General features: G+C 44.1%; 2 protein-coding genes and 1 non-coding gene across 19 annotated transcripts; 2 read left to right on the forward strand and 1 right to left on the reverse strand.

Annotated features, from left to right (window-relative positions):
* Nucleotides 1-9,733: 9,733 nt before the first annotated feature.
* MGME1 (mitochondrial genome maintenance exonuclease 1) lies at nt 9,734-33,297 on the reverse strand. 4 transcript variants are annotated; one of them, XM_015149521.3, is made up of 6 exons: nt 32,643-33,297; nt 31,079-31,656; nt 28,067-28,111; nt 24,632-24,851; nt 12,533-12,665; nt 9,734-10,906 (listed from the first exon to the last, which is right to left on the reverse strand). In XM_015149521.3, the coding sequence occupies exons 2-6, from the start codon at nt 31,590-31,592 to the stop codon at nt 10,745-10,747; spliced, it is 1,074 nt and encodes a 357-aa protein (XP_015005007.1). In that variant the 5' UTR covers nt 31,593-31,656; nt 32,643-33,297; the 3' UTR covers nt 9,734-10,744.
* SNX5 (sorting nexin 5) lies at nt 32,930-59,688 on the forward strand. 14 transcript variants are annotated; one of them, XM_077948214.1, is made up of 15 exons: nt 32,995-33,089; nt 33,313-33,395; nt 33,604-33,728; nt 44,661-44,765; nt 46,249-46,359; nt 47,611-47,732; nt 49,239-49,362; nt 50,054-50,149; nt 51,271-51,376; nt 51,464-51,539; nt 52,566-52,605; nt 52,693-52,779; nt 54,004-54,163; nt 58,101-58,186; nt 58,883-59,688. In XM_077948214.1, the coding sequence occupies exons 6-15, from the start codon at nt 47,659-47,661 to the stop codon at nt 58,931-58,933; spliced, it is 900 nt and encodes a 299-aa protein (XP_077804340.1). In that variant the 5' UTR covers nt 32,995-33,089; nt 33,313-33,395; nt 33,604-33,728; nt 44,661-44,765; nt 46,249-46,359; nt 47,611-47,658; the 3' UTR covers nt 58,934-59,688.
* LOC114670680 (small nucleolar RNA SNORD17) lies at nt 38,878-39,114 on the forward strand. Its single transcript, XR_003720375.1, has one exon. It is a non-coding gene; the product is annotated as a small nucleolar RNA SNORD17 (small nucleolar RNA).
* Nucleotides 59,689-70,849: the final 11,161 nt, after the last annotated feature.

Here is a 70,849-nt window from a genome sequence, read left to right on the forward strand (position 1 = left end):
GCCCAGGCTGGGTGATTTATTGCACAGCAAAGCTAGCTGACAGTGTTAGTGAGGAGAAGAGCTGGGGTTGGATCTGGATTGTTCTCCCTCCAGCCTTTCCCATGTCAGCAAATAACATGCATGCCCCAATCTACAACTTACCTTCCATTTATGCGTCTTCCTCACTCTTCTCATCCAAACCCTCAGGCAAGGCTCCCAAAATACATCTCGAATCTTCCTTCCGAGCACCTCCTCTGCCATTTCTCTAGACCAGCCTACCTCTTCTCTCATCTAGACTGAGAGTCAGCAGACTTACTCTATAGAAGTGCAGATGGTAAATACTTGAGGCTTTGAAGGCCATACAGCTTCTGTTACCTACTTAACCCTGCCGCTACAGAAGGAAAGCAGCCAGAGACAAAAGCAAATGGGTGATGCTGTGTTCCAGGAAACCTTGACTTACAGACACTGGAATTCGAATCTTTATAATTTTATAAAAATTATATATGCCATAAAAGATTCTACTCTTAATTTTTTTCAACCATTTAAAAATGTAAAAACAACTCTTTGCTAACAGACTGTATAAAGACTGTATCAAGCAGCAGGCCGGATTTGGTGGATGAGCCAGTGTGCTGACTCCTATTATAATAGCTCTGTCTATAATAGTCCAGCCAGGCTCTGCTTCAGCGCTTGCCTCCTGCATTCTGCTCTCCAAACAATGCTGATCTCCTTCTCCTCCTTAAACTTCTCCTCCTCCTCTTCTTCCTCCTCCTCCTCCTTCTTCCTTCTTTCTAATAATTTTAATTAAATTAGGCCAGGTACAGTGGCTCCTGCCTGTAATCCCAGCACTTTGAGAGGCCGAGGCAGGTGGATTATCTGAGGTTAGGAATTCAAGACCAGCCTGGTAAAACCCCATCTCTACTAAAAATACAAAAATTAGCCAGGCATGGTGGCGTTGGCGTGCACCTGTAATCCCAGCTACTCGGGAGGCTGAGGCAGGAGAATCACTTGAATCTGGGAGGCAGATGTTGCAGTGAGCCGAGGTGGCGCCATTGGATTCCAGCCTGGGAGACAAGAGCAAAACTCCATCTCAAAATAAATAAAATGAAATAGATAAGATAAAATAAAAATAGAGGTGGAGGTCTCACTATGTTGCCCAGGCTGGCCTCAAACTCCTGGGCTCAAGTGATCGCCTGCCTTGGCCTCCCAAAGTGCTGGGATTACCGGTGAGAGCCACTGCACTCAGCCCTGATCTTCTTGAAAGGCAATGGAATGGCTTTATTCCCCTGCTTATCCCTGCCTTTCCATCTTAGGGTAAAAGCTAAACTCCTTACCGTGGCATATTGAGTTTGACATCACCTGGCTCCCCCGCCCACTTCTGCAGCCTGCAATTCCTTTCCTTTCCCCCACTGCCTTCTGGCCACCCCTGCGTTCTTATAGCTCCTGTAACATGCTGTTCTTTCCTACCTTGGGGACTTCGAACATGCTGATCCTTCTGCTGGAATATTCTTCCTGTGGCTCTCTGCAGTGCTGGCCACGTTTCCTTTCCTCCTTCAAGTATCATGTTATGTGTCGTCCCTCAGAAGAGCCCTGTCTGACCACACAATCCAAAGTTGCAATTTCCCTCCTGGCTCAGCGATCCTCTGTTTCTTCATGGCACCTGTCAATCTGTAATTTTCATACTGACTTTCTCACTTATTGTTTGCCCCTTCTCTAGACTGTCAACTCTATGTGTTTTGCAAAAGACTAGCACAAGACAGACATGAATATTCAATAATAGACATTTGTCGGGTAAAGGAATGAATTACCACCTATAATGGTCAATCTTACGTGTCAGTGTAACTGGGTTAATGATACCCAGAAAGCTGGTGAAGCATTATTTTGAGGTGTCTGTGAGGTGTTTAAGGAAGAAACTGGCATTTGAATCAGTGGACTGAGTAAGGAAGATCCACCCTCACTCAATGTCAGGGGGCACCATTCATCGGCTGAGGGCCAGGATAACAAAAAGGCGGAGGAAAGGAGTATATGCTCTGTTTTCTGGAGCTGGAACAACCTTCTTCTGCTGCCCTTGGACATCAGAACTCCAGCTTCTCCAGCCTTTGGACTCTGGGACACCAGTGGCCTCCTGGATTCTCAGGCTTTCAGCCCGAGACTGAGTGCTATCAGTTTCTCTGGTTCTGAGGCTTTTGAACTTGGACTGAGCCATGCTACCAGCTTCCCTGGTTCTCCAGCCTGCAGACAGCAGACCGTAGGACTTCTCAGCCTCCATAATTGTGGGAGCCCATTTCCCTAATAAATCCCCTGTCCATACCTATAGCTACAAGCCCTGTTGGTTTTGGCTCTCTGACTTATGCACCATCTAACTACAATCCCATGACTTTCTTCAGCATCACATCCTTATCTGTACTGCCTCATTAATCTTATTTTGCAAGTCTTGTTTCACTACATGACTCCGCTAGTTCTAAACAAAGCTTTCATTTCTTTTTTTTTTTTCCTTTATACACTCAAAACTTTCAAATCACTGAGCTCACAAGTGAACCCATAGCCTCTTATCAAAGGGGTGACCAGCGCTAACCACATTTCTCTGGTGAGCCATTCTGATACCCAGCTTTTTCTGCTGCTCTAGGAAATGGCAGTTTCCTCTGTTGTTTGTCTCTTTACTCATCTCTTAAAACACTATTACGGGCCAGGCATGGTGGCTGATGCCTGTAATCCCAGCACTTTGGGAGGCCGAGGTGGATGGATCACCTGAGGTCAGGAGTTCGAGACCAGCCAGCCAACATGATGAAACCCTGTCTCTACTAAAAATACAAAAAATTAGCTGGGTGCAGTGGTGATGGCCTGTAATACCAGCTACTTGGGAGGCTGAGGCAAGAGAATTGCTTGAACCCAGGAAGCAGGGGTTGTAGTGAGCCAAGATTGTGCCACTGCACTCCAGCCTCAGCGACAGAATGAGACTCTGTCTCAAAATAAATAAATAAATAAAAAGATGTTTTGGGTTCAGATTTGAGAGGTTTTGTTTTTCATTTTACTTAAGAAATAGATACAAAATAAGTAGTTTGTTTTTTTTTTTTTTTTTTTTTTTTTTTTTTTTTTTTTAAGATGGACTCTGGCTCTGCCATCCAGGCTGGAGTGCAGTGGCGCAATCTGCTCCCTGCAACCTCCACCCCCTGCGACCTCCGCCTCCCGGGTTCCAGTGATTCTCCTGCCTCAGCCTTCCGAGTAGCTGCGACTACAGGTGTGTGCCACCACTCCTGGCTAGTTTTTTGTATTTTTAGTAGAGATGGGGTTTCACCATGTTTGTTACATATACATTGGAAATGGTGAAGTAACAGAAAAAGGTAGAATATGAACAAGAATCAAAGTGGGTGGTAAAAACAAAGGCGTCCCAAGAGTTCAGTGAAGGGTAGAGTCGGTTCCAAGGAGGAAGGAGCTGATCTTTGCCCAGTGCCTATTCCACGTTCAGCATTTGTCACACATTTCCTATGTTAATCTTTCCAGCAACAGTGAGGTTAGTACTCTTCCCCAAATTACTAGTGAGGAAAAAGGCATGGAGGGCTGAAGTGACTGTTAGCATTGCACAGCAGGATTTGAACCCACACCTGCCCAATTCTGAGGCTCCTGCTTCCTGTCCTATACCATTTTGTTTCCTGTGGCGCAGGTAAGACTTGAGCAGATCATCAGTGGGATTGCGGTTCAGGTCCAAGCTCTTAGGCAAGATAGGGCTGAACAAAGGGAGGAAGGGAAGTTATTTTATGCAGAGGTATCAGCACAAACAACAGCTTAGTAATGGGTGAGACTGGTGCTGTGGGACAGTCTAGACTTGCCTGAATGAATGCTTCTAATCACAGTTGACCTTAGCTTGCTATTGTTTAGGATTTGTTTTCTTTTCTTAACTTTTTTTTTTTTTTTCTTTTTTTGAGACAGGTTCTCACTCTGTCCTCCAGGCTGGAGTGAAGTGGTGTGATCTTCGCTCACTGTAGCTTCCACCTCCCGGGCACAAGTGACCCTCCCACCTCAGTCTCCTGAGTAGCTGGGCCTGACTACAGATGTGCACCACCATTCCTGGCTAATTTTTGTATTTTTTGTAGAGACAGGATTTTGCCATGTTGCCCAGGCTGGTCTTGAACTCCTGGGCTCAAGCAATCTGCCGGCCTCAGCCTCCCAAAATGTTGGGATTACAGGCACAAGCCACCGCACATGACTTCTTTTTTTCAACTTTTAATATACCATTAATTTAGTGACACTATTACTTAAAGACACATTAGGTTACATTTCAGCAACATCGCTTTTTTACACTGTTACCTTTAATGGACATTTTTGTTCATTACAAAATTGTAACATGTTACCTAACCTGTTAGATAACATCTGTTATCTAACAGATCTTTAAAACCATATCTATGTCTCTGATGATTAATATCTAACATTTTCATACACTTTTCAATCCTTTTAGAAGTCCTCACAGCAGAATGGCTGAGGCTGATTGGGACGCGTTAAGTGAGGCTCTGGTGAGTTCACTGAACAGAGTTCCCTGCAGCACCTGTGTGACCTGCACCAACGTGCGCATTGCCATCTCTCCTGCTGGAGAGTCAGTGCTGCCTGTGGGAAGCCCGCCCTGGTTAGAGCTGCAGTTTCCTGCCAGTTTGGTAAATAGCCTCATTTCTAATTTATCTCACTCCACTTTTCTGAACCAGTGACCCAGATGCATTTGGTAGCAAGGGGCCTCGCTGGGCTGCGTAGCCAGGCTTCCATATTATTGTAGTAGAAAAAGTGAGAGGTACAAGCTGCCTGAAAATAGAGATATAATGGAAGAACGCTCATGTAGTTGATTTTATTCAAAACAGACCTGTGCTGGTGACTAAAATGCCCAAATTACCCTGAGATAGATGTTGGTCCGCCCATTTTTGGCTTCTGCCCCATAATTGCAGTGTACTCCTCTCACCGCTAGATGGCAGTCGCATCTTAAAGCAGATTTTATTCACGCATTAATGCGGTTCCAAAAAAAAAAAAAAAAAAAAAAAAAGGTTTTCATCCCATCAGATCGGGGGCTGACAACTCTTGTGTTAGTGAATACGCGAGAAATCAGGAAATTTCAGACACCACTGGTGGGACTGTAAGTCGATGTCACTGTTTTGGAGAGGAGTTTGGTGGTAATGTTCAAACTTTGACCCAGCAGAGACACGTCCAGGTCTGATCATTTGATAGCAGAATGGTTAACATTTTGTTCCCAACATATGTCAGGCACTTTTCTGAGTGCTTATCTCACTGAATCCTCGCAATTTCAAGAAGCAGGTACTATTATTTTCCCCCAAATTACAGATGAGGAAATCAAGCACAAAAAGGTCAAGTCACAGGCCGGGTGCGGTGGCTCAAGCCTGTAATCCCGGCACTTTGGGAGGCAGAGGCGGGTGGATCACGATGTCAGGAGATCGAGACCATCCCGGCTAACACGGTGAAACCCCGTCTCTACTAAAAATACAAAAAAATTTAGCTGGGCGTGGTGGCAGATGCCTGTAGTCCCAGCTACTCAGGAGGCTGAGGCACGAGAATGGCGTGAACCCTGGAGGCCGAGCTCAAAAAAAAAAAAAAAAAAAAGTCAAGTAACTAGTCCATGGTCACAGAGCTAGTGAGTGGCAGAGTCACAATCCACACTGCACTTTCTACTATATTGCATGTGTCTTGTGTGTACCAGAAAACGCATGCAAAGGTGTTCACTGCTGCATCGTCTGGAGTAGCAAAACACTGTTAACCGAACAGTTCATTAGCATGACAATAAAACAGGAGGGAGAAGTGCAGAACAGTTAAAAGTAGTTATGGAAGATCTAGAATTGGTGAACCTGGAGAGATCTCAAAAACAAAGCTGAGACAAAGCAAGTAAATCTAAAAACACAGAAAGCAAAACTATATTATACATGGAAACCAGTACACACAGTAAAACTACAAAAAAAACCCCACATCAAATTTATGACAGCATTTATCTCAGGGGAGAGGGAAATGGGATTAAGAAAATAAGGCAACAGCTTTTATCTGTAATGCTTTTTTTTTTTTTTTTTTTGGAAACTGAGTCTTGCTCTGTCGCCCAGGCTGGAGTGGAGTGGCACAGTCTTGGCTCACTGCAACCTCTGCCTCCCGGGTTCAAGTGATTCTCGTGCCTCAGCCTCCTGAATGGCTGGAATTACAGGTGCCCGCCACCATGCCCGGCTAATTTTTATATTTTTAGTAGAGATGGGATTTCACCATCTTGGCCAGGCTGGTCTCGAACTCCTGACCTCAGGAGATCCACCTGCCTCAGCTCCCCAAAGTGCTGGGATTACAGACATGAGACACCGTGCCGGCCTGGTCTATTTTGTTGTTGTTGTTGGTTGTTTGTTTGTTTTAGAGACAAGGTTTCACCCAGAATGGAGTGCAATGGTGTGATCAAAGCTCTCTGCAGCCTTGGACACCTGGGCTCAAGTGATCCTCTTGTCTCAGGCTCCCAAGTAGCGAGGACTATCAGCATGCACCCCCATGCCCGATGACTTTTTTTTTTTTCCCCCCAAGACGGAGTCTCGCTCTGTCGCCCAGGCTGGAGTGCAGTGGAGTGATCTCGACTCACTGCAAGCTCAGCCTCCCGGGTTTACGCCATTCTTCTGCCTCAGCCTCCAGAGTAGCTGGGACTACAGGCGCCCACCACCATGCCCGGCTAATTTTTTGTATTTTTAGTAGAGACGGAGTTTCACCGTGTTAGCCAGGACGGTCTTGATCTCCTGACCTCGTCATCTGCCTGCCTCGGCCTCCCTAAGTGCTGGGATTACACTACTTTTTAATTTTTAGAGATGGGAGTCTATGTTGCCCAAGCTGGTCTCCAGCTCCTGGCCTCAAGCGATCCTCTAGCCTTGGCCTCCCAAAGCATTGGGTTCAAGGTGTGAACCACTGTGCCTGGCCTGTAACAATCTACTTATTTTATATCTATTTCTTAAGTAAAATGGAAAAAAACCCTCAAATCTGAACCCAAAATATTATTTATTTATTTATTTGAGACAGGGTCTCATTCTGTTGCTGAGGCTGGAGTGCAGTGATGCAATCGTGGCTCACTACAACCTTTGCCTCCCAGGCTCAAGCGATCCTGCCTCAGCCTCCCAAGTAGCTGGGACCACAGGTGCATGCCACCAAACCTGGCTAATTTTTTGTATTTTTGGTAGAGACGGGGTTTTGCCATGTTGCCCAGGCTGATCCCAAACTCCTGAGCTCAAATGATCCACCTGCCTCAGCCTCCCAAAGTGCTGGGATTAGTCATGAGCCACTGTGCCTGGCCATCTTTTTATGATTGGATCTTCACAAATGCATTACTCAACCTGACAATTGTTATTGTCAAGGCAACGTACAAGCCTTTTGCTCATTCAGGGGTCTCTCCCCAGAGATTCTCTCTAGTTCCCTTCAATAGTATAAATAACTGAAGTGGATCAGTAGGTCAGACTTCCAGCAGAAGCACGTATCTACTGAAATTGTAGGCCTCTGCTGCTGCAAGGGAGGGAGGCAGGAAGGAAGGAAAAGTCAGTTCTACCTTTTACTTAGCATTGAGTGATTTAACACATAGCTCCAAACAACTTATTGTTTCTTTAAACATGGAACTTTCAACTATTCTCTATTTTGTTTCTCAAACGTTTTTTTCTCCAGTGATTCCCTTCCTTCACTTTTTTGTTGAGGGATGGGCAGGAACACAGCGCAGGTTATAATCAAATATTTAATTGCTCAGGTGGAAAGCCTCAGTGATTAAAACAAATTACCCTTCTCCAATTCCTTTTAAAGCCAGTAGGCAAATTGGTTACCTAGAAACACACTGACTTACGATTAACCCCCTTCCTATATTTACCAAGGTCAACACATGTGAAACCGTAGGTTTCCTAGAATTATGATAGGTTTACAGAGGCTAATGTTCTCAGATTATCAGGCTCCGAGGAAGAAGCCAGGTGTAAGGGGGAAAAAGGCCATATATGTGTGTGTGTGTATATATATACACATACATACATATATATATATTTTTTTTTTTTTGAAAAAACAAAATTGGCTTTTGTGTCAGCATGGAACTTCCATCAGTTGCTGACTGCATTGGTAAGAATGGCTAGAACTCTGGAGGAAAAGGAAATGCAGTTAGCTTTGAAGCCAATAGTTTTTCTCAAAACGAAACACTGGAAGGCAACGTTTTATACTTCTGAGAAAGCCTCCTCAGAAAAGCAATATACACACACCTCCTTTAAAAAAATTTAAATTATCTCTCCTTACTTTGAATGCTCAGTTTCATTTCACTGGAGTTTCATATGCAGTATATCACTTAGGCAAAAGAGATCGCAACCAACAATTCGTAACACACGTGTTAATTTTTTTTTTTTTTTTTTGAGACGGAGTCTCGCTCTGCTGCCCAGGCTGGAGTGCAGTGGTGTGGCCTTAGCTCACTGCAACCTCTACCTCTCGGATTCAAACGATTCTCCCGTCTTAGTTCCCCAGGTAGACGGGACTATAGGTGTGCACCAGCAGGCCCAGCTAATGTTTTTTTAGTAGAGAAGCAGAGTTTTACCATGTTGGCCAGGCTGGTCTTGCACTCCTGACCTCAAGTGATTCACCCGCCTCGGCCTCCCAAAGTGCTGAGATTACAGGCATAAGCCACTGCGCCTGGCCTCATACATGTTAATTCTTGAAAAACCACGACTCATTTAGAAACTCAAATTTGACTTTCTCATCCTATGCTTTCGTAGTAATAATTTTTTTCCATTGACGTTAGCATCTCAGGAGATGTGACCCCCGAGGAGTATCACAATTGTCAGAAGAAACTGGGGAGGCCTTGAGCTCAAGAAAACCTGCCCAGGGATTTACCTTCTCTGTTCGTATACCAAGCACATCCTCCTGGTCACTCTTCTGAGGGGCTCCCTCATAGAACTTTTCAGGCCACCATTATCTTGGGAGACTCGTGGTACAAAGTGACAGGTCTGAGGCAAATTTCTATTTACACAACACAACACCTGTATTAAAATGAAATTTTGCAGCTGGTCAGTGACTCGCGCCTGTAATCCCAGCACTTTGGGAGGCCAAGGCAGGCGGATCACCTGGGTCAGGAGTTCGAGACTAGCCTGGTCAACATGACAAAACCGTCTTTACTAAAAATACAAAAATTAGAAGGGCATGGTGGTACACACCTGTAATCCCAGCTACTTGGGAAGCTGAGGCAGGAGAATTGATTGAGCCTGGGAGGTGGAGGCTGCAGTGAGCCCACTGCACTCCAGCCTGGCTGACAGAGCCAGACTGTCTCAAAAAAAAAAAAAAAAAAAAAAAAAAAAAAAAAAGAAAAGAAATGAAAAGAAAAGAAAAAGAAATTTTGCTAGGTCTAGCCTCCTAAATTCTAGGTTGAGGCTTATTAGAGCAGAGTGGCAAACTCTGCTAGTACAACTTTTAATTACCTCACTTCATTTTTGACTGGAAATTACAGGCTACAGAAATATGTATCTGCAGCTTGAGAAAAACCCACATGAATGCAGAAGTGTATAGAGATAATACAAAGGTCCCCGGTCCCCCTTGATCCTCCTGTCTCCTACCCGAATCTTGCTTTCCTTGCCAGGTGACCATGGCTAAGGGCTTAGTGAGGACGCTTTCTTTTATGCATTTACATAGAACTCTCACCAAGTTATCGGGCTGGTGGTAAACCTCTGAATTATAAACAGAGTGCAAACGATTTCCAGGTTTATAAAATTATCCTATAAACACACAAAGTAAACAAAACCAAAGCTTCATTACTCATATCTTGTATTTTATTTCTTACGAAAATGGCTACCCAAAGAAGTCATTGTAGCAGGCTACTATTTTAAGGCAGCAACTATAACTTAAATGCTAAGACTCACTCCATAAGACAGAAAACCCTTCCCCAGGGCTGTAATGGGCATTTAAGTTTCCCAAACCCAGTGACAACTAATAATTTTTATTACCTATTGAATAGAAACAAATGGATTTTAATAGTTCCCCTCCCCTATAGCTGAAAAACTCCACAAACAATAATTGACTCTATCTACATGATCCCTTGACTCACACCAGAAATAGCTACTAAAACACTTACAATTGTGATGTTCAAACTGACCTCTGGCTACTTCGGGGGGTTATTTGGTGTTATGCAACAGCATATTGCCAGCGACATAGTGAATATACTCTGTCTTTATAGTTGGCAATGTTTAGTTGAGGCTAATCACGTATTTATTTTTTTAAAAGGTTAAATGTAAGCTTTTCCCAACTGAAATATATAGAAAACCCCAATGTATGAAACAAGTTTTAGGCATTGGTGTTGGCAGCGGTAGTGGGCTGATGTGTCCTCCCTGCACACAGCTGGGGGTGTGTAGCCCCTTCCCCTCTGGGTGAACCCTGGGGAAATCTTGGCACCCTCAGCCTCACTGCCTTCCAATCTCAGCTCAAAGACTGGGCATCCTGCCTGGGATTCCCCCCCAAAAAAAGGTCCCTCAAGGGAGTCCAAGAGTCACCAGCGTGACTGCCCATCCTGCGTGTCCTGCTTTCAGGTAAATAAGAGGTAGCAGAGCTGGGATTTCGCATGCCGAAGCCTAGCTCTCTACATCTAGACTTTGGGGCTTTTCAGTCTTTCTGGTAACAACACATTTCAACACATTAATACTTCTACTTGTGTTCATGTAGCACTCAGATCCAGTGGCACCTCATTTTTACACTGGAATAAACAGCAATATATGTTCCCAAACTGTGAGAAGGTGCTGAATGTTCCCAAATAGCGTCCTGTACCCTATTCTGGTTTCTGAATATTCTGGTTCTTTTTCTTTTCCGTATATTCTTCTAGTCGAAGAAGCCACTTGGCCCAGTACTGGGAACAGAGCTCTGCATCCATGAAATGTGGGTGGGCAGGTGATCCGTCTTTGTAGGCCACCACAATTAAGCCACACTGAACCTAGGAAGAAACACAGGGCAATTCTGGTTTCACTACAGTAGTCCAGAGTTTAGGTTCATTTCCTTCTTACTCCAGGGCAAACTCAGTATAAAACAATCTACAGGATATCTCCTAACTCAGTTTCTAAAGTGGGTTGATCAAAGGCTGCACCAGGACACAAGAACAAAAAGATGACAGATAAAACATTAAAGACTGGACTGTGATCATTACAGAGCCACTAAAAAAAAAAAAAAAAAAAAAAAAAAAAAGCCCAAGAGGGTGGAAAAGTGCTGTTTTTTTCCTTCTTTGAGACAAGATCCCACTCCCATCATCCAGGGTGGAGTTCAGTGGCACAATCTTGGCTCACCGCACTCTCAGAGCTGAGGCAGGCATCATTTAAGGCTGATTTTTCTTGTTTTTAGTAGTGATGGGGTTTTGTCACGTTGCCCAGGCTGGTCTTGAACTCCTGGGCTCAAGCAATCTGCCCACCTCGGCCTCCTTCAAAGTGCTGTGATTACAGGCATGAGTCACCACACCCAGCCAAAAAGTGCTGTTTATTTATTTAGAGACAGTCTTGCTCTGTTGCCCAGGCTAGAGTGCAGTGGCACAACCTTGGCTCACCGCAACCTCCACCTCCTGGGTTCAAGCAATTCTCCTGCCTCAGCCTCCCAAGTAGCTGGGACTAGAGACACACACCAAAACGCCCAGCTAATTTTTGTATTTTTAGTAGAGATAGGGTGTCGCCATGTCAGCCAGGCTGGTGTTGAACTCCTGACCTCAGGTGATCTGCCCACCTCGGCCTCCCAAAGTGCTGGGATTATAGGCTTGAGCCACCACACCCGGCCTATTTATTTATTTTTGAGACAGGGTTTTACTCTGTTGGCCAGGCTGGAGTGCAGTGGTATGATCTCAGTTCACTGGAACCTCTACTTTCTGGGCTCAAGCAATCCTCCCACCTCAGCCTCCCAAGTAGCTGGCACCATAGGTGCGCGCCACCACGTCCAGCTAATTTTTGTATTCTTTTGTAGATATGGGGTTTCACTATGTTGCCCAGGCTGGACTTGAACTCCTGAGCTCAAGCAATCTGCCTGCCTCGGCCTCCCAAAGTGTGTGAGCCACTGTGCCCAGCCAAAAAGTGCTTTTTTAAGTGGGAGAGGAACAAGGAAGAGATTAAGTGGTGGGATAAAAAGAGATTAAAAAAAAAAGAGTGAAAACCTCAAGGAGTTCTATTTTTTAACTTTTTTTTTTTAACAGTTTTTCTCCTCCTACCCCTCTGACCAAGAAGTTTTTTTTTTTTTGAGACGGATTTGAGATAGAGTCTCATTCTCTTGCTGAGGCTGGAGTGCAGTGGTGCAATCTTGGCTCACTGCAACCTCACCTCCCGGGTTCAAGCAATTCTCCTGCCTCAGCTACCAGAGTAGCTGGGATTACAGGCATGAGCCACCATGCCCAGCTAGTTTTTGTATTTTTGGTAGAGACGGGGGTTTCACCATATTGGCCAGGCTGGTCTCGAACTCCTGACCTCAAGTGATCCACCTGCCTTGGCCTCCCAAACTGCTGGGATTACAGAGCCACCGTGCCCGGCCTGGAGTTACAGTTTTAAGTAAGCACTGAGCAAAGCTTTAAGTAGAGGCTTGGTGTCCTGACCTGAAAACTGTAATTGGTGTCATGGTTCATGGCACCCATGTATGCCACAACTTGCAGTGGGTTGTCAAATGTACTTTGAATAAAAGGCTTTGGTTTCTCTGATGTCTTCCAATCAATCACACACAGCTTGCCCCTAAAGAGAAACCACAGGAAGACTTTGTAAGTAATAGATCACACTGAAAATCTCTACTAGGTTAACCCTCCTCTTACGTATAGTTTGTTGTCACCCAATGACCATGGCTCCTATTCACCATTTTTTTCCTTTTTTAAAAAAGAGATGGGGTTTCATATGTTGCCAGGCTAGACTCATACTCCTGGGCTCAAGTGATCCTCCCACCTCAGCCTCCCAAGTAGCTGGGACTATAAGCGCACCCCACCACTTTTTCTTTTTTTTTCTTTTTCTTTGCATCAAATAACCAGTGGATTCCTCCCTCCATCCCCTATCCTGGTGGGGTTTATACTTGCCAATAACTGGTGACTCTCAAAGGACTCTATCGGTTCAATCTGTCTTTCATGACTTCAATTTCAAAATCAGCAGTTTATAGGGAGATTTTGTACAAAGCATATACATTACTTACATGTCACTATAGCTCTAGACAGAGTTACACCTCATGCAAACTCAGTCTAGAGCAGCACTGGCTAAAATAAATAAAATGTGAGTCGTGTGTCATTTTAAACTTTCTAGTAGCCACGTCGGAAAAAAAAAATATGCAGCTGAAATTTTAATATTTTACTTACCCAACATATCCAAAATATCATTTCAACATGTAATCAACAAATGACTAATGGGATATTTTACATTCTTTTGTGTACAAAGTCATTGAAATCTAGTTTGTATACTGTCACAGCACACCTTAGTTTGGCCTGACCACATTCAAATGCTCAATAGCTATAGGGTTAGTGGCTACTCTACTGGACAGTGCAGGCTTACAGATAATTTTATTGTCTTTATAATGGTTTTGCAATATTGCCAAGTTTGACAATCTATGTAATTGAGGAAAGGGCCCCAGTAATTCTAGAAGGCTGACATTCCTGGTTCTTTTTTTTTTTTTTTTTAGATGGAGTCTCACTCTGTCGCCCAGGCTGGAGTGCAGTGGCATAATCTCGGCTTACTGCAACCTCTGCTTCCTGGGTTCAAGCGATTCTTCTGCCTCAGCCTTCTGAGTAGCTGGCATTACATGTGTGTGCCACCTCGCCCAGCTAATTTTTGTATTTTTAGTAGAGATGGGGTTTCGTCATGTTGTCCGGGCTGGTTTCAGCTCCTGACCTCAAGTGATCCACCCACCTTGGCCTCCCAAACTGCTGGGATTACAGGTGTGAGCCACCATGCTATATTTCTGCCACAGACCACTGTTTGTAGCAATGTACTGTAATTGTAGAACTTAATAAATGAAAAAACAAAACAAAACACCCTAATAGCATTCTGAAAACTATAAAATATTGATCAAAGAAACTGAAAATGATACAAATAAATGGTAAGATATCCTCTGTTTATGGACTGGAAGAATTAATATTGTTAAAATGTCCATACTATCCAAAGCAATCTACAGGTTCAATGCAATCTTTATCAAAACTGCAATGGCAGGCCAGGTGTGGTAGCTCACACCTGTAATCCCCAACACTTTGGGCGGCCGAAGCAGGCGGATTGCTTGAGCTCAGGAGCCCGAGACCAGCCTGGGCAACATGGTGAAACCCTGTCTCTACGAAAAATACCAAAAAATCAGCCAGGTGTTGTGGCTGGAGCCTGCTGTCCTGGCTACTCAGGAGGCTGAGCCTGTGAGATGGAGTTTGCAGTGAGCCGAGATTGCACCACTGTACAACAGCCTGGGTAACAAAGCCAGACCCTGTCTCAAAAAATAAAATAAAATAAAAATAAACAAACAAATAAATAAATAAATTCTGCCAAGCATGGTGGTTTACACCTGTAATTCCAGCACTTTGGGAGGCCAAGGTGGGCAGATCACCCGAGGTCAGGAGTTCTAGACCAGTCTGGCCAACATGGTGAAACCCCGTCTCTACTAAAAATACAAAAATTAGCCAGGCGTAGTGGTGTACACCTGTAATCCCAGCTATTCGGGAGGCTGAGGCAGGAGAACTGCTTGAACCTGGGAGGTGGAGGTTGCAGTGAGCTGAGACTGCACCATTGCACTGCAGCCTGGGCGACAAGGGTGAAACTCCATCTCAAAAAGAAAAAAAAAAAAAAAAATTCCAACATCATTTTTCACAGAAATAGAAAAAAAAAATTCCTAAAATTCACATGGAACCACAGAAGACTCCGAAGAGCCAAAGCAATCTTGAGTAAAAAGAACAAAGTCAGAGGCATCACATTCCCTGATTTCAAAGTACAGTCACATGTAGCTTAATGACGGGGATATGTCCTGAGAAATGCGTGGTTAGGCGATTTTGTCGTTGTGCAAACACAGTATATTACACAAACCTACGGAGGATTGCCTACTACACACCCAGACCTTTGCTCCTCGGCTACAAACCTGTACAGCATGTTACCATACTGAATACTGCTGGCAAATGTAACACAATGGTAAGCATTAGTGCATCTAAACACATCTAAACATAGAAAAGGTACAGCAAAAATATGGTATAAAAGATAAAAAATGGTACACTTGTATAGGGCACCTACCATGAATGCAGCCTGTAGGACTAGAAGTTGCTCTGGGTATTTGAGTGAGTGCGTGAGTGAGTGAGTGGTGACTGCATGTGAGGGCCTAGGTGGGACATTACTGTATACTACTGTAGACTTTTATAAACACTGTACACTTACACTACACTAAATTTATAAAAAACATTTTTCTTTCTTCAATAATACATTAACTTTAGCTTACTGTAACTTTTTTACTGTATAAACTTCTTTAATTAATTTTTTGAAATGGCGTTTTGCTCTTGTTGCCCAGGCTGGAGTGCGACGGTGTGATTTTGGCTCACTGCAATCTCCGCCTCCCAGGTTTAAGCGATTCTCCTGCCTCAGCTTCCCAAACAGCTGGGATTACAGGCATGCACCACCACGCCTGGCTAATTTTGTATTTTTAGCAGAGATGGGGTTTCGCCATGTTGGCCAGGCTGGTTTCAAACCCCTGACCTCAGGTGATCCACCCACCTCGGCCTCCCAAAGTGCTGGGATTACAGGCATGAGCCACCACGCCCGGTCACTTATTTAATTTATTGATGCTTGTAATAATACTTATCTTAAAACAAACACATCGTACAACTATACAGAAATATTTTCCTTTTCTTTTTTTTTTGAGACAAAGTCTTGCTCTGTCACCCAGGCTAGAGTGCAGGGGCGCAACCTTGGCTCACTGCAACCCCCACTTCTTTGGTTCAAGCAATCTTCCTACCTCAGCCTCCTGACTAGGGGGGTTACAGGCATGTGCCACCATGCCTGGGTAATTTTTTGCATTTTTAGCAAAGACGGAGTTTCACCATGTTGCCTCAGCTGTTCTCAAACTCCTGACCTCAAGTGGTCCACCTGTCTTGGTTTCCCAAAGTGCTGGGATTACAGGTGAGAGCCACCATGCCCCAGCCTCTTTCTTTATATCTTTATTCTACATGCTTTTCCTATTATTAAAATTATTTTTTACTTTTTAAACCTTTGTTAAAAACTAAGACACAAACATACACGTTAGCCTAGGCCTATACAGGGTCAGAATCATAGTAAACACATAAGCCAGTAATAGTTGTTTATTACCATTATCAAATATATACTGTAGTGTACATAATGGTATGTGCTGTTTTGATATGACTGAATAGTCGGTTTGTTTACACCAGCATAACCATGAACACGAGTAGTATGCTGCACTAGAATATAACATCAGTAGATGATAGGAGTTTTTCAGCTCCATTATAATCTTATGGGACCACTGTTTACATGCAGTCTGTTGTTGACTGAGATATTGTTATATGGAACATGGCTGTATAAGGTAAAGCTGTTGTAATCAAACAACAGCATGATAATGGCATAAAAACAGACACCTTAAACCAATGGAACAGGACAGATAGCCCAGAAATAAAACCATGAACTTACAGTCAATCGATTTTCAATAAAGGTACCAAGAACAAACGATGGGGAATGCCTTGCCAATTGTGTTAGGAAAACTGGGTATCGACTTGCATAAGAATGAAATTGTACCCTATCTCATACCACATACAAAAATCAACTTAAAATTTAAGACCTGAAACTGTAAAACTGCTAGAAAAAAACAGGAGAAAAGCTCCCCGACACTGATCTGAGCCATGATTTCTCGGACAGAAGCCCAAAAGCACAGGTAACAAAAGCAAAACCAGACAAATGCATCCAATTAAAAAACTTCTGCATAACAAAGGAAACAATTAACAGAGTGAAGATACAACTCACTGGGATGGGAGAAAATATTTGCAAACCACATATCTCATAAGGGGATAACATCCAAAATACATAAGGAACTCAAACAACTAAACACTAACAAAACAAGTAACTTGATTAAAAAATGGGCAAAGGAGCTCAATGAGTATTTCTTAAAAGAAGACATGAATGGCCAACAGATACATGAAAAAAAGCTCAAACTCTCTAATCATTAGTGAAAGGTAAATCAAAATTACACTGAGCTATTATTATCTCATGCCTGTTAGAATGGCTATTATCAAAAAGACAAAAGGGAAGTGCTGGTGAGGACTGCAGAAAAGAGAACCCTGGTAAACCGTTGGTGGGCATGTAAATTAGTATAGCCATTTGAGAAAACATCATGGAGGTTCCTCAGAAAACTAAAACATCTAAAAACTAAAACCAGAATGACTGTATGATCCAGGAATCCTACTTTTGGGTATGTAGTCAAAGGAATTAAAATCAGTATGTTGAAGAGACACCTGCAATCCCAGTTTCACTGCAGCATTATTCACAACCACCAAGATGTGGAAACAACCTAAGTGTCCATCTATGGATAAATGGATCAAGAAAATGTGGAGATGAGCATATATACACACACATTCAAATATATGTATCTCTCTCCACATTTTCTTTACACACACACGCACTAGAATACTACACAGCCTTTAAAAAGAAGGAAATTCTGTCATTTGTGACATGGGTGAACATGGTGAACATTTTGCTGAGTGAAATAAGCCAGGCACAAAAAAACAAATACGGCATGATTTCATTTATATGTGAAATCTAAAAAAGTCGAACTCGGAAATAGAGAGAGTAGAATGGTGATTAAAACAGGATAGGGATGGGGAGTGGGGAAGGGGAAAGGGAAGATGCTGATCCACGGGTATGAGGTTTCAGTTAGGTTAGAAGAATAAATTTTAGTGACCTGTTGCACAGCATGGTGACCACAGTTAATAACATATTGTATATTTAAAAGTTGCTAAAAGAGTAGATTTTAAAGGTTCTCACCACCAAAAAATGATAAACAGGTGAAGTGATGGATATAATTAGCTTATTTAATCTTTCCATTAGGTATACATATATCAAAATATATTGTAGCCCACAAATATATACAATTATTAATTGTCAAAAACATTTTTTAACATCATAGCATAAACCCAAATTAAAAGCGCAGTTAACAGTTCACAAATAGCTCTTAAATGAAAAGATGCTCAGTCTCAATTATGTAAAATGCAAATTAAAAACACAATGTTATCAAAATTACTAACACTGTATTGTTAAATGTATTCACTCACATTCTTGGTAATTTAAAATGCATACCCTTGACCCAGCAACTTTCCTAAAGAAAGTATAGGATAGCAATGGCTTGATATCCTGGGTACAAGTGAAGTGACAAGTGCCTGGGAGATTTAAGAAGTAGTCATGTCCAGGTTTACTTCAGAACAACTAAATGTATTGTAACTGCATGTATCACACGTCTAAAACAAACAGGCCAGGTGTGGGGGCTCACACCTGTAATCCCAGCACTTTGAGAAGCTGAGGTGGGTGGATCACCTGAGGTCAGGAGTTCAAGACCAGTCTGGCCAACGTGGTGAAACCCTGTCTCCACTAAAAATAAAAAATTAGCTGGGCATGGTGGCGCATGCCTGTAATCCCAGCTACTTAGGAGTACAAGGCAGGAGGATCGCTTGAACCCAGGAGGTGAAAGTTGCAGTGGCCCGCACCATTACACTCCAGCATGGGCAACAAGGGCGAAACTCCATCTCAAGAAAAAAAACAAACAAAACAAACAAATGAATCTGTGCATCTGCCTAGAACAGTTCTGTAATATACAGAGAGGCACATTCGCTGCAGCACTGTTTGTAATTATGGAAGACTTGAAATAACCGGAATGTTGGCCGGGCGCGGTGGCTCAAGCCTGTAATCCCAGCACTTTGGGAGGCCGAGACGGGCGGATCACGAGGTCAGGAGATCGAGACCATCCTGGCTAATACGGTGAAACCCCATCTCTACTAAAAAATACAAAAAACTAGCCGGGCGAGGTGGCGGGCGCCTGTAGTCCCAGCTACTCGGGAGACTGAGGCAGGAGAATGGCGTGAACCCGGGAGGCGGAGCTTGCAGTGAGCTGAGATCTGGCCACTGCACTCCAGCCTGGGCGACAGAGCCAGACTCCGTCTCAAAAAAAAAAAAAAAAAAAAAAGAAATAACCGGAATGCTCCCAATAGGGAAATGGATAAGGCTCATTCATACAAAAGTATATAAAACACGAGTTAAGAGAGAAGTAGGGCCAGGTGTGGTGGCTCAAGTCTGTAATCCCAGCCCTTTGGGAGGCTGAGATGGGTGAATCACCTGAGGTCAGGAGTTCAAAACCAGCCTGGCCAACATGGCAAAACCCCACCTCTATTAAAAAGGCAAAAAAAATTAGCCGGGCACCTGTAATCCCAGCTACTCAGGAGGCCGAGGCAGGAGAACTGCTGGAACCCAGGAAGCAGAGGTTATAGTGAGTCCAGATTGTGCCACTGCACTCCAGCCTGGGCAAGCAAGACTCTGACACACACACACACACACACACACACACACACACACACAGTAGTAGATTGGGCAAGGTGGTTCACGCCTGTAATCCCAGCACTTTGGGAGGCTGAGGTGGGAGGATCACACTTCCTTCCCAGTTCTAGATTAGTTTGGGCAACTCAGCAAGACTTATTTCCATAAAAAATTAAAAAAAGAAAAAAGAAGTAGATCAAAATAATAATGCCAACATCTACTGAATATATAGTATGCATTAAGCACTGTTCAGGGAATATCTCATTTTATCTTTATAACAACCCTATGAGGTGTAGGTACTACCATTTGTCTTATCTTAAAGATGAAAAAATTCATACAGAGAGCGACTAAGTAATCTAAGGTTGAGAAGAAAAGCCAAGCCAGAATCCAAACTCAAGCAGCTGGCTCCTGAGCCCAATATCTTACTAGCTTTGTGATACTGTGTATCTAGAGATGTCTGTATATTGTGACTCTCACAGTTTTGCCAGAAATCATACATAAGGGCTGCCTATGCATGGGTATTATACATAGCATTGTCTGCTAAGACTATAGAAGGCACATATTCTTAGGTTCTCCTGATGCTATGTCACGGATCATTGGTCATTAAAAAAAGAAAAAAAAACAAAAAAGAGCGTAGGAGGTAAACCAGAAGAAGATAGTGCCAAATTTAAAATGGCAATCACCTTTGGCCATGGGTGGTTCAACAGAATTTGGGGTTAATCTGTAATGCTATATTTCTTTAAAAAAAAGATCTCCCAGGGATAGGAAAAAAAAAAGTTGTAAGCAAATGCAACAGTGTTAACTGTTAATTGTGGGTGGTGGAAAATTATTATATGAGAAAAGAATGTTACAGATCTATAAGAAAAGATCTCTAAGATTTTTAAAAAATAATTTTTTAAGTGGAAAAAGCAGGGTATAGCATGTTGTGTTAAAAAATGAGTGTGGAGACAAATGATTGTACATATGATTATAAAATATCTCAGGAACATAGGAACTTTTTAAACAGAGGTTTAATACAGAGTGGGAGTAGGGAGTTACTCTTGATAGCATTAAAAATTCAGCAGGGCTGGGTACAGTGGCTCACACCTATAATCCCAGCACTTTGGGAGGCCGAGGCAGGCAGATCACCTGAGGTCAGGAGCTCCAGCCTGGTCAACATGGTAAAACCCCATCTCTATGAAAAACACAAAAAAGAGCTGGGTATGATAGCAGGCGCCTATAATCCCATCTACTAGGGAGGCTGAGGCAGGAGAATCACTTGAACCCAGGAAGCAGAGGTTGTAGTGAGCCAAGATCTCGCCACTGTACTCCAGCGTGGGTGACAACAGCAAAACTCCTTCTCAAAAACAAACAAAACCGGGCAGGCGTGGTGGCTCATGTTTGTAATTCCAACACTTTGAGAGGCTGAGGCGGCAGATCAGTTGAGCCCAGGAGTTCAAGACCAGCCTGAGCAAAATGGTGAGACCCCACATCTACAAAAAATAGAAAAAGTAGCTCGGTGTGGGGGTGCATCCCTGTAGTCCCAGCTACTTGGGAAGCTGAGGTGGAAGGACAGCCTCAGCCTGGGGAGTTAGAGGCTGCAGTGAGCCCTGAATGCATCACTGCACTCCAGCGCGGGTGACAGAGTGAGACCCTATCTCAAAAAAATAAAATAAAATAAAATAAAAAATTCTTAGCTGGGCGCGGTGAATCACACCTGTAAATCCCAGCACTTTGGAAGACGGAGACAGGCGGCTTGCTTGAGTTCAGGAATTCTAGACCAGCCTGAGCAACACGGCAAAACCCCATCTCTACAAAACATACAAAAAAATTAGCTGGGCGTGGTTGTTCACACCTGTGGTCCCAACTACTCAGGAGGCTAAGGTGGGAGGATCGCTTGGGCCTGGCAGATGGATGTTGCAGTGAGCCGAGATCACACCACTGCACTCCGGCCTGGACAGCTGAGCAAAATCCTGTCTTTAAAAAAAAAAAAAAATTCTAGGCCAGGTGAAGTGGCTCAAACTTGTAATCCCAGCACTTTGGGAGGCAGAGGCGGGTGGATCACTCAAGGCCCGGAGTTCGAGACCAGCCTGGCCAACATGTCAAAACCCCATCTCTACTCAAAACACAAAAAATTAGCCAGGCGTGGTGGTGGGTGCTTGTAGTCCCAGCCACCTGGGGAGGCTGACACAGGGGAACTGCTTGAACCCAGGAGGCGGAGGTTGCAGTGAACTGAGATTGCACCACTACACTCCAGCCTGGGTGACAGAGCAAGACTCTTGTCTCAAAAACAAAACAAAACAAAAAACAATAACAAAAAACCTTAGTTTCAAAAATGTTCATATTACCAATATTGAAGCTGACTTAAAAAGCAAAAAACAGTGCTATCGACATATTTTATCATCTCTATGATAAGCATTGGGTGTCAGGAACTTCTTGTAGGCCTTGGGTGGAGGTGACTGTATGGCTTCCTTAGTTTATCTAAAGGGCAGCCAAAAATAGTCAATTAAATCTCTTGGTACACAGGGCTCTTCTCAGATATGACGCAGTTGTGCTATAGGTGGTCTAGGCCAGGCGCAGTGGCTCACGCCTATAATCCCAGCACTTTGGGAGGCTGAGGTGGGTGGATCATCTGAGGTCAAGAGTTCAAGACCAGCCTGGCCAACATGATGAAACCCCATCTCTACTAATAACACAAAAATTAGCCAGGTGTGGTGGCGTGCACCTGTAATCCCAGCTACTCAGGAGGCTGAGGTAGGAAAATCGCTTGAACCCAGGAGGCGGAGGTTGCAGTGAGCCGAGATGGTGCCATTGCACTCCAGCCTGGGCAACAAGAGTGAAACTCTGTCTCAAAAATAAATAAATAAATAAAAAATAAAAACATTAGGTGGTCTGAACAGTTTTCAGACTATCAAGGGTGTCCACTCTTTTGGCTTCCCGGCCCACATTGGAAGAATTGCCTTGGGCCACACAATAGCTGATGAACTGTAAATAAATAACCAAAAAAAAAAAAAAAATCTCATAATGTTTTAAGAAAGTTTACGAATTTGTGTTGGGCTGTGGATTGGACAAGTTTTTAAACTTAAATTTTAATTAGAGCTTCAAGGTTTACATGAACAGATTTTTCTATCTTGTTCTTACTGCTCCCTTGCCTTATTTGGAGTAGGGGTACCTGCAGGTTGTAGCCACCTTGGTGTCAGAGGTGTTCGAACTAGAGTACCTCCATCTTGAGTGAGGGCTAGGAAAATGAGGCTGGGACTTGCTGGGCTGCATTCCCAGAAAGTCAGGCATTCCTAGCCTCTAGATGCTTAAGATTAAGGGAACAAATTAATAATGTTTACTAAACAGACCCAGGCTTGGGAGTATCCAGATACCCTGGTATCTGGAGAACAAAGGCATTCCTAATTTTGCTTTAAAGATAATATTGATTCTTGCAAAATATAGTAATTAAGAAAATTAATCCTTTATCATAAACCCTTGCAGTAGAGCACATCTCCCCAAGATCTTTTTTTATCTTATATGTATGAGCATTGTACTTAGGGTGGAAGTGTTCCTCCTCTTACTTTCAGGAATGCCCTGCTCTGTCTATGGAGTAGTTATACTTTCACTATTTTACTTTATTAATAACCTGCTTTTACTTTGCACTGCAGACTCATCCTGAATCCTTTTTCTTCTTCTTCTTTTTTTTTTTTTTGAGACAGAGTCTTGCCTGTTGCCCAGGCTGGAGTGCAGTGGTGCCATCTCGGTTCACTGCAACCTCTGCCTCCCAGGTTAAAGTGATTCTCCTACCTCAGCCTCCTGAGTAGCTGGGACTATAGGCTCACACCACTGCGCCTGGCTAAGTTTTATAATTTTAGTAGAGATGGGGTTTCGCCATGTTGGCCAGGTTGGTCTCAAACTCCTGACCTCAGGTGATCCGCCCACCTCAGCCTCCCAAAGTGCTGGGATTACAGGCATGAGCCACTATGCCTGGCCTCACCCTAAATTCTTTCTTGCCCAAGATCTAAGAACCCTCTCGGGCTCTGGATCAGGACCCCTTTCCTTTAACACTTGGACTCTGAAGAACCTGAGTAAAACAGTAAGACAGCTAAGACAGCTACGATATAAAAACCACAGGGACCGGGCATGGTGGCTCATGCCTGTAATCCTAGCACTTTGGGAGGCCGAGGCAGGCGGATCACCTGAGGTCAGGAGTTCCAGACCAACCTGCCCAACATGGAGAAACCCCATCTCTACTAAAAATACAAAATTAGCCATGTGTGGTGGCACATGCCTGTAATCCCAGCTACTTGGGAGGCTGAGGCAAGATAAGAGCTTGAACCCAGGAGGCGGAGATTGCAGTGAGCTAAGATCACACCATTGCACTCCAGCCTGGGCAACAAGAGCAAAACTCCGTCTCAAAACAAACAAACAAACAAACAAAAACAACAAAACTACAAGAAGATTTAGTAAGTTCAGAGCTCTGATCCATGTCAAACACTGCCTGGAAGCCAGGAAGAGAGTTGATTTTCAGAACCAACAGATCATGGTGCGATCTTTAGGAAAACAGGAAAGAAAATGCAGGAATGAAATCGCATCTTATGGCAGGTACCTCGGTTTGGGGGAGGGGAAGGACAGGCTGGCAAATAGGTCATGTTAGGGATATTGAAAAATCTTGGCCGGGCACAGTGGCTCACTCCTGTAATCCCAGCACTTTGGAAAACCAAGGTGGGTGGATCACTTGAGGTTGGGAGTTCGAGACCAGCCTGGCTAACACGGTGAAACCTCATCTCTACTAAAAATACAAAAATCAGCCAGGTGTAGTGGTGCATGCCTGTAGTCCCAGCTACTCAGGAGGCTGAGGCAGGAGAACTGCTTGAACCTGGGAGGCAGAGGTTGCAGTGAGCCGAGATTGCGCCACTGCACTCCAGCCTGGGTGACAGAGTGACACTCCATCTCAAACAAAACAAACAAAGAGTATACCTTTCTCCAACAAATAATTTGATTTTGGAGTACTGGATGACAAAGGTTACATGGCTCTTCTCCTTGTACCTGTTCTCAAACCTGCCCCATCCAATTCTTTTACCTAGCACAAAGGTTTGGACATTGAACAGACAGAGGCTACAGTACCTACAGGCACACATTTTGACAGGCACCATCTGCCCTACCCTGTATTAATTCACCTCCACGCTGTATTGAAACAATCTCATACTTACTGATACTCAGCCACACAGTCCAGCAGACCTATATAGTTTAAGGTTTCATGTTGAACAGCACTTTCAAGAGCTCGCACTCCACTGACATCTTTCAGAATATGCTGGACACTTTCGATGTAACCAGACTTGAGGAGATTTTCATCTCTCTCTTTTAAGGTTTCCTGGGGTGAAAGTATGCTTTCCAAGGCTTCATGGAACCGTTTCCCTTGTAAAAAGATGTCTGAAAAGAAAATCAGGGGAAAGGGAAGGGAGAAAACACAAACAAAGCTAACACTAAAAAACTAGTACTCTAAAAGGCTCTGAAACATAAAATTAAAAATTACATTTTTTTCTTTTTGTATTTTTTTAGATGGAGTCTCCCTCTGTCACCCAGGCTGGAGTGCAGTGGAACGATGTTGGCTCACTGCAACCTCCACCTCCCGGGGTCAAGGGATTCTCCTGCCTCAGCCTCCTGAGTAACTGGGATTATAGGCACCCACCACCATGCCTGGCTAATTTTTGTATTTTTAGTAGAGACAGAGTTTCATTATGTTGGTGAGGCTGGTCTCGACCTCCTGACCTCATGATCCGCTCGCCCTGGCCTCCCAAAGTGCTGGGATTACAGGCATGAGCCACTGCACCCGGCCAAAAATTACATTAGTTATTTTTAACTGACAACCCCTAAGACCAAATTTCAGCCTCTTGTGAAACCTAAGAATACACTTTGAAACCAACGGGATTATTAATAGGATTGTTAGGCAATAAAACAAATTAAAATTAAGTTCTTCTAGGAGAATTGGGCCAAAGTCAAAACTGAAGATCTGGAGGCTACAGGACCACACCCAGTTTATGGTACTATGTGTTTAAGTATCCAATTTAATAATAACTGGCTGTGACAAAATTAAAAAAAATTAGAGCCGGGCGCGGTGGCTCAAGCCTGTAATCCCAGCACTTTGGGAGGCCGAGGCGGGTGGATCACGAGGTCAGGAGATCAAGACTATCCTGGCTAACATGGTGAAACCCCGTCTCTACTAAAAATACAAAAAACTAGCTGGGCGTGGTGGCGGGCGCCTGTAGTCTCAGCTACTTGGGAGGCTGAGGCGGGAGAATGGCGTGAACCCGGGAGGCGGCGCTTGCAGTGAGCCGAGATCACGCCACTGCACTCCAGCCTGGGAGACACAGCGAGACTCCGTCTCAAAAAAAAAAAAACAAAAAAACAGAAATCTAGGAACGGTGCTTCTGTTTATAGTTCTTTTTAGAACAAAACTTAATTATGAACATAGGTGGGGGAATCCTTTTACTAACAGGATTAGTGACAAATAAGGAATGGAAAATAAGGCATGCACAAATGAAAAGTAATGAATTCGATATTATGGAATCTGGAGGGGGACGAAGAGGAAAATATGTGACATTCTTCTCCTGTACTTTTTTTTAGTGCTGGAACAGCCTGAAAAATTCAGCTGTGTCCTGAATTTTTTTCCCCTCATATATTTTTTCTAATATTTAATATTTAACATGTAATATTTTTCTAATTAGCTTTAGATTATTAGAATTCTGATTTATGGCTTGTAGGAGGATACATTTTCCCTCTTCCTAACATTTTATAACATGTGAATACTAGAGAAATTTCATTAGGACACATTATTTTTCCCGTATGTTCATTTTCTGAGGTCAAAAGCCTTACTTTTCGTCCCCAGGTTTCTCTAAAAGAACTATAGTGTCCGGATTTGTTGGCGTATCCCAGGATCTAACTTGATTTTTGAACTCTTTCCTCATTTTCAGTGCTCCTTGGCCTCCAAGTGCTTGCATAGTAAGCCCCTTCCTTACACACATTTTTAAAAAGGGAACATGGCCGGGTATGGTGGTTCACGCCTATAATCCCAGCACTTTGGGCAGCCGAGGCAGGCGGATTACCTGAGGTCGGGAGTTCAAGACCAGCCTGGCCAACATAGTAAAACCCAGACTCTACTCAAAATACAAAAATTAGCCAGGTGTGGTGGCACATGCCTGTAATCCCAGCTACTCTGGAGGCTGAGGCAGCAGAATTGCTTGAACCCAGGTGGCGGAGGCTGCAGTGAGCCAAGATCGCACCATTGCACTCCAGACTGGGTGACAGAGCAAGACTCTATCTCAAAAAAAAAAAAAAAAGGAACACAAAAGAGATTCAACAAATGCAAGAAATATTATATATTTACTTGTTTCTTAGTAAGAGGAGAGAAATAAAGAGGGGGGACTGTTATGCTAAGCAATGGCCTTGGAGCTTTCAAAACATTATTTAATTTTCAAACCCAACAACCCAGCAAAATAAGGATTGTAAGTTACCCGCTTTTTAATGAATGAGGCCCTGTCCCACTAGGCAGTGCTGTTAATTTGTCCCAAAGCAAAAAGCTGGACAGGCAGTGTGTTCTTTCCAATCTACCACACAGTACAGCAAAGAGGGCAATCTTGGAAATCACCAATTAGATACACAGAGAAACAGAGCAGGAAATACACGTGCTTGGAACATGCTTGCAGACAGACCCACAAAAAGGAGGAAAACAACTTTATATTTTGTTAAGTTCCTTTTTTTTTTTGAGACGGTCTCACTTGTCACCCAGGCTGGAGTGTACTGACTCCATCATAGCTCACTGTAACCTCGAACACCTGGCCTTAAGCAATTCTCCTGGCACAGGCACGTGCCACCACGTCTGGCTAATTAAAAAAAAATTTTCTTTTGTAGAGAAGCAATCTCTCTCTGTTGCCTAGTCTGGTCTGGAACACCTGGCCTCAAACAATCCTCCCACCTTGGTCTCCCAAAGTGCTGGGATTACAGGCATGAGCCACCGCACTCGGCCTTCAACTATTTTTTACAAAGATGGAAAAGTCAATTCTTTTTTTTTTTTTTTTCCAGGCTGGAGTGCAGTGGTATGATCTCCGCTCACTGCAATCTCCACCTCCCAGGTTCAAGCGATTCTCCTGCCTCAGCCTCCCGAGTACCTGGGATTACAAGTGATCGCCACTGCGCCCGGCTACATTTTTTGTAGTTTTAGTAGAGATGGGGTTTTGCCATGTTGACCAGGCTGGTTTCAAACTCCTGACCTCAAGTGATCTGCCCACCTGAGCCTCCCAAACTGTTAGGATTACAGGCGTGAGCCACCACGCCCGGCTGGAAATGTCAATTCTATCATTAGCAAAAAATGGAATCCCTTCTGAAAAATTATTTGGAGAGTTAAATGAAATTCAACTTAGGAATTAAGTTATTCTACTCCAAATTTACTTGGCTCAGTTGGAATTATTAACATGTGAAAGACCTACAAGAAATTTATGACTGATGGAATTAACGCCTAGGAAAAAGAAGTGGAGCATTCATCTACACACTAGGTTAATGAAGCAGGAGACAAACATGTTAAAAACAGGAAGGAAAAAACTTAGCAAATGCCATGCCAATAGACCGTACATTTCTCGCTGCAAACTTACCCCTGGCTAGGTTCTTCACATACACATGATCACAAACATGAAAACCTAGATCACAGGATCCTTCAGACACTAAGGCTCAGAACATTCAACATGATTCAATTTATAAAAATAAAAAATGATTCAAGAATATTTACTGCATGTAGCATCAAGTCGGCTTATTCACTCAAAGTAGTAAAAGTGAAATGCTTTCAAGTCCTCATATATGAAGTGCACTAAAAAAACCTCCATGCATCTCCAGTATTCTCATGATGGAACTGGCAGGATGGCTAATACTTCAGGATTAAATCAGCACAGCCAAAAAAAAAAAAAAAAGAATTAAAATCTAAACCCCAGCCCTTTGTGTGTATTTATACACAAAATACAAAGCAGAGTAAGTCAGACTTTCTCATCCCTGCCAGTCTTCAAAAGGTGAACTGACGCTTGGGAAACTGCTCAAGTGTTTGGAAGAATGCCAGACACATATTTCTATGCTCTCACCTTTCAGAAGACTGGGTAGAAATTAATTTATTGATCCAATATTTTTCATTAAAAAAATCTTTATAATTTTTAAAATGTAATTCTTCTTGGGTGCCACCTTCTTGGGTTTGGGATCCAATATCCTCCAGACCCACTAATCAACTTAGTGAGCCCTTTTTCTTTTATTTACCATGACACTAATTGTCCCCTTACTTATTTCAGAACCCGTTGCTTACTAATACTTATTTTCTTAAAAAGAGTGATTCCGCCTGGGCGCAGTGGGTCACACCTGTAATCCCAATACTTTGGGAGGCCGAGGTGGGAGCACCGTTTGAAGACAGGAGTTGGAGACCAGCCTGGGCAACATAGGGAGACCCTCGTCTCTACAAAAAATAAAAAAATTAGCCAGGCATGGTGGTGCACGCCTGTGCACTCAGCAGGCTGAGATGGGAGAATCACTTGGGTCCGGTAGGTCAAGTCCAGGCCGGGTCAGTGGGGGGAAGCGATTCCGCTCATTTTTTTTTTTTTTTTTTTTTTTTTGAGACGGAGTCTCGCTCTGTTGCCCAGGCTGGAGTGCAGTGGCCAGATCTCAGCTCACTGCAAGCTCCGCCTCCCGGGTTTACGCCATTCTCTTGCCTCAGCCTCCCGAGTAGCTGGGACTACAGGCGCCCGCCACCTCGCCTGGCTAGTTTTTTGTATTTTTTAGTAGAGACGGGGTTTCACCGTGTTAGCCAGGATGGTCTGGATCTCCTGACCTCGTGATCCGCCTGTCTCGGCCTCCCAAAGTGCTGGGATTACAGGCTTGAGCCACCTCGCCCAGCCGATTCTGCTCATTTCTTAAGGTTGCTACTGAGTTAACTGAGAAACACAGCTGAGTGCTAATCTAGATCAACAAAGCTGACTCTATGAAAAAATACAACCAGTCTTCTCTCTGCCTGGGCTATTGGGGCTCATTCACATTCCAAACAGAAATTCCTCTCTGATGCACTTCCTTACTTCGTGCCAAGAGCTACAGGCCCTAGGGTCCCACGTGTTCCAGCAGGTTTCTTCTGCCTTTTAATAATACATTTCTTATCAGTAATTTCAGCTGTGACATTCCTGGTTTAAGGAAAATAACTTCTCATGAGGAAACTATCAATTCTAAATTTTAGTGGTACAAATACAAAACTATAGGATGCCATTAAAAGATTTTTATGTTGCTTGCTTGGAAAGCAGACAATAGTTTGGTGGTTGCTACTAATTAACTATCTTAGGAAGGCAGTTAGCTCTTGCATATATAATCCTTGCCCCACACAGCTGAGGAATGTTATAAGGAGCTAAGGCCTTGACCATTTCTGCTATATCCAGTACCACTTGTATATACTTAGTATTTTTTTTTAGAACGTGTGACATGTTTAATGTGTTACAGTTTTAAGAGTCTGGATTAGGGAAAAGACGACTTAAATAGAAGCCCAGGCTTCTATTAAGCCAAAGGTCAGTACACTATTCTTTTTTTTTTTTTTTGAGATGGAGTCTTGCTCTGTAGCCCAGGCTGGAGTGCAGTGGCCGGATCTCAGCTCACTGCAAGCTCCGCCTCCCGGGTTCACGCCATTCTCCTGCCTCAGCCTCCGGAGTAGCTGGGACTACAGGCGCCCGCCACCTCGCCCGGCTAGTTTTTTGTATTTTTAGTAGAGACGGGGTTTCACGGTGTTAGCCAGGATGGTCTCAATCTCCTGACCTCGTGATCCGCCCGTCTCGGCCTCCCAAAGTGCTGGGATTACAGGCTTGAGCCACCGCGCCCGGCCTACTATACTATTCTTAAAATAAAAATAAAAGAGTTTGTGTACCACTAAGAGTACATGTACTGCACTTTGGGAAGCTTGGGTAAAGGAATGATTGATGTAAAACTTTCCTTTAACAAAAGACCCCTATATAATTTACGGGACCAGCTAATTCACCGATGCCAATGGTGTTTTTGAATGGAATATTAAGTTTAAGGAACCTATTCTCCTCACTTGTCCAAGTTAGTAAATTAGAAGTTGAAGTTTAAAGTGTATTTATTCTCAGATCCTTATGAAGAACCTCTGATTATCTCAGTTTACCAAGGTCTAAATATAGGTCATGTGTTCTGGTCTGCTCCAGGGTCTTTAAATTTACGAGTCAGTTGACGCTAATAAGTAGGGCAATGGGTATTTACTAGATTCTAAACAGCATATCTAGCAAACAACTAGAATTCTGTTACCAGGTGACTTTTTTCCATAATCAAGGAAAATAAGCAATTCTAATATTGTCGGTAGCTCATAAAACAAGTGAATTTTATGTATTATTTAGTCAAATTATTTGATCTATTTTAGTTTCATCTGTAAAATGTAGGTAACAGTATCTATACTTCACAGGACTATCATGAGGATCAAGTGAGTTAATACACATAAAGTGCTATTTAATGTTAATTACTATCTGAAGGGAGTTCCTTGCTATTAAGTCAAAAAAACAAAACAAAACCTCATTCTTTTGACACCGTTGCTCTCTAGTCTAGAAAACATAGCAAACATACAGAACCAGAATTGAGATAATTACTTGAATTATATTCTTTAAAGCCATCTTCTCCCAGTTCCAGAATCATCCGCTGTTTCCACCTCTCCAACCAGAAAACCTGTCGTTTTGTCATGGTCTGCTGAAGCACTCGGGTCACACTTGGTATCACATTCCTTTGCAAGGGGATTTTCAAAGGAACTGAAGGATCACTTGCATTTGGTTTATCACTTCTCTCTGGATTGAAGATAGGAAACCAGTTTTGTGGCACTCGTGGGTCCTCACCTTGCTTTGGCGGCTTATGCTTGCTCACAGGTCCACAGAGTAAAGCATCTTCCTCCACCGATCCTGGGGTGTGGGCGACGCCTCTGGATGACAAGACAGACTGAACTAAATTAGAGTATTTTTCTTGGTCCACTTCTTCATATGGGTTCACATTTTTCTTCCGGCCACAACAGTAAGAGGAAGTAGAGAAAGCCACCAGGGCAGCTGATTCCACAGAAAATCCCTTTGAACTCCTGAGCTGCCTGCAAATGGTCTGAAATAACTTCATCTTCATTCAGATTTGTTTTCACTTTTCTCTAGTCTATTTGCAACGGTCGAGGCCCTTTATGTTTGTATTCCTATTAGAGAGAACACAACCATCAAAGCGAAAGCTGCATCAGAATAACATTGCACATCAAAATTGTGAACTTTTTCGACATGATTGGACAGAGCTCTTTCTTTTTTTTTTTTTTTTTTTTTTTGAGAGGGAGTCTCGCGCTGTCGCCCAGGCTGGAGTGCAGTGGCCGGATCTCAGCTCACTGCAAGCTCCGCCTCCCGGGTTCACGCCATTCTCCTGCCTCAGCCTCCCGAGTAGCTGGGACTACAGGCGCCCGCCACCTCGCCCGGCTAGTTTTTTTTGTATTTTTTTAGTAGAGACGGGGTTTCACTGCGTTAGCCAGGATGGTCTCGATCTCCTGACCTCGTGATCCGCCCGACTCGGCCTCCCAAAGTGCTGGGATTACAGGCTTGAGCCACCGCGCCCGGTCTAACAGAGCTCTTTCTTAAGAAAGTCGACAGAGCGAGACCCTGCCTCCAAAAAAAAATTTATAAATAAATTAAGACTCTCAATACCCGAAGGACTGGCACATATTAAATGCGAATTAGCAGACAGCTTGGGGCAAGACGTCCCCCGTCTCTAATATGCAGGAATGGGACGCCCAGGCAGGGAGGCGTGTGCGAGACACGGAAAATCACAAAGATGGAGCCCGTCCCATGGCGGCCACACAGTCCTAGGTGACAGACAATTACTGATTCCTAGACACCAGGCTCTCTGCTAAGTATTCTGTATGGATACTTCTCATTTGGTCCTCACACCCTCTACCGTGGGTCTAGAATGAACCCGTTGCACAGACGTGGAAATCGGGTTGGAGGGTCCAGTCGCTCGCCGGTCAGAGCTGGTGGCGGCGCTGAGGTCCCATTATTGTGACCGCAAAAAGGGGCCTCCCTCTCCGTCGTGGGCACGGACCCCTGGCAGGGCCAGGACGGCGGTGGCCCTTGGGGCAGGAGTCTGGATTAGAGAAAAGAGGACTTAAATAGAAGCCCAGCCTACGGCCAGTGTCGGTACCTTGGGAGCCACCACACTTCGCTTAACTCTGAAGGCGCGAACAACCTCTCGCGACCCGTACTTTCATCCGTCCCGCGCTTTGGTTTCGAATTAGGTAGGCACAGCCTAAGGCAACGTAGGTCCAGAATGCCTCGCGGCGCTCACGCCCCACCCGCGGCTCTCTTCGGCCTCCGCCGACGCGCCACCAGCTAGAGGCAGGGAGTACTTCCTCCCAGTTGAAGGGCCGGCCTCTCCGAAGCGCGGGAGCCTCTAAATCGCGCCCTTCTGCTCTCACGAGATCTGGTGACGTCAGCGCTCGCCGCCATCTTGGACTCGGGCTGAGGAATAAATTCCCCCGGCACCGAAACACGGTCTTTCTCTAGACGCATCTTGCTGGGAGAGTGTCCGTGGCTTTGCGTCCGCGTCGCGGCCCTGCGGTCGGCGGCCTCCTCGTGGAGCGTAGCAAGGGTAGGCTCCGCGTGGCGTCTTTGCCCGGCTCCAAGATGGACGGCAGCGGGGACTGGGGGAGCACGTGGCGCCCTGCTCGCCTGCTCCCGGGGCAGCTGGGATGGTGGCGGAGTCCGGAGGCCTCCTGCTGCCGTCGGGCAGGGAGGCCGGCGGAGGCGGGGCCGTGGCCGCCCCCGAGAGGCGCCCAGGCGGCGGCGGCCCAGCCTCTTCTTTCCTCGCACAGTCAGGCGGCCCTTGCTCGAGTCCCGCGTCGCCATGGCCGCGGTTCCCGAGTTGCTGCAGCAGCAGGAGGAGGACCGCAGCAAGGTGAGGTCCTCCCCACCTCAGGCTCCTGGGCGGGTGGCCCTGCGAGCTCCTGGGTGGCTATATTCTTTGCCTTGCGCGTCCGTAGGCCCTGGCTGCTCGTGGCCATCCCTAGCGCGGGAAGCACCCGTGAGGCCCGGGCAGCCCCTGTTCCTCGTCTTCTCTGAAGGCTGCCCTGGGGAATCCCTGTGGGTCCCCCGGATTCTCTCAGGATAGAACCGGAGACGCGGGACCTTAGCCCCGGCTCAGGCGCCCGTGCCGAGTGGACTTGGAGAGAGGATCTCTGGAGACCCCGGAATGTTCATTTTAAAACTTCCCTCGGCTTCGTGGTGACCTGTAGGTGAACGTGAAATTGACTTAACATGAGACAGACCAGTTTGGTTTGTTGCCCCCAAAATGCTCCCCCCTTTTCTCCCCCCGCCTTTTTTTTGGTGGGGGGAGCCCAAACAACTTGGGAAATTCCATCAGGTGTCCGAACATGCTTCCTACAACTTCAGAAACGCAAAATGCGTTGTTGTGGGGAGTTGTGTAATTTTTAGTAGGTGCTCAAATACTTGCTGAACTTGGTGTCTATTTTTAAGTCTTGTCCATTAATGTAAACTGCCCCTAGGTCACGTGTATCTTGAGGTCTAAAAGATTATTAATGCAATAAATTGAGATTGCAATAGCCAATTAAAGATTCAGAGATGAGCCTCCACTGTTTCATTGGTTCTTTAAATTTGCCTCGTTAGCTTTGCGATGCATGGTTTGTGAGCAACCTTTCGTGCAGTATCGTCGACATAAGTTTTTCTGACCGATGAAAAATAACCTCTAAAAATACAAGGCTCTCTAAAGTGTAACTTGGAGCCGTCTTAACTTACACATCTCTTGAGAAATTAAAGGCACCTCCATAGAGAAACGTGTTCATCTAGTAAGTAGATACCGTAGTTTCAAAGCGGCTGGATTGTTAAGAAGGGTATCATTGTTGAGTTAATTATTGAAATAGAGCTTTGTATACAGGAGGTTGTTTAAGAGTGTTTTCTTTGAAAGTTCTTTTTTACTAAAACAAGGTAGAAACTTGAGACCACGATTCTTTGTAAAACATTATAAAGGTACTTTCTCCATAAAGGGTAGATACTGGATGGGGGTTTTGGTAGCATTTTGTTTTTTTTCTTTCTTTCTGGTACATTATTTTAGCTGTCTTGATTCAGAGTCAGCTAGGTAAAAGGACTCAATTGCTTCACCCCACTCTGATAGTACAGTATATTGCGCCTGGTTTTTTAAATGACTTTTCCATCACCCTGATCCTCCATCAAAATTGGAGAATAGTTATGAAGTCCATTTCCTACCTGTTTTAGAGGCTCCAGAAACTGTTGGTATCTGTAGTGAAGAGGGTTATATGGCATTATTTTCCTTTTTACATTACAGGAATAAAGAGACAATAAAACTAAATAATTACCCTGACGCGTGGCTTTATTTTTGTTTTCTGATCTCTGCTGATGCTGATACCCTGCAGTGGTCTGGCCTAGATGGTATTACGGTGTTATCATTAACTGAAAGGGAGTTTGGGGCAAGTATGAAATAATGGGAAACCAAGTCCTGGGCAACTTCTTGCCATAATACAATTTCAGTAGTCAACTGAAATGTTTTGTGTGTTACTTAAAATGTTTAAAAATGCCCCCCTGATAATTTGGTTTGGAATTCCCCTGAGGATGGAGTTAAGACCAACTAAGGTAGGGGGACATACTTGATTCTTCAGGATTTTGAATTCTAGCCCAATACCCATTTTGACTAATTCAGCAAAACTGAAAGGGAATATTGTGTCAAGTCGCGTCTGGTAGCCAGACACTGGCATTTTGTTACATTCTTTAACTGAGGGTGTTTGGTTTGCCTTCCTCAGAAATAGTTCAGGGGAAGAGATGCATGGTTGATTTGGTTCCTAACTGGACCTCTACTAATGACAAAGATTGTTTTTTGATTTTTTTTTCCCCCTTTTGAGACGGAGTCTCCCTCAGGCGCAGTGGCGCGATCTCAGCTCACTGCAACCTCTGCCTTCTGGGTTCAAGCGATTCTCCTGCCTCAGCCTCTCAAGTAGCTGGGATTACAGTCCGCGCACCAGCATGCCTGGCTAATTTTTGTATTTTTGTGGAGACGGGGTTTCACCGTGTTGACCAGGCTGGTATTTGAACTCAACCTTCCCAGCCTAGTGCTATATTTGACTAGGGGGTTCTCCTTCCTTGACAGTAACAACTTGGCCTTAACTTACTTACTGCTTTGTTACAGGGACTTTGGTGAATATCTGTCCTCTTAGCTAGTCAAGAGTGTTTGTAGACTAAGTACTGCTGCTCTGGTTTCATGTTTAACTGGTATGGAAACTGCTCTAGGGGTATTTTTGTTCTCCATTAGCTAGGATGGAGTGCAGTTCGTTAGTATAGGAACAATCCTGAACTTTGACCAATACCATAGCAAGTCCAAACTTACCAAATTTTGTGGACTGAAGCTTTATGCTACCCTTGCAACTATTTTCTAAGTTGAGGAAGTATGACATATCAAGCTGCCCACGCCTTAGTTCTAGTTCAGTAACTTGTACTCGGTGTCTTAAGATCCCCATTTGTGAATACTCTAAAAGGTCGTTATCTTCTCACATTATTTCGGCCATAGGTAGAAATGGCCAAAAGGCTTTTTTTCGAGACAGGGTCTGGCTGTCACCCAGGCGGGAGTGCAGTGGCACGATCATAGCTCCCTGCAGCCTCGACCTGGGGAGCTCAGGTGATCGCCCCCACCTCAGCCTCCTGAGTAGTTGGGGTACAGGCATGCACCACCATGCCTGCCTAGGTTTTGTTTTTTTTGTTTTTTGTTTTTTGTTTTTTTTTGCTAGAGACGGGGTTTCACCATCCAGTTCAACATGCTGGGATTACAGGCATGAGCCATTGTGCCTGGCCAAGGCTTTAAGTTTGTAGAATTGTTTCTGAGCTGTAAACTCGCAATCGTTGAGACCTAGTGATCATCTAAACTAGAGGTTTAGTTTAAAATTCAGTTTCTCAGTCTGGGGAGCAGTGTTGACATTTTGGCCTGATCACTTTTGTTGAGGAGTGCCCTCTGTTGTAGGATGTTAAGCAACGTTCTTGGCCACTGCTAGGATTCCTCCCCTCCCATGGTGATAGTAAGAAGTCAAAATTGCCTGCTTGAGAATCACTGGTTTAAACGGACTTCCTTCTAAAATGATGTGATATGAGTGGGGTCAGGTTGTGTTACAGAAGTTGGTCTTTGTGTGCTTGTTGCGAATTTTTCAGGTTTTCTATTAATCTTGCCTAAGGAAGTAACATGCCATGTAAAAATTAGCATTGTTGGATATCTTTGTGAGAATTAAGCTTTTCCACTAGTATTGAGGAACCATATCAAAAGGTGGTGAAAGATGGTTTTCTTCAGCAGGTTCTGGGTACTTGAGGGTTACAAAGGGAGGGCTTCATGTTTGTGAGTGCCAGCTTTGGACACTGGAAACCTACCTGAGTTTCTTGTGCTACAGAGGGGAACTTGGTTTAAAATCCTGCTGTTTTCAACATTTTGCTGTCTTTATTATCAGGGTCTTGTTGCTTGAGCAAATTAGGTGAGAACAGTTCTATAGGTTAGTACCCTGAATGTCTCAAATAGCCCGTGGTCAAACAAGTGTGTAGTGAAGTTAAATAGTATTTAAAGAAACAGACTAATTTTAATGACCCAACAGTGAGAAAACTATTTCAGAGCTTTGTAAGTTCTGTCTTGTCTTACTGAAATTGTAAAGGAAGATGGCCATAGGATAGCTCTCATCTCACATGAATGTGGTAAATTTGATTTTTTAAAGTATAAATTAAGTTTCTCTGCATGATCTAACTTTCCAAAAAGTGGCTTCTTCACCCTTAATGCCTATTTTCTGATTGGCCATTGAGGTACTCTGACAAGGTCTAAAAGAGATTCACACCTTCGCATGCTGCCTAAAGGCAAACCATAGTCCCTAAGGAGGAGTGTGTAAATTGCAGTTTGAGGGGCAGCCAAGACTTCAGTTTAGAAATGGAGGTCCTTGGCTTGACTCTTCCCCTTTTTACATTTTGGCATAACTTTTTTAGGAACTCCTATATGGTCTGGAGAGAAAAGTATAATTTTCTGCCTGAAAAGCTCAGTTTCTGAAGGGCACACTCCTCAGCATTCTAGTCATGGTAAATGGTGAGGAATACAAATCCAGATGGCTCCCCTCACAGGGTTTTCACTTTTTCTTTCAAGAGCACCGCAAAGCCAGGACATTGTGCTGTTAGATACTTGGTAGCTGGCGGGTGATACAATGTTGGACTTCTTCCCCCAGCCTTCCTATAGCTTTCATGAATTTTATTTTGAATTCTTGTTTTTATTTTGTTTAGAATTCTTTTTTTCAAGACAGTCTTGCCGTGTTGTCCAAGCTGGTCTCGAACTCCTGGGCTCAGGCCAGCCTCCCGCACTCAGTCTCCTGAATGGGCCCCTGGCTTGAGTATTGGAATATTTACATCTGAATGCTTTGGGAAATTTGCTGTACCTCAAACTCAGAGTGAAAGAAATGTCCAACCAAAAAGCAGGCAGCCTGCTCTCCATGCTGCCATTTATGTCTCAAACTGAGATGACCAAGTTTAAGTTCAAACTAGCAGCTCTACCACTGTTGCTGAAACATCTTTCTTGGTAAAGGTAAATTCTGAAACCTATTTCCTATTCATCTTGGTTTGATCATGAAGTGAGACCCATGGAAGGCAGTGAACGTCCTTCAACACCCTCATCCACATGAGTAATACGGACCATCTTAACCTTTGTCGAAGAGGGCTTGTTCCAGCCTTGGCGACAGAGTGAGAGCCTGCTACAAAAAAAAGGGGGCTTGCTGACTTGATATGCCAGTGAACTTTTGGGAGGGAGCCTTGATGGGATTCTGTAGTAGGGAAGGCCTTTAGCTCTGAATAAAGGAAATTGGCATTTCTGTTTTTTACTTTTTGAGACAGGGTCTCAGGATCTCAGCCTGCTCCCAGGCTGGAGTTCAGTGGTCTGATCATAGTTCACTGCAGACTCAAAATCCTGAGCTCGAGTGATCTTCCCACCTCAACCTCCCAGAGTGTTGGGAGTACAGGCGTAGGCCACCGAGCCTAGCTGATTTTTTTTTTTTTTTTTTAAAGGCCTTGTCTGAAACTCCTGGCCGCAGGCGATCCTCCTGCCTCAGCCTCCCAAAGTGCTGGGATTGCAGACAAGAACCTCTCTGCCTGGCTGGGTTTCTGTTATTCATTTGTTGGACCTGCTTTCTTGGTAGCAGTGGTGTATTGATTCCCACTAGGATTTCTCTGCCAGGAGATCCTTACAGATCATGTAGTTCAACCCTTTTGCTTTGTGAATTCATTTGAAAGTATTATAATTTGGGTACATAATAATTAATGGATTTCTTGACATGCATTAGATATTTAAGGCAGTAATTTAACTCTGGTTCCACGTTGATTCCATTAGTGCATGGGCTTGCAGCCTTGTGAAATGATGATTCAGTTTATCCATTCGCTGAGTGCGCTGCACTGACCTCCTTCCAAGCCTCAGTTCCTGTTCTAGGAACTTGAGGCTATGTAGCCTGCAAATGCCCTGCAGTCTGCAGTGTTCTACTGTGAACTGCTTGTGTGTTGGCAGGCTACCGGTAAGAATGGTTGGTGTCAGCAGGGATGGGGCTCTCTGGGACCCATCTCACAAAGATGAGTGGTGAAAATCTGATCACTTGCTGCAGCCTTTCAGTTTTTTATTAAGCTGATGCCTGAGTAGCTTTAATAGCTATTAGCTATGTTAGTAGACTGAGATCTTCTGTTAGAAGTCCTTAGTTCTGTTTTCCTTGGGGACTAAGAAATTGCAGGCGTGAATTACAGGAAGGTGAGAACTAATGGCTAGGGAATGAGAGCCAATACCTGTAAAAGCAGATTTGGGCCAGGTGCGGTGGCTCATGCCTGTGATCCCAGCACTTTGGGAGGCTGAGGCGGGCAGATCATGAGGTCAGGAGTTAGAGATTAGCCTGACCAACATGGTGGAACCCCTTCTCTACTAAAAATACAAAAATTAGCCGGGTGTGGTGGCGTGCACCTATAATCCCAGCTACACAGGAGGCTGAAGCAGGAGTATCTAGGATAATTGAACCCGGGAGGCGGAGGTTGCGGTGAGTTGAGCTTGTGCCACTGCCCTCCAGCCTGGGCGACAGTGAGGCTCTGTCTCAAAAAAAAAAAAAAAAAAAAAAAGGCAGAGTTGATGTATTGCTTATAGTTAGTTGAACCAGTTGTTTTTCACACACCAGTGCCATAATCTGCAGCTGAGATTGAACACAGTTAAGTAGGTATTAGTTATCTTCAGGATGGAAGAGAACAGTAACAATTCAGAGCACCAATGGGAACATTGTTTCCTGAGAGTTCAAACAGTAACAAAGTAACATATGTTTCCTAAATATGTATCATGTGAATCTTTAACGTTTGTGGACAGTAATACAAACCTAGAGTGTGACAGAACATCTTAGAATTTTATGTCCTTACTTATGAATATTGGACTAGGCAAGGTGTGGATACCTTTCCAGCTGAAAATCTGATCAAGGAGGCAGACTTCTTGGCTCCATGCTAAGAATCGTGGGTGATTTGTCATATTGGCCCTCTTTCTGGCAAAATCTTAGTTTTCTTAGGCAGTGGAATGAGGCATAACAAAACAAAATCCCTGGAGGCTAGGAACAGTTTGAAAGAAGACACTGTAGCATGTGCTGCTTAAGTACATATCTCCTGCTTTTGGAATGGAAACTAGGAAGTTATTTAAATAGATACATCTGTTTTTTATCCTATCTGCAGTAATTAATGTGGGATATTCAAATAGGAGAATACGGGCTAGCACTGCATATTGTATACATGTCTTACATTGTATGCAAATGACTATTAGATTTAGATGACTAATTAGATTTAAATGACGGTTCAGCTAGCTCCAATCTTAACAGATCAGAGATTGTGGAGTTTAACTTCTTTGGACTGTGTCTTTTTCATTTTGGCGCTGTGTCTGCAGTCACCATAACCACTTAGAAAAATCTGTATTTTTTTCTGTTCTCCTCGTGTGTTCTGAGTTTTTGAATCTTCCCTTTTGTGGTGTTCAGTCATCCAGGTGCCCTTTGCCCTCTGTGAGCCATTAAACCTTTTGAAGAGGCAGCTTTGCTGGGATCATTGTCTTGTGCCACAGTGAGTCGTAAGTGAAATTTGGGCCAAAAGTGAGTTTATGAAGATTGGTGGGCAGGAGCTCAAGATCTGCAGGGTTGTCCTGTAGCCCGTGTCTGATGTGCCCCAGCTGGGAAGCTGATGAATAGGTGAGGAAATGCACAGGGATTCCGTAACTGCTTTTCTCCTTTTAGAGAAGTGCTTTGGCTCTCTTACCAAAAGCATCGCGATTTCTTAAAACAGTTGAAAATGTGCTTTCCAAATGAAGCTGTGCTTGTTTACCTCTTGTTTACCATGAAGGCTGATTATAATCTGTATTGTAAGGATTGACCTGGTAGGGGGAAGTACATCATGAACTGAAACTTTACCTAAAACTTTGAATACATGAACCAGTAGTTTCAAGAGAAATCTACAAAAGTCAGGCTTTTTAAAATTTTTTAGAAGTTCTGAAATAGAGATGAGGTCTCAATATATTGCTCAGGCTGGGTTGTTGAGATTTTTGTTTTTTGTTTTGTTTTGTTTTGTTTTGGAGACTCGCTCTGTTGCCAGGCTGAAGTGCAGTGGTGCGATCTCGGCTCACTGCAACCTCCGCCTCCCGGGTTCAAGCAGTTCTCCTGCCTCAGCCTCCTGAGTAGCTGGAATTACAGGCACGTGCTACCATGCCAGACTAATTTTTTTTTTTTAAGACGGAGTTTCACTCTCATCGCCCAGGCTGGAGTGCAGTGGCGTGATCTCAGCTCACTGCAACCTCTGCCTCCTGGGTTCAAGCGATTCTCCTACCTCAGATGTTACAATGCTTACAGTGGCAGTTTACAACAGTTGACAAAGCAGGCTTCAGAACCAAGTCCCGCCTTGGGCATGCCAGACCTTTGCCATGCAAAGTTGGCCCTGTTGGCCAACACTGAGTCTCTGTCTTAGGCCACACCTGAGTAGCTGGGATTGCAGGTGTGCGCCATCACGCCCAGCTAATTGTTGTATTTTTGGTAGAGACGGAGTTTCACCATGTTGGCCAATATGTTCTCGATCTCCTAACCTTGTGATCCACCTGCCTCTATCTCCCAAAGTGCTGGGATTACAGGCGTGAGCCACCGTGCCTGGCCAATTTTTGTGTTTTTAGTAGAGACGGGGTTTCACCATGTTGGTCAGGCTGGTCTCGATGTCCTGACCTCAGGTGATCTGCCTACCTTGGCCTCCGAAAGTGCTGGGATTATAGGCGTGAGCCACCACACCCAGCCAGAAGTCAGTTTTAAAACTTAAATTATTTGAGAGTAGGTATATTTTCAGTTTGATTCTTACAAGTGACCTAAGGAATCTGGAAAAGAGGTAAAACTTTGCATGGTAAAGGTCTGGCATGCCCAAGGCGGGACTTGGTTCTGAAGCCTGCTTTGTCAACTGTTATAAACTGCCACTGTAAGCATTTTAACATCTGTGGCCTAAGGCAGAGACTCAGTGTTGGCTAGCAGGGCTAAGGAGTACTCTGAGCCCTTCAAGCTAAGGGAGATGGAGGCAGAGGCAAGTGAGAGGGGAAGAGTGGAGCCTGGTCATTATTTAGCAAGTTCTGTAGCACTGTGGAGTGGGTTTGTTGACTAAGCAGAAGAAGGAATGCTGAACTTTTAGTTACACTTGATGCTTCCTGAGTGAGGGTACAAATGCTGACTTAGAAGCTCTAGTCATTTCATTACTTTCTACCCATGTTTGTCTCATCTGGAGGGTTATATGCTGTAGTATGAGAAAGTTTGTTTAACTTGTGCCTGAGGGACATTGAGTTGGTGATGGCCTGGATGCTGAGGGATTTTGCCAGTATTCTCTTTTAGACAGTTCTTTTAGGTCCAAATACAGAATTGCAGTATTTGCTTATTTGGTGGTTAGGACTATCATGTCAAGTGATTGGATTTTACCTTGAATCCCTTCCTAGAGTGAAATGTCTGGGCGAAAAATGGCTGCTAGTGAAGCTCGGATGTTTGATATGCTGTGGTTGCAGTCACTCATACCTAGTAGTTTTCTTCTTTTTGTCCTCATCACATTCTGAAACAAAAAATGTTTCTATACTAACCAGGAAGGAAGACAGGTATAGTCGGGGGTATTACCTCTACATGGGAAAAGGAACGAAAACAGAAGATAATTATTCAGAGGAATGAAAAGCAGCTAAAGCAGCTGGTAGCATCCATTATAGCTTTAACTGTGGTGCTTGAATGAGCTGCATTTACTTGATTACATCCCCCTTGGGTCCTCCTATTTGAGCTCCAAGGGTATCCCATATGGGGTTCACAGGCTCAGTGAGTTTGCTGGGCTTGTGAGCAAAAATGGAACTGTCAGCATATTCATTTGAGCGGTGCTAGAAGTCAGGGTTTGTAACTTCTTTAGGAAATGGAATCTTAGGAAATGTGGCAGTTTTAGAGCTCTGGGAAACGCACCTTAGACCTGTCCTGTGAGATGCCCTATGTCTCCTCCAGAGACCATGGCTACTTCTTATGCCTGGCTCTGTGAATTCCTGTTCTTGGGCCTGCCTGACCTTGACAGATAAGCCTAAGATCAGTAGAGTCGTTGGTATTCCTCTGCACATCTCAGTTAATGGTTTGAGGTATTGTTTTTAAAGGCTGTATTTGTCCAGTGTTAACTCAGCAGAAGGAAGGAAACTCTTATCAGAAAATATGCCAGAGCTGGAGTCACAGTTATGATCAAATGAAGTCTCTGACCTTGAAGCTTTATCTTTGTTTGCAGAGATCTCACAAATGGACATGTGAAAATTAAGCCAGACAAGCAGGTTTCATAGGAATTATCGATAATTCATTTGGAAGAAAAAGTACTTAGGTTGAGATGTGAGGACTCAAAAGTATCTGTTTTGATGTTACTAATAGTTGCTGTTAAAAATCAACTTCTGGTGACTACTTGAGCTTAATTTCTGGGAGGAAAGCCATTGTGATATCTCCCCCTGGCTTTCAGAATTAGAAATATACAGTGCTTAAGGAAAAGGGAAGTACTTGAAACTTTTAAGTAATCCATGTGCTTTTAGTGAATGTATTTAGTCTTTTTGTAGCTGATTGACTAGATTTTCAAGTTTTAGAGGTTAAGTACATAGTTTTAGTCTTGAACTTTTTAGTTTCAAGAAAGGGACCCAAAGGGAAATTTGGAGTGAAATACCTCATCTTCTTAATTCTAATCTTCAGTTGGCATTCCCTGCTTTGGGTAATCCAGTGTTATGACAACTTTAGCACTTTTTACAGTAAAAGGAATGGGGCAATGAGAGGCTTACTCTGTGAGTTCCTCGTGCCTTGTGTGTCAGGCTTTCAGATTGGCCACCACCTTGTCTGCTTTAATTTACCTTTATTTAAGTTACTTTTCCCTAATAGCCCAGTTCCTATCAGTGCTGCCACTGTTCTCTCTCTCTCTCTCTCTCTCTCTCTCTCTCTCTCTCTCTCTCTCTCTCTGACTGGCAGAAATGGAGTTACGTAGTTTTTTTCTCTGAATTTCCAGCTCACAAAATTAGTTGAGTATTCAGAGCGGCCCTCACACTTGTTGCTCATGTGTAACCACAGTGGGATTGTACTAATTAAGTAAGGCCTTGGTTGGTTTTTCTAATTCACCCCTCCTGTCTAGATTCCTTGGCTATTTGAAACAGTCCCAGGTTTACTCTGAACTCTCCACCCAGGATCCTATTCCTCATGGCTGTTCTCTGTGCCATCTACCTAGGTTTTCCTGTCAGATGTTTGTGTGGCCTGGTTAATGCCTCTTGAATGTTCATTGTACTTTGGCATTTATGTAAGAATTCAAGATTTTGTTCTGTTTTAGTACTGTACAGGCCTTAGTGTACAGTCAGGTATTTGGCCAAATGTATTTCTCATGTAGGCATAAAAATATGTAATGTACATGACATTATTGTAGCAGTTGTTTTGTTTACATTACAGGAATACTTTGGATATACCAATGCATTTGAAGAAGGGGTTTCCCCTCAGTTTCGAATAAACTTAGAAATGTCTCAATTGACGTTTCTAAATGATCTACGTATAAACTGCTTTTTAGTAACTCCTCATTTTTGGAGTAATTTTTTAGGGCCAAATGGGTTTGAAACTAATATGCAAAAAATGTATTTCAGCTGAGATCTGTATCTGTGGACCTGAATGTTGATCCCTCGCTTCAGATTGACATACCTGATGCACTCAGTGAGAGAGATAAAGTCAAATTTACAGTGCACACAAAGGTAAGTAACAAACAGTGGTAATACATACAGTGCTAGGTTGCAGCCTTGTTATTCACAGTGGATGTGAGAAGAGATTCCCTGAGCTTGAAACAGTTGCTATTCATAGGGTAGCACTATTAAGTGAGAACTTCCCTAATCTCACAGTAAGCATCAGGTGAGTGCCATTTTGGCAGCAGCATTCTGCTCTGGCAGAGCCCTGGGCTGTGGGTTCTTTTTTTTTTTTTTTGACAGTCTCACTGTGTTGCCCAGGCTAGAATGAAGTGGCGCCATCTTGGCTACTGTAACCCCCAACTCCCGGGTTCAAGCAATTCTCGTGTCTCAGCCACCAGAGTAGCTGGGATTACAGGCCTGAGCCACCACACCCAGCTAATTTTTGTATTTTTAGTAGAGATGGAGTTTCACTGTGTCAGCCAAGCTGGTCTCAAACTCCTGACCTCAGGTAATGACGTGCCTCAGCTTCCCAAAGTGCTGGGATTGAAGGCTTGAGCCAGAGCCACCACACCCCGGGGCCCCACCTTCGTTTTTAATTTGCATCCAAGGGAAGTTTCTCTCTGTAGCTTGCTGTTTTTTCAGCATTTACTAAATTGGGAAGGACCTTTCCCATGTGGTTTTTTCTTAACGCTTGGGCAGCTTGAATAGCACACTTCAGTTATTCCGGAGGCAGTGTAAAAAGACTGGTGACATAATTCTCTGCCTGAGCTTACCAGATCAAAGGAGGTAAAATCAGCATTCACTGGAGTGAAAAGGAAGGAAGCCAGGGACAATTTTTAGAACCATAGTAAGTAACAGCTAAGAGGTTTTTTTAAAATTTATTTTTCTTTTTTGTTATAAGTTGGGGGTGGGGGGTAAATTCAGACTTACAAAAGTAGAATTTGGGGCTGGGTTGGGTGGCTCACACCTGTAATCCTAGCACTTTGGGAGGCCAAGACAGGCAGATCTATTAAGCCTGGGCAACATGGCAAAAACCTCTTTCTTCCAAAACTATAAAAATTAGCTGGATGTGGTAGCGCACACCTGTAGTTCCAGCTACTCAGGAGGCTGAGGTGTTGGGAGGATGGCTTGAAAGCCTGGAAGGCAGAGGTTGCAGTGAGCCAAGAAGCCAAGATCATTCCACTGCACTCCAGCCTGGGTGACAGCCAGACCCTGTTCCAAAAATGTATATATACAAAAAAAAAAGTACACAGAAACAAAAAAATAGAATTAGGGTTGTGGCTTACTTCTTGGAACTGAACTTCTACCAGTAGATTATCTGATTGGATATTCATTACAAGCTTCAGAAAGGTGGAGTCTGGGGAGAAATCCTTAGAGTTCAGGTTGAAGCTTAGCTGGGACTTTCATGATCGGAGATCATGTGTTACTGCTTGGTTCTTTACTGGATCATACTATGATGTATTATGCAGAATTTTCTGCCATGTAGCCCAGGAAACCCAAATCACTTATCTAAAAGTCGTGGTTACCAGTTAATTTCTTTCTTTCTTTACAGACCACATTGCCCACGTTTCAGAGCCCAGAGTTTTCTGTCACAAGGCAACATGAAGACTTTGTGTGGCTACATGACACTCTTATTGAAACAACAGACTATGCTGGGCTTATTGTGAGTCTTTTAGAAAATCAAATAAGCTAGTTCTTTCTGCCTTGCTATGCATTTAGTGTAAAAGAGACTTATATCCACTTTTTGTAATGGATTGTGAAAAGTTAGATTTCATCTACCTGTGGGAGTATTTGCTAACTGTCAAGTGGAAAATATGTGAAGGAAATAGTGTTAGAGCTTTGAGGTGGTGCATCCGGGCTTACATTATTTACATTGTAAAGGGGTGTGAACAGTGTAATGACTTCAGTCTTACCTACCTTTAGGTTTGGTTTTTCTCTGGTATGTTTTTTTCCAGGGTCAGTAGAATTGATTTCTAGGAAACATTAGTATTGGTACTAGTTTGTGATAAAATTTCTCAAAAGTTGCTGAAGGAGGCCATACCTGTAATCCTAGCACTTTGGGAGGCTGAGGTGGGTGGGTCACATGAGCTCAGGATTTTAAGACGTGCCTGGGCAACATAATGAGACTCTGTCTCTACTAAAAGTACAAAAAATTTGCTGTGTGTGGTGGCACATACTTGTTGTCCCAGCTACTGGAGAGACTGAGGCATGAGAATCGCTGGAACTTGGGAGGCAGAGGTTGCAGTGAGCCAAGGCCATGCCACGTCACTCCAGCCTGTGTGACAGAGCGAGACTCTTGTCTCCCAGAAACAAAAAAAGTGCTCAAAGAGGCAGTTTTCAGCCCTTGATTGTTAATTCTTGGCTGCAGGAACAGACTTAAACTGATTTTAAAGGAGATTTCCATGCATTTTGTCCTGCCAGGCAGACTGAAGAATCTGTCCAAATGATGATTTCTTAATAAACAAAATTAGTACCGAAGCTTATATTTAGGTATGTTCTGTTCATTCAAAATTAGAGTCCTTGATTATCCTTTGGGATTAGGAAAAAAATTCTTTTGGAATACTGGAGACTGTATAATCTTGATGGCTAATCGTTGGTGTTTGGCATTCGTTGTACTAGTTTTAGGCCAACATTGAAGCAGTATAGACACTGTTGTGCTCTGAACAATTGTCTGTAATGGATAAACTGAACAAATGATTGCCATCAAAGTGAATACGCAACTCTCAGGAAGACACCTCATTTTAAGTGGCCAGAAGAAATAAGGAAGGTTAAGAAAAAACAGGAGTTGACTTTTAAATAGCCCCACAGGAGTGGAGTGGTTGTCTCCTGTGGACCAGCAAGAGTAGAATGAGGCACCAACTAGAAAACATCGCTGCTGGGACAAGAGGCTCATGAGTTCCTGCCTCTGCTGCAGATTCCACCTGCTCCTACGAAGCCCGACTTTGATGGTCCTCGAGAGAAGATGCAGAAACTGGGAGAAGGTGAAGGGTCTATGACCAAAGAGGAATTTGCCAAGATGAAACAAGAACTGGAAGCGTAAGTGGATTTTCCTGGTGGGCTCTGTCTTTTGAGAAGTAGAAAAGTGGTGCTGTATACAAAAATAAGTAGAAGAACCTGACTTAATTTTGTTTTGAGTGCAGCTGTTAATTACGTCACTAGCGTCATTTTCTAAAACTAGTAATACATCTTGCATAGTGTGGGGCATGGTCTTTGTACTTCACACATTGATTCATTGGAGGCCATTGACACTAATACCTGATAGACTAGTTGTTTTTTCCCATATGTAGAGCATACTTATTAGGGATGCTAGTCTGGCACAGTGAGGAAATAAACTTTTGTGCCTTTATAAATTGCTCATAATGTACAAAACTTTTCTTTCAGAAGGTTGATTACTAGACGTTTAGAAGAAACTAGATTGTAATGAATGCTGTTACATGAAAAAAAAATTTTTTTTTTTTTTTTTTGCGATGGGTTCTTGCTCTCTTGCCCAGGCTGGAGTGCAATGGTGCTATCTCACTGCAACCTCCACCTCACAGGCTTCAGTGATCCTCCCACATCAGTCCCCTGAGTAACTGGGACCATGGTTACTGGGACTACTGGCACATGCCACCACACTCAGCTAACTTTTAAAATTTTTTTAGAGATGGGGTTTCGTCATGTTGCCCAGGCTGGTCTCAAACTCCTGAGCTCAAGTGATCGGCTCGCCTTTGCCTCGCATAGTGCTGAGATTATAGTGAGCTGTCCCCGGGCCAGACCAAATAATGAGTGCTGTTTACAGAGCAGCATTCTCAGTAACCATCACATTGATTTGAAAGAGGAAGTCCAGGTCTATAGGCAGCAAGTATATTTTAATCTGGTTGTCATTTATTTTTTTCAAACAAAAATAGATTTTCGGAAAGTTTCTTGTGAATCCGTCCTTGACTTCCTCATCTTAGCTGAAAAGTACTCATTCCTCCGCTCTTCCACCATCAGCTCCGAGTCCCCCAAGCCCCTGTGTCATCTAGGGCAGCACTCAAACCTCCAGGCACTGAAAGCATTTAGCAGACACTTGAGTGGTTTTGGGACCAGCTCTGGGGAATGAGGCACTGAACACAACAGACCCAAGTTTCTACCATTAGGAATTTTAAGGTGACCCTTAATGTCTAGGTTGAGATAAAGCTGCTTTGTAATTTTTGTTAACTTTTAGCTTCATGAGACTCATGCCGTGTACTCAGGCTGCAGAGTTATAGGGTTTTCATTGCTTTAAAGAAACAAATGTTGTGTGGCTGCTAGCTAACAGTAATTGCATGTAGATTTGGGAGCTCATGGACTTGATCCATCAAATCCAATGACAACATTGCTTTCCTCCATAGGTTTATTCCACAGATTCAAAAATGGCAATTGCCTTATCTAACTAGACACCAGGTTATACTGAAACGCTGTTTGGTCCAGTTGCAGTGTTTTATGTGGTGGCATGAGCAGAGCCATAGAATTAACCAGGAGTGGTATTGGTCAGGTAGTTGAGCTGTGTCAACTGAATGCTGTGTGCGCATCTCTTTTCAGTGAGTATCTCGCTGTTTTTAAGAAGACTGTCTCCTCCCATGAAGTCTTTCTTCAGCGGCTTTCTTCTCACGCTATTCTTAGTAAAGATCGCAACTTTCATGTTTTCCTGGAATATGATCAGGATGTAAGACATTTTTATTCCGTTTTGATAATCCACTTCAAATGTTTATACTTTCAAAATGTTCTTGATAGTTTCTAAAAAATTGACTGCTTTAGAGTTTTGAATTTCTTACACAATGGAAACCTTTTTAGATGCTGCTTTTCCTTCACTGTGTAGGTCATTTTTTGTAAAACTCTGCTTAAAGAAAATTTTGACTTCTTTCCCCTTCCAAAACCTAGATTTCTTTTTAAGAAATTAACAGTCCCAAACATCCCTTAATTTCTTAACAATCCCGAGTTAACTACGTTCATTTTAAGGGAATTAAAATTTGTGCAATTTATTTTCTTCCCAGCTACCCTTGTTATTGAATTATGACTTTTATGCTATTTTTCTTTTTAACATGTTTTGGTTTTTGCTACTTAATATGTATAGAAGAGAACAGTAATTTTCCCAAGGATTTCATAGCCAGTAAGACTTGGCTTCTAGTCAGTCTTTCAAAATCTCTTAAGCCTTTTAGAATGAGATGACCTACCTATGTTTAGGTTTAGCCATTAGGTGTTTTTAAAGCTTGGAGGTTAAGGCAGAATTAAAGATACTTTGTGCATTTGCCTGTAGTAATAAAGAGGATTACTTAAAATGTTATTCAGAACTTCTTTAAGAGAACCTAGAAAAATACATACCATATAAACTGTTCTTTGGAATTTTCTTCCTTTAGCTAAGTGTGAGGCGGAAGAATACTAAAGAGATGTTTGGTGGCTTCTTCAAAAGTGTGGTGAAAAGTGCTGATGAAGTCCTTTTTACCGGAGTTAAGGTTAGTGACCTGTGGCTGTTGGAGAAAATTTTTGACTTCTTTGGGAGTAGATGACCTTTTATTTCTTTGAAAGAGATACTTGTGAAGCAGATGGTTAACTTTTAAGAAATGTAAGTTTTCTTCAGATTTTGGTAATTTTCATCTACTTATTCAATTTTCACTTATTTCCCAAAGCACCTTGTTCTCTCCAAGAAGCAACTTGAACCTTTCCACACTTGGCTTCATTTTCTCCTTTTCTGTAAGGAGAGAGATTACTCAGTTAATTTCTAAAATAATATACAAGATCAGTATTTTATACAAGATCAGTATTTTATCCCATTCTCGGAACTACACTGTCCAGTTTGGTCACCAGCTACAGGTGATGGAGAAGCACTTGACATGTAACCTAGCTAGCACAACTAAGGAACCAAACTTTAGATTTTATTTACATATTGTATTTCAAGGCGTTAGCACAAAGATAAGAATACAAAAATTTCCAAACATTTCCATTACCCTTATAGGTATGATTTACTTTCTTCTCGGCCTTCTCATTCCTTTGTAACTGAGTAACCCTTACAGTTACTATCTGGTATCTGCCTCTGCCATTCCAGGGAGCCCAGAATACAGGTGCTCAGTAGAGAGGGCATCATGAGAAATTAGGAAACTCGGACTTAGTCCAGTTTAAGGTGTATGGGACAGTCCTGTATCCATGCGTTATGGGATATTTGGCATTGGCATCCTTGGCCAGTGCCTGCCAGATACCTGGATTTCCTCCAGTCTGAAACTAATCGAGAAAAAAAACCCTCATTCACACACAGATAGGTATGCAAGACTAAGTGGCCATGTTCCACCTGGTAGAACCATTGTACTAGTGTAAAATAGCTGGGTCTTAGGATGCCAGTTTTACTGGGGATTGTTAAGTGATTCTTCTGTAGACATTTTCTGCCAGCCCTTGGTTTTTGCCAGCCTTGGTTAAGAAATAGTATTGTAAATTTGTAATTCCCTGATCTGTAGAGGTTAAACTTTACTCGTGTTTGCCATGTTCTAAGCAATATATTTTTATATTGATAAATATAAAAGGCTACAGGGATAGTATATTTTCACATTCATAAGATGTCTGGTTCTTTTTTTCTTCCTTCTAGGAGGTAGATGACTTCTTTGAGCAAGAGAAGAACTTCCTTATTAACTATTACAATAGGATCAAAGATTCTTGTGTGAAAGCTGACAAAATGACCAGATCTCATAAAAGTAAATATCATTTACCACTAGTCACGTACAGCTTTGCTGATGAGCCTGGCTGTGTTTGGATAAAAAGACTTGTCCTTGTTTTTGCAGATGTTGCCGATGACTATATCCACACTGCAGCCTGCTTACATAGCCTGGCTTTAGAAGAGCCCACAGTCATCAAAAAGTAAGTTTTTTTGGAAAAGCATTTCCCCAAACCCAATTGACAAGTGCTGAGTGGTAAAATTAAAAGCATAAATGAGTAATGACTATATGGTCCTGCTGTGGAGTTAAAAGCTCAGTAAGACAAGTGTCCAGCACTCATCTTACATGTTCTCTGGACATAAGACACTTACAAGACAATTGTAGGCACTTGGGCTCTTCTATATGTGAACAAATACAGTAAATGTTGTCAAAGCAATAGTTTCTGTCACACTTAAAAAGCCTGTTTTCTTTAGTTTTGGCGTTTGTGAGAGTTTATCTTGAATCTTCCCCTGGCAATTGGTGCTTGCCATTTTGCCTGGTAATGCCCTAGACCTTCTTTTTTTTTTGGCCTGTGATGCAGCCCCAGGAGATCCGGAGAACATGTGCCTCTGCCCTGGACTTTGAAGAGATTTGGTTATGGTGGTCATGAGAATAATTTAATGACCCCAGTCTGACACACAGCTGTTTTGATGTACAGTTTTCTGAAATTATCTTCATTCATTGAATTAAAAACCCTTCCATTTTCACTCTGCACTTACATATGTGTTTCAGTTTCTGCATCCTGAGTGTTTCTGGTATAAGACAATATTTTACTTAACATCCAGGCTTGGCAAAACAGGTGATATTACTTCTGACTTGAAATTGAAAGGCTAATGGCAGAACCATGATAAATTAAATAGCATATTTACTGCTTTGCGATGCCCATAGCAGAGCTCATTAGAACCTGACCTTGGTTAACACAGCATTGGCATTTAATAAGAATATTTGGGCACATGGCAGGATGACCAAAGGGTCACCAAGAGGCTGAGTGTGGTGTTGTACATGTGTGTAGTTTTGTGACCATCTTCTCTACTATTTGGGGTCAGTTGAAGTGAGAGCACTTTCAAATTAACGCTAAAGCGCCACAGGCTCGGACTGCTGAGTTGACTCATTCCTGTCTTGCACGCTGGTAAGATCATGTTTATAGATGATTTAAGACCTTACACCAAAATTACATGTACATTTTCAGGTACCTGTTGAAGGTTGCTGAGCTATTTGAAAAGCTTAGGGTAAGGATTTTTGTGTTGGTCTTCATAACATATATTTTATAATCTGTAGCTTTCTGCCTTGATGGTGACCTTTCCTTTTCTATATAGAAAGTAGAGGGTCGAGTGTCATCAGATGAAGATTTGAAGCTAACAGAGCTCCTCCGATACTACATGCTCAACATCGAAGCTGCTAAGGTAGGAAGAGAGTTGCTCAGCTTCTCGGAGCAATGCAGGACCAGAAGTCTGTTTAAAAAGTTTCTTTACACAAAGGGGCAGAATGAGAGTTTATCAGACTTGTTTTTATGAATGACATGCCTCTCTGGCCTTGTATCCATAAAGCTTGTGTATCTGACAGCACTGTGGGGGTTGTGTGCAGTAGACAGGTAATAGTTTGGGGGATGATAGGTCATTGATATGGGACACAACGTGCAGAAAGGGCTGTTGCTGGGGCAGAGAAAATTTGGGAGTTTTTATTGAATTGCAAGTATCCCTGCAGCCTTTGAGCCATAAGGCTTTATATACATATATGGGCAAATTGGTAAGCAGAATAACCTTTGGGAATGAAACATGCATTGTCTGCATTGCCCTGAACAAATATGTTTTAATTTTATGTGAAATGTATTAAATCAGGCAAAATAAAATCAGATAGGATTCTATGCCCTCTGAGGCTGAAATGTCATCAGAAAGTAAGAGTAAAAATTTATTTTTCCCCCATCATGTAGTTTTATTTTAGTTAATTTGCCCTTTGGCATGTTTTCTGAATCTTGGAGTTTTTAAAAACATACTTTTTTAGTAGCTTATTTTCTTCTTTCATGGAATTTGATCTCACTTAAGATTATTTGAGTATATACAAAAATTGGCCTAGTAGTTTCACCCATCAGTTATTTCACCTAGTTTTAAATGTATAATCTATACATCATAATTGCAGATTTCAGATACTGAAGTAACTTCTACTTTGTTGTAAGATTGCAAAGAACCTTTATGTCTGACTAAGTGGATCTCCAAGGTAGATTACCAGAAGCAGGATTTGCAGGGCAGGGTTAACTTAATTGCCCAGTTTTATTTTAGCAGCTCTCAACTTCACTTACCCAGCAGTGACTGTATATGTGTTCTGATGCACAATATTTAATTTTTGAAGTTAACTTTGTTTACTGAATTAACTGAAAAAAAAATAGTTCTTCTGTTTTCACTCTTGAGTAATCACTTGATTCATATAAGGGATTCTTTAAAAAAGCTCTCAACAAAGCTATCAGCGTTGCTTATCGCTGCCGAAGCTGGAGATTTAAAAATACTCTGGGAGAGGGAAGGTGTAGAGGTAGATTATTGCCACTTAACATCTCAGGTGGTACATTGGCACTTGGGCTATTTTTTAGACTGGTTTAGATATTTAGTATGTATACCTGTTAATTTTTTTCCCAGGATCTCTTATACAGACGCACCAAAGCCCTCATTGACTATGAAAACTCAAACAAAGCTCTGGATAAAGCCCGGTTAAAGAGCAAAGACGTCAAGTTGGCTGAGGCACACCAGCAGGAGTGCTGCCAGAAATTTGAACAACTTTCCGAATCTGCAAAAGAAGGTTGAGCAGGGACATTCTTCTTTCTGTACTCTAGTTTGAAAATAATTTCAAACTTAGAAAAGTTGCACAAATAGTGCAAAAAACACCTATCTATCCTTCACCCAGTGTCAGCACTTCACCCCATCTGCCTTATCACTTGCACATGCACAGTCACCCTCATGGCTTTGTGTACTTACAAACGTTACACACCTGATTTTTCTGTACCAATGGAGATTAAGTTGCATATATCATGCTCCTTTTAGCCCTAAAAACATTGTTGTTTATGTCCTAAGACTGAAGACATTCTCTTGTATGGTTACAGTACGGTTATTTGCTGTGATAAATTTAACTTTGGGACTACAATCTGCTGTCTATTCATGTTTGTCTTGATGTCCTCTACAAGATCCAGTCTAGGATTGCATCTGGTTATCTTAGCTATTAGTCTCCTTTACTCTGGAATAGTTCTTAGTTTTTAATGATATCAGTCTTTTTAGAGAATCTCTTCACAATTCCTGTATTTCTGACTTTTGGTTGGTGTCCTCATGTTTTAGATCTGGTTATGGGTTCCTGGCAGAATAGAAGTAATATGCCCTTCTTGGGGTGTCACTTCTGATTGAACATTGTGTTTCTCCTTCATTTGTGGTGGTAATTTTGATTACTCAGTTAGATAGTATCCAAATCCAATTTCTCCACTGTGTAGTTACTGTTTTAACCCCCATCAATCTGTGGTGAGGCAGTTTAAGACCACGCAAATATCTTGGTCTTCATCAAACTTCCTCCCTAGATTTAGCATGTATTAATGATTCTTACCTAAAGCAGCTGTTACTCTGATGGTTGGAGAAAGACGATTTCCCTCATCTCCAGCTCTAACTTTCCTACCCAAGTTGGCACTTGTCATTCTCCTACAAAAAGCCTTCCCTTTTCTCAGATTTCCTTTATCTTCTTTATTAGAGTCATGAATTCCCAGTTTTTAAAATGGTTTGGGATTCATTATTACCAAGTTATTTTTGATGCTTGTCCAGACTTTTCCAATAGGATCACCTTTAAGCTGGCATGTGATTGTAACACCCTAACCCCTCTTTTAGAGCAATAGGCTATGCTAATCTTACTCTCTACTCCAGCCTTGAAACTGGCCATTTCTTCAGGGAGCCAGGGTTCTTTTTCTTTGAGAACAGTTACCAGCATCTGAGTATGCTCATTGTTTTGGGGTATCTCTGCTTCTGTGCCCTTCAGTGGACTGAGCTAGGAAATGTATGTGTGCGCGCACATGCATGCTGTTGCACACACATGCAGGTTGCAGGGATCACAAGTCCGGTCCATGTCCACGTCCACTGGGTTCTTTCTTGCCTTATCCATTTCAGTCCTCAGCAGAGGACTTTTACCATTTCCATTGAACATGAGTGTAATATGTAGTCCTTGCCTTGCCTAAGAGGATTTAGTGGATCTTCTCTGGGTTCTCAGGAGCCATGGAACATGCCAGAGCACATGTTGGAATGGATTACCCAGAATGTGAGTAGTTGTAGTCGGGCACTATTGGACTCAGCCCCCACCCCCTGAACTCATGTTTCCATGAAAAATTCGTATCTTAACTTAGCTTTCTGCTAACTTGGTTTCCCAGTGGTTGGGTAATCTAGACGTAGGGAAATGATCTGTTCATCAACATGCCTAAAGCTACCTGGGGGAAACCTAAACTTGATAGAGTTCTAATCATTTGTCTTTTCGTCTATTCAGGGTTATAATACAATACCTTAACTGTAAGCCACAGAGCTTCCTGGCAAATGTCACGTAGATAGGCTCTGAGGCTGTCCTGGTTTCTTCCAAAGTAACCTTCGTGCTACCCTTTTCCTGAAACAATTACAGCTTTTTTTTTTTTTTTTTTAAACTAAAATTTTCAAGGAAACATACACACTTCAGAACTACTGAGTTGAAATCTTATAGGCAAGTTCCATGGCTCTGGCAATTTTAGAGGAGATTAAAGAAAAAACACAAAACTTTAAAAAATGATGCCAATTCAGGTCTACCTTTACTGCCTAAAGTTTTCGCCCACATTGATTATATCCTATATTCAAAATGCAAAATAGGTACATAGAATGCTGAGATTGGTGGGTCTTAACCTGTGTTTGCCTCTGGTACAAGTGCTTTCTGAGACTTGTAGCTGAGCTGACTAGAGTTGAGTCAGTGGGTAAGGGCTGGTTTCACAGCAGGTGAGTAGTTAGCATATGGAGCCCTGGTACTATGTGTAGGTCCAGAGGACGGCAGGGAGCTTATTTTCACCCAGGATATCCAAGGGACTGATAAACATCACCTTGTAGTGCAAGCACTATAGACTTAACATATCACTATGAAATTTGTGACTTTTTAACTCGGATGTGGCTGCCTATATTGTAGTTCTTTCGCACAACACTAGAGGCAGGAGGAGGGTGAGTCTCCTCTGAACACTTGAGCACCAGCAGAAGGTTGAGTGATGGTCAAAGTTTTACTCAAGCAAAACTGCAAGACAGAACTTAATGTCAAAATTTAATGAAGGTAGTAGGGCGAGACACGCATATTCTTTGTTCCAATTTCCAATAGGTCATTAATGCTGAATTCTGATGGCAATAGGAGTAAATGAAAAGGAAGCATGCCCTAAAGATCATCAAGTAAACCTGTCTTGAATACGAGTAGCAGTTTTTACTGTTTCGGATTTTAAAATGTTTTAAGTTTTATTTTTAATCGACAAGTCATCGTATTGCATTTATGGAATACATTGTGATCCTTTGATACAGGTATATAGTGTGAAATTGTTAGATCAAGCTAATTGACATCTCATTTTTTCAGTGGTAATACATTTGAAATTTACTGTTTCAATATACATTATTGACTCTAGTCACCCTTTTGTGCAATATATCTCAAAATTTATTCCTTGAGTTTATTAGCTGCAGCCTTCTACCCATTCTCTTGCTCCCACCTTTCCCAGAACCCCACCCTCATCCTCTGTTAACCATCATTCTATTCTCTACTTCTAGGGGGTTCAACTTAAGATTTTACCGATAAGTGAGATCATGTAATGTGTTTGTCTTTCTGTGCCTGGCTTATTGTATTTGGCATAATGTCCTCTAAGATCCATCCATGTTGTCCCATATGACAGAATTTTGTTCTTTTTAAAGGCCGAATAGTATTATGTGTCTCTACTACATTGTCTTCATCTGCTGATGGACACTCTCAATTGATTTTGTATTTTGGCTATTGTAAATAATGCTGCAGTGAACATGGAAGTACAGATACCCCATTGAGATACTTATTTCAATTCCTTTTGTTACATTCCCAGAAATGGGTTTGCTGGATCATATGGTAATTCTATTTTTAGTTTTTTGAGGAACCTCTACACCATTTTCCATGGTAGCTGTACTAATTTACATCCCCAGCAACAGTGTAGAAGAGTTCCCCTTTCTCTGCATTGTTGCCAACACTGATCTTTCATCTATTTGAGAAAATCCATTCTAGCAGGTGTGAGGTAATCTCATTGTGGTTTTAATTTGCATTTCCCTAATGGTTAGTGATGCTGAACATTGTTTGCACAAACCTGGTGTGTCTTTTGAGAAGGTTTTCAAAAGCCATTGGTGAAGTATGTGGCTCACCAGCACCCATACTCCAGCCGTGTTCCCAGTCACTGGTACCTAGAGGGTGAGAGTGAGGCTGCTCATCACATGTTCTCCAAGTTGCCAGCTGCTGCCCTCCAACTCACCATGCTTGGTGATGCGGTGATGTTTTCCACTTAAAGACAGTGATAGCTGTATCACCACCGTTAATAGAAGATGTCTAGTGTGTCCTGGTCACAGAGACAATACAAATGTGAGAAAATAATGCTGGTGCATGAAAGCTTTGGAGACCATTTGTAAGAATGCCATTTGGTAGTTAAAGTGAACATGAAAATTGTTTAGTTTTTGTTGGGTTTCATAAGCATTTTTTCTTCCTGTAGAACTGATAAATTTCAAACGGAAGAGAGTGGCAGCATTTAGAAAGAATCTAATTGAAATGTCTGAACTGGAAATAAAACATGCCAGGGTAAGTGTTTTCTACAAATGAAGCCAACATCTTTTATGGTGTTTTCCCAACTTATTTCCCAGTTTACTAACCCATTGTCATCAGGCAATTGGGGTGGCCTTGTGGTATTAATCCTCTGTAGTACTTAGTTGATGGGAGCCACTCATTGTTTATTTGTAGTCTTGTTTATAATGTCACCCATGACTAATTTTTAGCAACTTTTTTTTTTTCTATTAATAGAGATGGCATTTCACCATTTTGGCCAGGCTGGACTTCTGACCTCAGGCGATCCACCTGCCTTGGCCTCCCAAAGTGCTGGGATTACTGGTGTGAGCTACGGCTACCAGCCCTAATTTCTAGCACAACTTACTCAATCTTTCCAAGGCCCTCGCCTTCATAGAACAACGCACTGATAGTGTCTAAGAAGTTATAGTAAATAGGATCCCATTTAGGAGCAAGCAGGTGAGGGCAGAGGTGCTGGGCGAACATCAGCTCTTTCGCTGGTAGCCTTACCCACTGAGGGAGAGGAGCTCTCCTACATGAAATTGGGATGAGTAGTACGTTGCAGTTCACCTGGGATTTCATGAAGAGAAGGGCCAGCTTGCTCTGGCTGACTTTAAATCTCCTGTGAAAAGCTATGTTGGTGGACTTGAGTCATTACAGGCATATGGCAAGTTTTAATAATTTGTTGGTCTGCCTTGACTTTTTTCCCCACAGAACAATGTCTCCCTTTTGCAGAGCTGTATTGACTTGTTCAAGAATAACTGATATGCCTTCACTCAGAAGAAAAGAAATGAATGTGAAAGAAAGCCAAGCATCACTTGCACTTAAATCATTACCACGGAAAATTTATTAGCTTCAAGTTTAAAATTATGTGAATAAATATTTTGATTTCTACAAATCTTAACATTTAACCATGTTGGTTTAAAAACATTATTGCTTGCTACTTGGACAAACTAATTTTTCCTTGTGCATTTAATACCTCTGGGCAGAATCTAAATACTGGGTTCTCCTGTAGTTCGTCTTTAGTTACTGAGAAAGGGTGTAGGAGACATTTGCCTTCTGGAAACAAGTAGAAGCAATCACCGGGCCTATGTCCCTACAAACCCATGATTGTCAGGGAGGTGCCAGTTGCAGCAGGTGGTTCAGCTGCTCGAGGCAGGTAACAGACCTTCCATTCCTCGCTGAAGGTGGGGTTTGTGTTTTTGTTTTGCCCGTCACTCCACTGGTAGTCATCTGGTATTGACTACAGCAAGAAACATAACAGCAAGAAAATCTCATTTATCTTTATATACTCTTTGCACCTCCTTTTTTTAGTTGAGATACAAATATTTGAGGGGAGAGAAATATCTATGGGTATATATGGAAACATAATGTGGTCTACTTTGTAAGATGGCCAGATCTACATTAGGAAGAGTATGAGCTCCCTCCCTAGTGGCCATTGGGGGGTGAGGGGGGTATGGTGTATGTCTTTGGGCATTTGTTTTTTTATAAAGCATATAATAAAATAATCGTGCTACTAACATACAGCCTGTTTTTGTGGAAACCAAAGCCAGGGTGTATCCCGGGAATGCAGGTGGTGCTAGGCTTTGGCGGCGGTTACAAGGGTTTCAGGGTCTGCCCAGAGTCCTGGGGTCGGGGCAGGGGGGTGGGGTGGTGTCAGGGGAAATTTGTCCTAGTCTTAACATTTTTAAATACTCCAGGCCTTTTTTAGATGGTCTCTAAATCTGGGTTTGTCTGTCTGCTCCTGACCTGATGGAGGTTTACATTTTGACCAGGGGCTTTACCATAGGGCAGTCGTCCCCAGCCTCAGGTCCATGGCTTGTTAGGAAGAGGTGAGCTAGCATTGCTGCCTGAGCTTCGCCTCCTGTCAGATTAGCAGCAGCATTAGATTCTCATAGGAGTGCGAACCAGTATTGTGAACTGGGCATGCAACAGATCTAGGTTATACGCTCATTAGGAGAATCAAATGCCTGATCTGATGTGGAATGGTTTCATCTGGAAGCCATCCCTTTTTTCCATACCCCACCTTGTCCATGGAAAAATTGTCTTCCACGAAACCAATCCCTGGTGCCAATGCCATGTCTTTAGGAGGTGTGTGTCTATTCTTTCGTTGATGACTGAGCACTTAGGGTGGTAATCTGCTCTACTTCTCTAAAGTAATTCATGGAAAGATTATTTGAGACTAAAAACATTTTACCCACCACTTTTAGCATCTGTTACAACCAACTGATATGAGGGTTGAAGAACTGATTTCAGTACATACAGGGAGCATGTTTCTTAACATTTAACTGGTCTTCATGTCTTGCCTCCCCAATTATTTACAGGTGGCCACAGTGCCTTCTACCTTCACAGTACATACTTAGGAAACGGTGCACAAAATGAGTGAATTTAAACTTGGCAGTTCTAATGTAACTTCAGTCTGGGCTCCTAACCACGTCTGTCCTTCCTACCCATCTGCCCCATAATGTCCACAGCAGCCACCCCCACACACCTAGCATCCTGTCAGTGTAGAGCTAGCACTCCTGCTGTCAGGTTCCTGGGTGGCAGTGCTTGAGCACCAGTGTGATCAGCCCTGGTTGGAGGAGCTCTGGCTGTGGGCCTTGGGGCCTTGGTACATATTCTTGAGACTAAACCTTGTAAAATGGACAGCTGAGACATGAGTCTGAGTCCTGGGTCTGCTGCTCACCAAGTGATCTGCCTCTCGAGTAATCTGAGTTGGAGTCAGCACTTAAGTGGCCCCTCGAATTAGTTTTATGCCAGCAATCTCTAATACAGCCTTAATCGATGGCATGATTATAGATGTTTTTACCTGCTGTATTTGTTTCAAAGCTTTTAATTAAATTGCATCTGACAGTCACTTAGGAAATTTGAGGCACTCTGGGTCAGGGATGTAGTCACCTTTACCCTTCTGTCAGTCACCTGGTGAGTTGCTACCTTTACACGTATGTGAGGGTGCATGCATAGTGGTCTGGGGTGGGGGGATGGGTTTAGATGTTGACCGCAACCTATGGTCTGCAGAGCCCACCGTGGTGGGTCAAAGGGAAGGCTGGTATTGAGACCTGGAAAGGCAGGCAGGCACTTGTCAGCAGGAGGAACAGCATCAGATGGGAATCCACAGCTATCTTGCTGGAGCGCAGGGGAGCATAGGTCCCACATTGAGAAATGGGAATTTGGGTCACTTCAGGGTGATGTGTGGAGAGGCTTTTGCTGTGTGCTTGTATGGTTGGTTTTGAGAACTAGTGATCCTCCAGGAAAACCCATGTGGGTGCACAATTCTTATGGAACCCTTGAGGGTTTCTAGAAATGATGGGAATGGGAAGTGGTTTCAGATGGGCTGCCTTAGGACATCCAGGCCAGAAACGCTGTGACTTGCCCAAGTCATAAGTGAGAAAGTTGCCTTGTGGCACACGCAAAACTGCACAGTTCACATGTCATGATTTCATTAAAAGCTAGGATCCAGCCTGAGAAACATCGCAACCCTGTCTACAAAAAATGTTAACCTAGAGTGGTGGCATACACCTGGAGGGTTAAGGTGGGAGGAGGACTGCTTGTGCCCAGGAGGTCAAGGCTGTAGTAAGTTATGATAGCACCACTGTACCCCAGACCAGACAGCACCTCCCCCCTCCCCGCCCTCCCCCACTCTGAAAAACAAAACTAGGAGATTGTCACCAGGAAGGGAAGCACACCCCTCCCTGGTCTGTGAAGCCGTTAAGGTTGAGGTCATGTCAGACCACTGGGGTCGTTTGTGGTGACAGAGCACAAGCATTTGGCCAGTTTGCCGCCCAACACATTCACTTGTGCCATCTCAGGGTTTTAGGGTCTGTTTTTCTGAACATTGCCTTTTGCACCTTTTACTGCTGTGAGGTTTCTTGGTGGTGATTCCCAGGCTCGGCTCTGTGAAGGGCGATTTCCATTTGGAAGGAAACCTTGCACTGTCCGCTTTCTGCCTGTAGGCGGCAGGGGCGACCCAGCACAGCCACCTGCCCACCCACAGCTGAGCAGGAGCCTGGTGTCCCTGTAGAGCTGCTCAGATTATCAGCTTACAGCTAAGGTAGCAGGAAGAGAAATGTCAGGCTACCTGAGAGTTACGTAGTTCTGGATGGCATCTTCCCAGACCAGCAGTCCCCTCCAGGATTCCTGCGGGCTTCAGGTTTCTGGTTACCCAAGACAACCTCCATTGCTGAGGCCATTCTGTTTCAGGAACTCCCCATCTGAGCCTGGTGTCAAAACAGTTGTGAGGTTGATGGGGGTTCACAGCCGGGCCATGTGTTGTGCCTGGAGGAAGTTGTTGGGGGGTGGTGGACAACATTTGGGCAGTGACCTTTAGACACAGCTGGGTCTGCAAGGTCCAGGGGACCCCCTTCCCCATCCACTCCTTGCACATACACAAGGTGCCCCTTGCCTGGGTGAGCTGCTCAGTGATTTCTTATTGGAGGTTTGGTTTGTCACCATTCAAAACCATTGATATTTTTTGGTTTTAATCTTTATTTCTAACTTTAATACATGTAGGGAATTAATGAAGTCCCCACATCTTATAAAACTTAAATAACAGTAAAATACCATATCTCATAAATAAGTTATTAAATATGTTTATAGATTTTTTTTCCTGTCCATATAGGAATTGTTTACAAAAATCTATTCAGGATGCCAGCATTGGGATTGGATTCTGGAGGTTTTCTGCCGTTGGTTCTCTTTCTCCTTGGAGTAGTCTCCATGGAGATCCATGGAGGAGTTTTCCTGAGGCCCCCAAACAGCTCCTTTGCATCTTTGTCCTTCCACTGCTTGCTTCCCAGGAGGAAGAGTTGAGGGCCCCCTGCAGACAAGCATGGAGGCCCTGACCCTCCCAGTCTCTTCCCTCCCTTCAGCAACCACCCTACCCAACCAAAGTCTTCATTAGCTAGAAGGCATGAATGGTTTAGGTAGCTGTTTCGGAGGATTTTAATTTTTAATTGAGCCCTTCTTTTTTTTGGTTGGTTGGTTGTTTCTGAGACAGGGTCTCACTGTTGACCAGGCTGGAGTGCAGCTCCTGGGCAGCTCCTGGGCTGAAGCTGTCCTCCCACCTCAGCCTCCCAAGTAGCTGGGATTACAGGCATACGCTACCATGCCTGAGTAATTTTTTTTAAAAAATCTTTGTAGAGATGGGTCTTGTTATATTGCCCTGGCTGGTCTTGAACTCCTGGCCTCAAACAGTCCTCCCACAACGGGATTACAGGCATGAGCCACTGCCCAACTGGGCCTGCCTTATTTTTTAATACATGCTTTACAAAACTCCTTAAAGCTTCTTAAGTTGTTGGACCTGTAATATTGAGGTCAGGAAAATAAGAGCCTGTAATCCTAGTCCACAGCCACTTCTGGTAGTTGCCTTCCAGCTCTTATCCACATTCATTAATTCATTTGGTGTGCCCTCAGCTAAAGGAACAAAGGCCTATTTGGGGGGATTTTTAGCAAAGGGTAAGGATTTGGGGGTTTGGGGTATAGTTTCCACTGAAACTTGCTGCAAGGATAATGTAGCAGGAGACTGGCCAGCTGCTTAGGTTTCAGGAACTGTTTATGACCGGCCTTACTTTTTAACTGTTACATTGCAGATCCTTTCCGGTCGTTCTGGTGGGGTTTGGAGAGGGAGTGGAGGTCATGTGTTTGTTGTTTACTCCATCCTCTCTACATTGCAAAAAGACAGGGAGGGGATGACCCATGCTCTGGAGGGTCAACCTAAGACAGGGCAAAGTCAAGGAACAGTTAATAAGAACGGTGCTGTGCGGGTGTTAGGCTGTGTATCAGTTACCCCTAAATCAGGCTGGATACCCATAGCAATTCTTGACATAGCTTCCCATTGCTCTGCCCTGCTGAAGTTAGGAGGTTTCTGCGAAGCAGTTGCGCACTTCGCTTGAGGGTGGAAACCTGTAGCTAGAGCCAGCCTTCAAGATTCCAGCTGGATCCAGCTGCAGCTCCCAGGGTCTCAGCTCCTTGGATTTGTTGATTGTATCATGATCTCATGATTCAGTCCTGTGGGGAGGCAGGTGGCCGGACATTTATCTGGGGGCAGAAAAAGTGTCAGGAGTAGGAGAAAGAATACACAAAAAAGACCCTAAGGGGAGGAGAGGAAAGGAGCCAGAGGAAGCCTGCAGACAGCAATGTAGGAAGCCCCATTCCTGCCTTCCTGTGAAGCTGATCTTGGCCTGCTCAGCGAATGCCTGAGAAGACAGGAAATCCTGAGCCTGCAGCCTCGAGAAAAACATTGGAAACGCCTGCTGCGAATCCCAACAGGGCTCGCACTATGTGTTTTTCTAAAGTCTGGTTCGTGTCTGCAGTGCTTTTGACCCCTTTTGCACTGTCTGTTAAAGCACTTGTCGTCATAGGAGGGGGCCGGGGAGTGAAACTGACCAGATGTGACCCGCCTCAGAATTGGGGGCCAGAGGTGAGGCTGGTGTGAGGGGAGGGGCTACTTGCAAGGGTCCTTGTTGCAGGGAAGAGGGAAGTGGGGTCCGGAAGCTGGGACTGTCATGCCAACTCCACCACCAAGTACTGGGCTGGAGTCTGATTTCAGTTTAGTTTAGGGCTAGGTACAACCTAAGGAAACTCCCAGACTCTGCCTTCACCCCCTATATTTTATTCACTTGCAGCAGCCAAAGGGATCTTCTTAGCACATGAGTCAGATTGTGACCCTGCTCTGCAAATACCCTTCATGACTCCGTTTGACTCAAAGCCCCAGTCCTTCCAACAACTACAAAGCCCTACATGATTTGATGTCCGCAACTCCAACATTGTATTTTCCAACAGTATTTCCAATCCCGTATACTCTTCTGTAATGTGATCTTGCAGCTTTCCCAGCAGAAGGAATCGAATCCTCCTCCTCTTGAACCTGGGTTGGCTGGAATGGCACGTGTGTAACCCACAGAATGGGACAGAAGTGACGCTGGCGGGTAACCTCCAGGTACAGAGCAGAGGAAGCCTTGCTCTTGGGCCACTCTCTTGGAACGTGGTTGCCATTGGTGAGGACCCATGCCAGATACAGAGGTCCCACGTCCCAGTGAAGCCCCATCTTCATGTCCTCCCAGCCCAGGAAGCAGACCGATGAGTGAAGACCTCTCCAGAGCAGCAGTGTCCATAAGGACTTCCTGTGTGATGGGAATGTTCGGTATCTGTGCTGTCCAGCCTAGTGGTCGTGAGCCACATGTTAGCTGGGATTTAGATAAAACGTGGCACACTGCCAAATTTGAATTCCAGAGAGCAAATAATATAGCGTAATATATACTATGCAATATTTGGTACATAGTTATTCTAAAAAAGTTATTTCTTGATTATTTAAAACTCAGATTTCACTGGGTGTCCTGTATTTTTATCTGCCAAGTATGGCAATTCTCTCTTTTTTAAAAATTATTTTAATTTTTGAGTTTTTTTACAGAGATGGGGTCTACCTGTGTTGCCCAGGCTGGTCTCGAACTCTTGAGCTCAAGGGATCCTCTCACCTCAGCCTCCCAAAGTGCTGGGATTGCAGGCATGAGCCACTGCACCCAACCAAGTCTGGCACTTCTCTATTAAGCACCTGGAATGTGGCTGGTGCAATTGAGGAAGGAAGGTTTTTATTTTGCTTAATTTTAATTAATTTCTGTTTAAATAGTCACGTGAGCCTAGGGGCTACTGTATTAGAAGTCGTCCCTGCAAGACATTCACGTCTTCCCAGCTGAAGCCCCAGATGTCGTGTAACAGAGACAAGTCATTCCCTCTAAGGCGTGTCCAGACTCTAGCCCCTAGAAGCTCAAGCACAATCAAATGGTGGTGGTTTTATTGTGGTGGTTTCCTGCATTCAGTGTGGGGTGGTTTGTGATCTGCAAGTGTAGCTGAGCTCCCCTAACCTCTGTGAACTTCCCTCCTGTGCCATGCCTCTCCTTCATCCCCGTCCTGCCACACCTGTTCCAGGACACCCCAGGCTCTCCTGCACAGGCCCTCTGTTCCAATTATCCCTGTGCTTAGGATGTTCCCACTCAACCCTCCCTGCCCCACCAAAGATTCTGATGTCAGTAGTACAGAGTACAGCCCAAATATTGGAGGTTTAACGTCTTTACCTGGTGGTCCTGATGTACAGCTGGGGTTGAGAACCACTTGTTTAGCCCAGTCACAGCTGCATCCTGTGAGCTGGGGCTGTTTTACAGATGAGGAGAAGGGGACTCCAGGAGACTCAGCCAGGCCCCAGAGCCAAAGGGTGAGAAACGGTGCATCCCAGGAAAATGTTGGGTCCTCCCCCTGCTGTGCAAGGACAGGTTTGACCTGAAAGTGGAAGCCTGGGCTAAGGCCCCTGAACTTTGGAGGGGCCCTCAATCCCCCAGGAGGTAGCCGGCGACCTCCTCCGGCCTTCCTCCCCCATGGCTGGGCCTCTTTCCTTAGCTAATCAGGCTGATGAAAGGGTCTGCTGCCCGCCCACTCCCTCTCTGTAATTTGCTCGTCCTTCTCTCTAATTCTATTGCCTCCTCAGCAGTTTCCCAAGGATCAGGGGCTCCGTTTCCACTGGGAGCCCCCCTCCCCTCCGGCTTAATGAAAGGGGCTGCTTTGTGGCCACTGACTGGCTAAGGGTGGGGGTCATTCACAAAGCCCTGGGGGATGGGAAGATGTGTTGGCAAATGTTTTAAGAGCAGGGGCCAACAACCCCTTTTGTCCGCCAAGTGCCATCCTCAGTCCCCTTTTAGCCACTTCTTGAGAAAGGCCCTTACGAGAAGGAGCCGGCGGGAGGCGGTGAGGCCGACTGCTGGGTGTGGAATGTCCGGCTCTGGGTGGTAGCCTCCTTGTATTATTGCCTTGTGTTGCGGTTTAACTTCTCTTGCTCATTTTCCTCAGGGTCTTATTTCCCCGGCCCGATTGCGGCTCCTTTAGGCTAAGGACTCTGTGATGTATTTGAATCACCCAGGCCTCCCAGGGTTCCGCCTCTGTCTCACTCCCTGGCACCAGTGACCATGGCCTAGCTCCTGAAGCCCATCCCTTTCCACATTTGTAAAATGGGAGGGGGGTTACTCTGAGCACAAAAGGAGAGTCCAGTTAGTGAAGGGGCTGCCACCCCTGCCTGCCCCGAGAGGTGTTTGGAATACCGGTCCTATCTCAGAGGAGGGCCCTAGTTGCCACTAGGAGGAGGGGCTGTGAGCGCTGAGGGAGGCCATGCACAGCCTCGGTCAGTGCTTAATGAACATGACCTTGGTGTTCTCTGCCCATCTCCTGGCCTGCAGCTATGCACACAGTAGGCTTTCAGTCTATGCTGCCTGTGCCATTGAATGCAGACACATTGGTCTGGAGACTAATTCTAGGGGTTTCATTTCTGTAAAAGAGCTCGTGTCTTAGGGCTTCCATGGTGTAGCCAGGCTGGTTTAGCAGCTCTCCTGCGGCAGTGCAGAGCCTGCTCTCCTGGCTGTGGCTGGGACTGGCCCTTTGCTCAAGTGCCTCTGGGGGCAAAGCCCTTAGCCAGGTGGGCTTGGAAAATTCAATACCCAGCCTGAAGATGGAGGATCCTCCCCTTCTCATTGGTCTCCTCTGCTGAAATGCCTCTCTAGAGTCATCCTTAGCTCTCCATCCCCTTCCCTGGGATGAGCAATGCTGTTCGCAGTTTTCCCCAGGGCCCTGGACCCCCAAAGTCACCTGCAGTTCTTTCCTGCACACCCAGTGGCATCCTACCTCAGGACCTGCCTGCCTCTCTGCTCAAGGGCACCCCTCATGATAGGGGCACACTCCACCAAGCTGGGAATGCCCAGAGTTAGCACACGCTCCTACTGGAGCTTCCTGGGGCCACCTTCCCACAAAATGCTTCTGCTTGAATCTTCCTTTTGGGTCAGCTCTTGGGGGAAGCTGGTCTAAGGCAACATTACCAAACAGTCACACGTGAATTCCAGAGACTCTCGCTCTGTGGTTTTCATCCCAAGTTGGAGAGGATTTCCCCTGAGTGCCCAGGAGGACGGGAGGGCTTCTGACCAGGGCAGGAGGTGCCGTGGGAGACAGCTGGGTGAGGCCAGCCAGAGGCTGCGGGGGACCCTCCCCCTCACTCCTCTTCCTCAGCCTTCCCGACACTCTGAGAGTTGAGGGGACCCCTGGCCAAGGTCTAACAACCCCTGATGTTTTCTTTCCTTTGGTAGCTTTACATGAAATGATGAAAGTCTATTTAATGAGGGGCTGAGATTGTCAGAGGCTTCTCACTGTGGAGAAGGCTTTTTGTCTCACTGTTATGGGCCGTTCAGGTCTCAATGCAAGTTAGGAGAAGAAAAGGCTCAGACCAGGGGTCCCTGATGCCTGGCCCAGCTCTTGGTGGTGGGAGGAGGTGCCTCTGTCCAGTGACCTGAGGGAGCACCAGGCAAGATGTGCCACAAGATACCTGTGTCCCTACATCTGCACTAATCTCTCCGCCTCGAAATAGGGCTGCAGAGTGGGGTCTGTAGACCCCACTGGTGGGTTGCAGGAAAGAAGGACCAAGTAGGTAAGGGTGGAAGTCCCTTTACACTCTAGAGGGTTATTCAAGTGCAGTGACCACTGTCATTCAGGGATTGAGGGCCCAGAGCCAGGCGGTGCCCAGAGCTAGGAGGTGCCCAGAATACATCTTCTTAGTGGGAGTGCCATGGCCAGCTGGATGGAAGCCCCTAGGGCAAAAGATGAACTTGTTTATTCCACAAATATCTGAATGCCTACCAGGTGCTAGGTACTAATAGCGGTAGACAAAATAGAGAATATCCTTGCCCCCATGGCACTCATATTCCATGGTGTGTGTGTTGGGAGAAGAGAGAAAATAAACAAATAAACAAGTAAATACATAAAGAAGCGAGGTGGTAAGTGCTATGGCAAGATATATACGAGGGAGAGTAATGGGAGAGAGGCTGTTACTTTATATGAACTGCCCAGGGGAGACCTCACTGAGCAGAGACCTGAAGGCAGTGAGAGAGAAAAGGCCCATGGAATTTGCAGAGAGAGGGGTTTCGGGCAGAGGAAAGAGCAAGGGCAAAGGTCATAAGTGAGGGGCATGTTCAGAGTGCTTGTCAGTTAACTGTTGTTTGCTACATAACAAACTACCCCCAAACTGTTTATTTTTAATGGCTGTGCTTAGCTGGGCAGTTCTTCTGGTAGCTGGGCTCACTCAGTTGTCAGAGGTCACTTCCAGGTCTGCTGGGGCCAGCTGGCTGGCTCAGAATGGGGTCAACTGAGATAGCTTGTCTCAGTTCTGTGTGGGTTCTCATCCTCCAGTGAGCTAGCCCAGGCTGTTCTCATGGCCCCTGGGTGGGGTTCCAAGAGAGTGAGTAGAAGCTGCAAGGCCCTTGAGGTCAGCTTGGAACAAGCGTACCATCCCTTCTCCTGCATTTCACTAACCAAAACAACTTACAAGGGCAGCCTAGAGTCAGGGGAAGGGAAAACAAACTCTATCTTTTGATGGGAGGAGTTGCAAAGATTACAGCCACTTTTGCCATTTACTATAATCCCCCATTTTGGGGGATGAGAAACCAGGGCTGAGAGAGGCAAAGGCACAAGCCACTTGCCCAAGACCACACACTGCTGAGATTCAAATCCATGCCTATGGGTTTACCTTCATGATTTGTGATTTGTGCCTTTTCCAGAATCGACTGTCTTTTGTTTATCCATTAAGTTTCTTAAGTTGATTTTTTAATTTCCCAAAAATTACATGCTAAGGTAGAAAATACAGAAAAGCAAATAAAGTCACTGCAATGGCAAGACCCAGAGGTGATGTGCCAAAGCAACCTTCCAGGCTTGTTTCCCACACACACATGTGACTCCATACCTCAGCTACACGCACGCGCGCGCGCGCACACACACACACTCTCAAATACTTTCTCAGGTGGTGTCTTTATCTCATGAGAAAACAAAGAGTGGCCACAGCTTGGCACCATGTCTCACACCTGTAGTCACAGCACTTTGGGAGGCTGAGGCAGGAGGATAGTTTGAGGCCAGGAGTTCAAGCTTAGCCCAGACAGCATGGAGAGACTCCATCTGAGAAAAAAACAAAAACAAAAACAAAAAAACGGCGGCCACAGGGAGATTTCATCTCTAGGAGGGTCAGAGAATTTGGAGATATTTACGTTTTTAAAATCACGCAGCCTGGGCAATATAGGGAGATCCTGTCTCTACAAAAAAATTTAAAAATTAGCTGGGCATGTGTGCCTGTGGTCCCAGCTACTTGGGAGGCTGAGGTGGGAGGATCATGTGAGCCCAGGAGATCAAGGCTGCAGTGAGCTGTGATTGCACCATTGCATTCCCGCCTGGGTGACAGAGCAAGACCCGCCTCAAATAAAATAAAATAACAAATAATCAGAACAGGCTTGTGGAATAGTGACTAAAAGCCAGCAGCATTGTGGGGTCCAGGTTTAGATGAGTCTTTAACACCAGGTGACTTTTTGGATGGCGGGTGATGAGGATCGGGCGGGGGTGGCCCAGGCGTGGGGAGGTGTCCGCGGCGGGTGTTCCCGGCTGGGTGGCGGGTGATGAGGGTCGGGCGGGGGTGGCCCAGGCGTCGGGAGGTGTCCGCGGCGGGTGTTCCCGGCTGGGTGGCGGGTGATGAGGGTCGGGCGGGGGTGGCCCAGGCGTGGGGAGGTGTCCGCAGCTGGTGTTCCTGGCTGGGTGGCGGGTGATGAGGATTGGGCGGGGGTGGCCCAGGAGTGGGGAGGTGTCCGCGGCGGGTATTCCTGGCTGGGCAGGCAGCCGGCAGGG

Source organism: Macaca mulatta, chromosome 10, assembly GCF_049350105.2.
Source record: "Macaca mulatta isolate MMU2019108-1 chromosome 10, T2T-MMU8v2.0, whole genome shotgun sequence".
NCBI classification, from domain to species: domain Eukaryota; kingdom Metazoa; phylum Chordata; class Mammalia; order Primates; family Cercopithecidae; genus Macaca; species Macaca mulatta.

Bases quoted from the DNA above. Each gene is read 5' to 3' on its own strand.
- MGME1 (XM_015149521.3), bottom strand. From the start codon at position 31,592: ATGAAGATGAAGTTATTTCAGACCATTTGCAGGCAGCTCAGGAGTTCA. The intron at 24,852-28,066 runs GTAAGTTTGCAG...TTTTCTTTTCAG, and splicing joins TGTGAAGAACCTAGCCAGGG to ACATCTTTTTACAAGGGAAA. The intron at 12,666-24,631 runs GTAAGTATGAGA...GTTTCTCTTTAG, and splicing joins GACTGTGTGGCTGAGTATCA to GGGCAAGCTGTGTGTGATTG.
- SNX5 (XM_015149525.3), top strand. From the start codon at position 33,345: ATGGCCGCGGTTCCCGAGTTGCTGCAGCAGCAGGAGGAGGACCGCAGC. The intron at 44,766-46,248 runs GTAAGTAACAAA...CTTTCTTTACAG, and splicing joins AATTTACAGTGCACACAAAG to ACCACATTGCCCACGTTTCA. The intron at 54,164-58,100 runs GTTGAGCAGGGA...TTCTTCCTGTAG, and splicing joins TTCCGAATCTGCAAAAGAAG to AACTGATAAATTTCAAACGG.